Here is a 72,089-nt window from a genome sequence, read left to right on the forward strand (position 1 = left end):
TTGTATTTCTCTAATAATTAACAATGATAAGCATCTTTTCATGTGCCTTTTGGCCATCTGCATGTCTTCTTTGGAGAAATGTCTATTTAGGTCTTCTACCCATTTATCAATTGGGTTGTTTGTTCTTTTGTTATTGAATTCTATAAGCTGTTTGTATATTCTGCAAATCAAGCCCTTGTCAGTCGCATCTTTTGCAAATACTTTCTTCAGTCTGTAGGTTGAGTTTTCATTTTGTTTATGGTTTCATTTGCTGTGCAAAAGCTTATAAGTTTGATTAGGTCCCATTTGTTTATTTTTGCTTTTATTTCTATTGCCCTGGGAGATTGATCTAAGAAAACATTGGTACAATTTACATCAGAGAATGTTGTGCCTATATTCTCTTCTAAGAGTTTTATGGTGTCACGTCTTATATGTAAGTCTTTAAGCCATTTTGAGTTTATTTTTGTGCATGGTATGAGGGTGTGTTCTAACTTCATTGATTTACATGTAGCTGTCCAACTTTTCCAACACAACTTGTTGAAGAGACTGTCTTTTTCCCACTGTATATTCTTGCCTCTTGTAAAGAATTAATTGTCCATCAGTATGTGGGTTTATTTCTGGGCTCTCTATTCTGTTCCCTTGATCCATATGTCTGTTTTAGTGCCAATACCACACTGTTTTGATTACTGTAGCTTTGTAGTATTGTCTGAAGTCTGGGAGGGCTATGCCTCCTGCTTTGCTCTTTTTCCTCAAGATTGCTTTGACAATTATGGGTCTTTTATGGTTCCATATAAATTTTAGGATTATTTGTTCTAGTTCTGTGAGAAGATGTCATGGGTAATTTGATAGGGATTGCATTAAATCTGTAAATTGCTTTGGGTTGTATGACCATTTTAACAATATTAACTCTTCCCAAGAGCATTGGCTATCTTTCCATTTCTTTGAATGATCTTCAATTTCCTTTATTAATGTTTTGTAGTTCTCAGCATATAAGTCTTTCACATTCCTTGGTTAGGTTTATTCCTAGGTGTTTTTTTTAAAGATTTTCTTTTGATGTGAACCATTTTTAAAGTCTTTATTGATTTTGTTACAATATGGCTTTTTTTAAATGTTTTTGGTCACGAGGTATGTGGAATCTTAGCTCCCCAACCAGGGATCGAACCTGCACAACCTACATTGGAAAGCAAAGTCTTAACGACTTTACTGCCAGGGAAGTCCCCCTAAGTATGTTATTTTTGATGCAATTTTAAAAAGATTGTTTGTTTACATTCCTTTCTGATATTTCATTGTTACTGTAAGGAAATGTAATGATTTTTGTATGTTAATCTTGTATCCTGCTACCTTGCTGAATTCATTTATCAGTTCTAGTAGTTTTTGTGTGGAGTCTTTAGTGTTTTCTATATATAGCATCATGTCATCTGCATATAATGACAATTTTACCTCTTCCCTACCAATTTGAATACCTTTTATTTCTTTTTCTTTTCTGATTGCTGTGGCTAGGACTTCCAATACTATGTTGAAGAAAAGTGGTGAGAGTGGGCATCCTTGTCTTGTTCCAGATTTTAGCATGAAGGCTTTTAAGCTTTTCACTGTTGAATATTATATTGGCTGTGGGTTTATCATAAATAGGGTTTATTATGTTAAGATATGTTCCTTCTATATCCACTTTTGTAGGTTTTATTTTTTAAATCATGAATGGATGTTGCATTTTATCAAATACTTTTTCTGAATATATTGAGATGATCATGTAATTTTTGTCTTGTTGATGTGGTGTATCACACTGATTGATTTGTGTATGTTGAAAAATCCTTGTGACCCTGTCAAATCTTTATATATAGTCTGGTTATTTAATTGCTTCTCTGGGGTAATACTGATTCTGTTTCATATACACTATAGTAAATAATATAATGTTCCTTAAAAGTAGGGTATATGCATGATTAACAGCTGATTTTGTGTTTTTAGGAAAATCGTTTTGTTCCACAAATTTTAACTCTTGATACCAGAAGAAGAGAGATTTATAAAATTAGAGGCTGTGATTCTGTTAGCCTAGAAAGATCTGTGTTAAAGTTTTAAAAATTATCTCAGTAGTCATTTACAGTGACAATAAAAAACAAAGAAGTTCCTTTAAAAAAAGTAGGGTATATGTCACCCTCCATTTTGTATCTATCTCATTGCTTTGCCCAATGTAGGTGACAAACAACTGTTCATTAAAAAAGAGGGAAGGATAGAATAACCCCTGTGGTGTCATTGAAATAGGCTTTTTGTGGTTATGAGACTTTTGCCCTGATTAATGTGTCATTCATAGCTACATTCAATATTAGCTACTAGTTCAAGATCTAGCAATCAAACAAAAAACACATAAAATCTCCTTTAACTGAAAATGAGATATATAGAATTTTTCTGCCATAGTTCTCTCCCTGCTTCTTCCCTCAGAATTTAGTCATTATTTTCCATCTCTGTGTCATCTAAAGATGACTTTCGACTTTTGGGAAAAAGGCAAGTCTCAGCTTCAATATTGATTAGTCAATTTAAACCTTATATGGTCATAGGAACTTAAATAGAAATTCCAGGGACTGAGACAGAGATGATTCTGAAGTCAATGTGAGACTTGAAGGATGAAGCAAGGATTGGGCACAGAGCAGGCAGAGATGAAATGAGACAGAGGAATGAATGAGAGTGTCCAGGAACTAATCTAATTCTAGATTTCAGGAGTTGGGCTGCTTAGGTGAGGTAATTGGCCTCTTGACTGTTCCCTGTGACACTCCCTCCCAATATACACATGTCTATTAAGCTTCTACCATAATATTTATAGAGCGATCTGTGAATATCTATTTACCTGTATCTCTGCCTCTGTATTTTATCATCTCTGAGTCACTACATCCTAAATTGTATCTAGAATGTTGGAAAGAGCTTAACAACAAGTATTGGTTGAATGAGAGACTGAATGAATAATTTGGGGGATGGATAAAGTGTGGGGAAAATGATAATAATCTAGTGAGATTAGATCAAATGTATCCTAAGACAGAAAATGTCATGTTGTTAGGTAGCTGGGATTGTTAGAGGTTAAAGAGAATCAGTTTAGAGGCTAGACAGGACTAAAATCCTCCCCAACATCTGGTATAGGCACCAAAATAATTCTGAACCAATGATGTAATAAAAACCTGAGGACAATAAATAGATTATTTGAATCCCTATCCCTAAGCCTCAGTTTCTACATCTGTAAAATGGAGCAATATAGTAGACTACATCATAGATATGTAATGAGTTAAGTCATGTCTGGCACATATAAAAGGATCAGTTATTATAGTACCTCTTAACTCCACCAACCACATGCCCATGATCCACCATCCAAGGTACATCTCATTGCCAACAACTTCTTCCATGCTGTCATATGCTTTACTCTCTCCCTTGCTGACCTCTCCAGTTCTGATAACTTCCCCCTTTTATTTTTACTATGTCCTGTGTATGATTAAAATAATAGGAAGCCTTTATATAGTACCTAACCTATTTTAGACACTGTGCTAATTGCTTTCCATGAATCATTTTAATCTTCCTTACAACTTTATTATGTAGATTACATTATTATCTCCAATTTCTAGATAAAGAAACAGAATCAGGGAGTATATAACATGTCCAAGATCACGAAGGTTGTGATTGATAAATGTGTGAATAAGCCAGCCTTCCCTCTGACCCACTTCATTATCTTTCTCCATATGGCAAATAAATCCCCTTCTTGTGTAATTTCTGCTCACCCACCAGTATACTCTGCTTCCTTGGGTTGCATTTCTTTGGAGCAGACACTCTAGATCCATTCATCTAAGTGGCACATACTGCCTGCTAATACCCAGCTGGGTCTGTCCCCTGGAGCCCACTCACCTCTGGAGATGGGTTGAGTTTCAGGTCCTATATTTTATAGTCTTTCCAGTCCTGCTTAGATAACAAGATGGATCAGCAAAAAGATGCCCTCTCTAACCTATTCCTACCTGTACAAATTACAACCCCACTTTGATGTTCTTTCTACTTCTGCAGAATATGTGATCTGCCTTTTTCAAAATGGACTTTTTTTCTATTTTTATTTGGTATGATTAAAGCTTTCTCCAGATATATACCATAGGAAAGAGTCATGTCATACTTTTTGTTTTATTCTCTTCAAAGACATCACCTTAAAACAGAACAGTGGTTTGAGAGACAGATGGAACTGGACATAGACTTTGATTCTCTACTTCCTAACTTTGCGATTTGGGGAATGTTACTTAACCTCTCTGTGCCTCAAAAATTACATCTATATAATGAAAATAATACTTCATAAGGTTGTCATGATGGTAAAATGAAATAATATGCTTGTAAAACGCTGTGCTTTGCACATAGTCAACACTCAAGCCATAGCAACAACCATTTGACTACCAAAAGCACAAAGCAAAAGCCACTACTTGTTGAATCTACTTGCAGCATTACTGCTAAAACTTGATGAATTAGAACAATACTAAGCATCTTAACAAATTACATGGCATAATTCCTCCTCATATTATTCTTCTGAGGACCAATCATAACCAGCTCAATCTGTTTATGCCAGACTTAAAATCACTCTTTCAGCCACATAGTACTAGTCATTGTAGCCATTCTTATTTAAACACCAGGAAGCTGTATAGGAGCTACAGCCCTAATAATTGTCCAATGCCTTACATCATCAATATTATTCTACCTACCAAACCTGAATTATGAACAAATTCACAGTTGAACTATAGTTCTAGCTCACAGTTTATGAACACTCCTTCCACCTATAGCAGCATTATGACTCCTAGCAACTCTCACCAACCTAACTTTAACCCCCAAAATCAAACTAAATGGAGAACTGTTTGCAGTAATATCATTCTCATGCTCTAATGTTACCATTATCCTAACAGAAATTAATATCATTATAACTGTCCTATATTCCCTCTATATATTAAATATAACACAGCAAGGAAAATATACATATCTTGATTTTTTTGCTCTTTCAGCCACTTCTTTTTATTTACAGTTTATGTTTAATACAATATCAATTCCATAACATGAGAAGTTACTATAAATCAAAGCATAAATACAATAAAAAACAATATACAATCCAAAATAGAGATACAGCATTCAGGTATGAAACAAAAGAGAATGTTCATTCACACACACAGTAGCTTGAGATCTGTTGGATATGGTTATTCCAATGTAGGTTTTTAAAGATGGAAAAATATGACTTTGGTTAACTGTGACCATATTAGATTTTGGAACATCTAAGCATCATTGTGTGACCATGTGAACAAAAGACTTTAGGGAATGGCTACTTTTAAAAAGGTTTCTGTGCATCAAAGCAGTTGTGAAAAGTTTTACTTTCCAAAATCAAGCCCACTTTAGGCTTAAGACCGGGTTCCAACTGTCTAAAAATATTGAATGACAACAGAAAGTGTTCCAAATATGGCCATTCTGATTCAGTTTAAAAGGAAGTATTTACAGAAAAGAGTATAATTTTTTTTCTGAATTTAATGTAAGCAAGCTTCCAGTCTTCAGTTCTCGAATATTTGATTTACAGTTTGGTTCCTTCACATATTTACCTTTTTAATTTCAAGATTTGTCAATTTTACCTTCAAAACAGACCATTTTTTAAATTGTAAAAATTATTCAACCTATGCAGAAATAAAAAGCATTTTGAAATTAGTTGAGATTAATATACTTCTACTCTTTGTTATCTGTCTAGCTAAATGAATCTAGCACTCTTTTTGAATAAGAATAGTTGATAAGTATATAAGCAAAATGTACTCATTATGCTTGGATTTGGGGTAGATTCCAATCCATCATTGAGCTGGCACATGTCAATGGCTATATAAAAATCCAAATTTGGGGCTTCCCTGGTGGCGCAGTGGTTGAGAGTCCACCTGCCGACTCAGGGGACACGGGTTCGTGCCCGGTCCGGGAAGATCCCACATGCCGCAGAGCGGCTAGGCCCGTGAGCCATGGCCGCTGAGTCTGCGCGTCCAGAGCCTGTGCTCCGCAATGGGAGAGGCCACAACAGTGAGAGGCCCGCGTACCGCAAAAAGAAATAATAATCCAAATTCAATGTCAAACACAAAGCCCCAGAAGAAAGAGTTCAGTTCCCAAGAGAACAGTGATAGCTTAACATAAAATTTTATTTAGAGTACATCGGCATTAAGTTAGTAATGCTGAAACAACACATGGAGGATTTGCAGTAACACCTGGAAGTTCCTTCTAATGTATGTATAAAGAGAATCATGGAAGCTTTCTGTTTTATCCAATTGTTTTATGGCCTTATAAATTTAATGCACCAAATGAAAACTGAATCTTTGTTCTACATCTTATTCTTTATCTCTAAGTAAGATAAAATCTATTCTCATTTTCAAGGTAGAGTTTTATGTGCCCATACTTCTTAAGCCACATTTAAGAAAATCATCTCAACTAATTTTGGATATTGTCTCTCTTCATCTTGTACAGGAAACTCCAGCAGCTTTAATATTGGCATTCATCATCTAGTCAAACCCTTCACATGCTCTTCAAACCAATCAAATGTGGGATCCTCAACAATTTCTGTCAATAAAATAAGGTGTGAAATCAGCAGATTCATTCAATGAAGCCCTGGTTGTTGTTGTTTTCCTTGTCACACTAGATGTCTAGACGCCTTTTGAACTGGGTTTAGAAGATGGGGATGTATAGATGCTTCTTGCCCTGAGTCTCTTAACAGCAGAGATGTAGAAGGGAGACCGAGATCATGAAGAGACTGGCTGTTGACTGTGGAGCATCATCACTTGACATGATGGTGGCATTGGCTGGATTGGGGGCAGCTGAGATATTCTGGGAGGGGTTACTTGAAGGTGTTACAACAATTGTTTGATTTGAATAAATCTGCGTAGGTAAGAGCAGCACCAGAAGCAGCAGCCCCAGTCGGAGCCTGGCCACCATCGTTCTGCTCATGTCCGCTCCACCAGTGTGTAGCGCATCTCACTGGATGCAGGGAGCATGGAGAATCGCTGGCTCAGGGCGGGCACAGGCAAAGTCAAATATACATTTCTTGTTAACAGTGTTAAACCATCATTTACATGGGAAAATGCCCTCATGAAGTAACGTCAAGTTAAGAAGGCTAATACTGTACATACATATATATATACATTTTGTACATAAGTATATATATACAAACGTTTGACCTAGTGGCACCACATGACAGAGGGAATCTCACCTTCCTCTTTATTTCCCAGCTTCCTGGACCGCATCTCTCTCCACTCACCTCCCCATGGGCCACACCTTCCCAGCCTTCTTTGCTGGTGCCTTGACATCCTCTAACTGGCAAATGTTGCAGTGCTACAGGTCTCTGACCTCAGACACTTCCTTGTTTACAACACCCACTTTCCAGATGATTCCACCTATTTTCATGGGTTTAAATATTGTCTCTTCACTGATGTATCCTAATACATCTACAACACAGACAGGCCCTGGGCTCCTATCATGTTCATGCCTGTCAACATGCCTACAGGACATCTTCACTTGGATTTCTGATCAACTTCACATGCTCAAAACTGAACACCTGATTTCACCTGCATCCTGCAGGATAATATCCATCACTGAACTACTTCTCAAAACCTCCACTGGTACAAATCTGATCTCAGCGGCCAGCACCTCCCAGCAGGATCTATTGCAAGATCTGCTCTCCCTGGCTTCCCTTGGATCCTTTCAGTTTGAGCCTTTAGTAACCACTATCTTCGCTCAGGGCTCTATGGTTTTAGACTCTATATAAGAACACCTAGGGCTTCCCTGGTGGCGCAGTGGTTAAGAATCCACCTGCCAATGCAGGGAACATGGGTTCGAGCCCTGGTCTGGGAAGATCCCACAGGCCGTGGAGATACTAAGCCCATGTGCCACAACTACTGAGCCTGCATTATAGAGCCCGTGAGCCACATCTACCGAAGCCCACGCGCCTAGAGCCCGTGCTCCGTAGCAAGAGAAGCCACCGCAATGAGAAGCCCGCACACCGCAACCAAGAGTAGCCCCCGCTAGCCGCAACTAGAGAAAGCCCGTGCACAGCAATGAAGACCCAGTGCAGCCAAACAAATACATACATAAAATAAGTAAGTTCAAAAATAAATAAATAAAAATAAATTTTTAAAAAAGAACACCTAATTCAGGTTGGAAGGTGGGAGGGACACTCTAAATGTCATCTATGCTGCATGTACAAGAACCCCGAGAGCATACCAAGAGGTACCACATTTTTCACTGCTGTAGCCGATCATTCCCCCTGTACTACCACACTGTATCACTCCCTTCCCTGATCTACTGCCACAGTCTCTTTGGAAGGTGTTTCAGAACTCTTGTTATCATAGTGCCAGTTTAACTGTCCTCACTTCCCTAATTTATACCAGGATTTAAGACCTTGTGGTCCGGGATCCTGTCCAGAGCAAGCAGGCTAAGACTCTGTCTTTGTTTATTTATTTCATCAGGAAGGGCTCTACTCCCTCTCCTAGTTCATGGTGTGAAGTGTTCTTAGCCTCTTAGGAAAGTGGGGAGAATTGGAAGGACTCTATATGAGAATGCTAGGCTTTGTAAAACATTTAGTTTCTTTAAAAAATAAGACTCATTTTTAATTTGACTTTGAACAATCCTAGGAAATACAAAGAAAGCCAAGAATCGGTGACATGAAATGACCACCAGTAAGAATTACAACAGTCACCGCTTATCTCGTAGCATAGGGCACTGTCCGTGATCCTTAAGAAGAGTTACTAGAAATGCCTTGCCCATCTTGCCCCTAAACACCAACACATCAATCATGTACCTTGAAAGGTACATGAGTGCTGTGTTGGTGTTTAGGGGGAGCATCTCACTTACCAGGGACTGACTTCTACCTTGATTCCTTTGTAGGGATGGAGACTTCCCTGGTGATGAAAAATTCCCTGGGATTGCAACCTCCAAGCCAGACATCTTGTGTGACACAAACTCAAGAACTCCCCAGGCCCTGCAGGAGCAGAAATATCCAGATACTTGAGAGTAACCCACCACCTGAACTTGGGGACATTTCAGGGACAGCTCCAGTCCAGAGCGCCAGTAGTCTCCTGGCCCTGCCTCCAGCTCCAAGCCAGGGACAAATAGAGAGTGAGCACTTGGAGGATATGAAAACCAAGCTTGCAAAGCCTCTGGATGCCTACAGATCCCGAGAGAAAACCAAGAGCCTCCACTACTCCCTTTAGAAATCCCTGATATTCAGCAGCTCCTGGGCTGCACTGATGCATCCCCTCAGCCAAGAGGAGCAGCTGCTTCTGAAAATCCTGATCTGGGAAAGAACAGCCTGAGTCTTGAGGGTCTAGGGACACCTGAAAATGGGATGGAATCTAGCAGTGGTTTTGCAGACATTACTACACTGGCGGAGGATATTCACCTTCCCCAGCTCTTTAATTCTTTGAAAGAACTTGATCCAAAGGTCCCAACAGGATCAAAGCCAAAGACACCAGAGCCTTTAAGGTGAATCAGGTGCAGGAAAAGCCAAGTGTCATAAAGGTTCCCTCTGCTCAACCCAGGAAGAACAAACATAAAGCCTCTGAGCCTATCAGTGGTGCTCCCAAGGCCAAAATCCAGCCAAAGAATCCAGAGTGCCTGCTAGGGGGAGAAGTGCTTCTACGCCATGCTGCAGTCAGGGACAGCGCTCCTGTGACCACGGCCAAGCATTCCAAAGGCAAACCTCAGAAAGCTGCATCCAGAAAGATCAGCAATACTCAGAGCCACGGGCAGGAAAGCACCTCAAGGACCAAACGAAGGAAGAAGGCTGAAGAGAAAAAGCAGTCAGGGAACAAAGTCAAGGCAGGAGAGAAGCCAACAATTCCCCAGACGAAGCGAAAGGAACACCAAACTGAGCTTATCCAAGAGAGCTTTAAAAAGCCTCGAACCTCCCTAGGCATGTGCAGGCTGGCGTCTGTGAAGGTTTTTCATGCACTGGGGGAGAAGAATGATAAGAAAACTGGGCTCTCTTCCTGTCGGGTCTTGGGAAATTCAAGCAACCCTAAACACCCCCAGCTATCCAGCCATGGAGGTATACCCCACCTGAGGGTAAGAGTCCTGAGAAAACTCAAGTCGAAGCCCAGAAACCAGACAGCAGTGCTGGAAAACAGTGTCCATCTCCATCCCAGTAGAAGCTGCCGCCTCCTGGGAAGGTCAAGTTGATACCTCTGCCGTTTTCTGCCTGGGACAAGCCTCAATCTCGACCTGCTCCGCGGAGGCCACAGTCTCTGGCCTCACATCGGCCTGCTGTGGCTGAGTGTGCCCAGCCTGTTTCTACTAACTCAGCTCAACCTCCAGGATTGAAGAGGGTAGAAATGACTCTTTAAATTTACCAGTTGGACTGAGCTATATGTGAACTCTAGGTAATAGCGTGGGAACTGCACAAGCAAAGTGAGACACTGAAGATTCCAATGGTAATAGCCGTACTGTTTTCTAACGGACGAAAAAAATGCCTATATTATAAGTTCTATTTCTCCTGCTTTCTGGCAGTATCATGCTCAGAATAGTGTCCTGGCAAGCAAGTCAGGATACTTAGGTTCTGAAATCTGGTAAGGATACTAACATAATGAGAGAACTTGAACAAGTCAACCCGACCTCTCTGAGCCTCAATTTCCTTCCTCATGAAATGAGACTGTGAAAACAGAAGTTCTCTAAGGACCTCCTAGTTCTAAAATGCTCCCAGTTTAGGAAACAGCATAGAAGTCCATACTAGTGCAGGCTGAAAGGAAAGATAGGTCAGGGAGAAAGTTGCTTCCAGCCTAGAGAACAATGTCTGAACCATACCACTTGGGTCTTCTGCCCATCTGTGCCCAACATGGGAGCACAGGCAGCTAATACAGAAGAGTGTAAAACTGCTCAGTCCTTGCAACCATCATAACGGTCTGATTTTTGGTTTCTCAGTAAGTATTGACATTACAGGTGTCTGGATAGCAAGAAACTTAAGATAATGCTGTTCCTCAAACATAGTGAGAATTTATCAATCTCCCTGATGTTTTCATTACCCTCTTGTTCTTACAGAAAATTTCCAAAATCCATCTCGACTTGGAACTCTGAATTCTCTGCAGCACTCTCTTCCTGGGGTGAGCAATGCAACTTCCCTAAGAGGAAGTGTCTGCAACTTCTCCAGAGTCTCTGCTCCTGCCGTCAGTTCGGCATCAGCTACTGGTACCTCTTTCCAGACACTCATGTGTAGCGCCTACCTTCACCAACAGTCTAGCACAACTATGTTATCTGGAGTTACTGACCAGAGCCAGACGTCCACTTCAGCTGCTTCCTATCCGGGTGTTCTTGACTGGGACATCACAGGAAGCACCGAAAAGAATTCTCCTTCACTCGGAGACTTTACTCTGGCAGTCACTGACCAGCACACAGCTGCTTCCTCCATGTTTATGGCAGCCCAGTATGATAAAACTGCAGACACCAATAACATGGTCCCTCTATATCCATCACCTTCTGCCAGGCTTGCTCAGGGAACACCATCTCAGATTCCAAATCAGGGACACAGCCTGTCACTTCCCTACCAGGAAGGAAGCCAGGTATATTACTATAACCAAGGCACATTGGGGTCTTTACTGAATGGAGAACTTGGCTCCTGCCTGCAACCCTATGGCTCTGTGTCATACACAGGAAGTAAGGTCTCTGTGCAACCAAAAGTGGTTATGGTACTAAAGGAGATTCAGCCCACAAATATCCAACCACCAGCTTCCACCTCTGGAATCTACTACCCTGTGTCTGCTCAACCCGTCACAGAAACAAGTTTTCAAGGTGAGTACAAACAGCAAGAAAGTTGAACAATGAGGTCAGCATTCAAAAGTGGGGTCAAATCTACAGCTGGGAAGTGGTGTACAGACAGGTAGAATTTAGATCCTGAGCCTTTAATAACCACTACCTTCACACAGGGCTCTCTGGTTTAGACTCTATATAAGAACACCTAGGGCTTCCCTGGTGGCGCAGTGGTTAAGAATCCTCCTGCCAATGCAGGGGACACGGGTTCGAGCCCTGGTCAGGGAAGATCCCACAGGCCGTGGAGCAACTAAGCCCATGTGCCACAACTACTGAGCCTGCATTCTAGAGCCCGTGAGCCACATCTACTGAAGCCCACGCGCCTAGAGCCCGTGCTCCATAGCAAGAGAAGCCACCGCAATGAGAAGCCTGCACACCGCAACCAAGAGTAGCCCCCGCTAGCCGCAACTAGAGAAAGCCCGTGCACAGCAATGAAGACCCAGTGCAGCCAAACAAATACATACATAAAATAAGTAAGTTCAAAAATAAATAAATAAAAATAAAATTTTTAAAAAAGAACACCTAATTCAGGTTGGAAGGTGGGAGGGACACTCTAAATGTCATCTATGCTGCATGTACAAGAACCCCGAGAGCATACCAACAGGTACCACATTTTTCACTGCTGTAGCCGATCATTCCCCCTGTACTCCCACACTGTATCACTCCCTTCCCTGATCTACTGCTACAGTCTCTTTGGAAGGTGTTTCAGAACTCTTGTTATCATAGTGCCAGTTTAACTGTCCTCACTTCCCTAATTTATACCAGGATTTAAGACCTTGTGGTCTGGGATCCTGTCCAGAGCAAGCAGGCTAAGACTCTGTCTTTGTTTATTTATTTCATCAGGAAGGGCTCTACTCCCTCTCCTAGTTCATGGTGTGAAGTGTTCTTAGCCTCTCAGGAAAGTGGGGAGAATTGGAAGGACTCTATATGAGAATGCTAGGCTTTGTAAAACATTCAGTTTCTTTAAAAAATAAGACTCATTTTTAATTTGACTTTGAACAATCCTAGGAAATACAAAGAAAGCCAAGAATCGGTGACATGAAATGACCACCAGTAAGAATTACAACAGTCACCGCTTATCTCGTAGCATAGGGCACTGTCCGTGATCCTTAAGAAGAGTTACTAGAAATGCCTTGCCCATCTTGCCCCTAAACACCAACACATCAATCATGTACCTTGAAAGGTACATGAGTGCTGTGTTGGTGTTTAGGGGGAGCATCTCACTTACCAGGGACTGACTTCTACCTTGATTCCTTTGTAGGGATGGAGACTTCCCTGGTGATGAAAAATTCCCTGGGATTGCAACCTCCAAGCCAGACATCTTGTGTGACACAAACTCAAGAACTCCCCAGGCCCTGCAGGAGCAGAAATATCCAGATACTTGAGAGTAACCCACCACCTGAACTTGGGGACATTTCAGGGACAGCTCCAGTCCAGAGCGCCAGTAGTCTCCTGGCCCTGCCTCCAGCTCCAAGCCAGGGACAAATAGAGAGTGAGCACTTGGAGGATATGAAAACCAAGCTTGCAAAGCCTCTGGATGCCTACAGATCCCGAGAGAAAACCAAGAGCCTCCACTACTCCCTTTAGAAATCCCTGATATTCAGCAGCTCCTGGGCTGCACTGATGCATCCCCTCAGCCAAGAGGAGCAGCTGCTTCTGAAAATCCTGATCTGGGAAAGAACAGCCTGAGTCTTGAGGGTCTAGGGACACCTGAAAATGGGATGGAATCTAGCAGTGGTTTTGCAGACATTACTACACTGGCGGAGGATATTCACCTTCCCCAGCTCTTTAATTCTTTGAAAGAACTTGATCCAAAGGTCCCAACAGGATCAAAGCCAAAGACACCAGAGCCTTTAAGGTGAATCAGGTGCAGGAAAAGCCAAGTGTCATAAAGGTTCCCTCTGCTCAACCCAGGAAGAACAAACATAAAGCCTCTGAGCCTATCAGTGGTGCTCCCAAGGCCAAAATCCAGCCAAAGAATCCAGAGTGCCTGCTAGGGGGAGAAGTGCTTCTACGCCATGCTGCAGTCAGGGACAGCGCTCCTGTGACCACGGCCAAGCATTCCAAAGGCAAACCTCAGAAAGCTGCATCCAGAAAGATCAGCAATACTCAGAGCCACGGGCAGGAAAGCACCTCAAGGACCAAACGAAGGAAGAAGGCTGAAGAGAAAAAGCAGTCAGGGAACAAAGTCAAGGCAGGAGAGAAGCCAACAATTCCCCAGACGAAGCGAAAGGAACACCAAACTGAGCTTATCCAAGAGAGCTTTAAAAAGCCTCGAACCTCCCTAGGCATGTGCAGGCTGGCGTCTGTGAAGGTTTTTCATGCACTGGGGGAGAAGAATGATAAGAAAACTGGGCTCTCTTCCTGTCGGGTCTTGGGAAATTCAAGCAACCCTAAACACCCCCAGCTATCCAGCCATGGAGGTATACCCCACCTGAGGGTAAGAGTCCTGAGAAAACTCAAGTCGAAGCCCAGAAACCAGACAGCAGTGCTGGAAAACAGTGTCCATCTCCATCCCAGTAGGAGCTGCCGCCTCCTGGGAAGGTCAAGTTGATACCTCTGCCGTTTTCTGCCTGGGACAAGCCTCAATCTCGACCTGCTCCGCGGAGGCCACAGTCTCTGGCCTCACATCGGCCTGCTGTGGCTGAGTGTGCCCAGCCTGTTTCTACTAACTCAGCTCAACCTCCAGGATTGAAGAGGGTAGAAATGACTCTTTAAATTTACCAGTTGGACTGAGCTATATGTGAACTCTAGGTAATAGCGTGGGAACTGCACAAGCAAAGTGAGACACTGAAGATTCCAATGGTAATAGCCGTACTGTTTTCTAACGGACGAAAAAAATGCCTATATTATAAGTTCTATTTCTCCTGCTTTCTGGCAGTATCATGCTCAGAATAGTGTCCTGGCAAGCAAGTCAGGATACTTAGGTTCTGAAATCTGGTAAGGATACTAACATAATGAGAGAACTTGAACAAGTCAACCCGACCTCTCTGAGCCTCAATTTCCTTCCTCATGAAATGAGACTGTGAAAACAGAAGTTCTCTAAGGACCTCCTAGTTCTAAAATGCTCCCAGTTTAGGAAACAGCATAGAAGTCCATACTAGTGCAGGCTGAAAGGAAAGATAGGTCAGGGAGAAAGTTGCTTCCAGCCTAGAGAACAATGTCTGAACCATACCACTTGGGTCTTCTGCCCATCTGTGCCCAACATGGGAGCACAGGCAGCTAATACAGAAGAGTGTAAAACTGCTCAGTCCTTGCAACCATCATAACGGTCTGATTTTTGGTTTCTCAGTAAGTATTGACATTACAGGTGTCTGGATAGCAAGAAACTTAAGATAATGCTGTTCCTCAAACATAGTGAGAATTTATCAATCTCCCTGATGTTTTCATTACCCTCTTGTTCTTACAGAAAATTTCCAAAATCCATCTCGACTTGGAACTCTGAATTCTCTGCAGCACTCTCTTCCTGGGGTGAGCAATGCAACTTCCCTAAGAGGAAGTGTCTGCAACTTCTCCAGAGTCTCTGCTCCTGCCGTCAGTTCGGCATCAGCTACTGGTACCTCTTTCCAGACACTCATGTGTAGCGCCTACCTTCACCAACAGTCTAGCACAACTATGTTATCTGGAGTTACTGACCAGAGCCAGACGTCCACTTCAGCTGCTTCCTATCCGGGTGTTCTTGACTGGGACATCACAGGAAGCACCGAAAAGAATTCTCCTTCACTCGGAGACTTTACTCTGGCAGTCACTGACCAGCACACAGCTGCTTCCTCCATGTTTATGGCAGCCCAGTATGATAAAACTGCAGACACCAATAACATGGTCCCTCTATATCCATCACCTTCTGCCAGGCTTGCTCAGGGAACACCATCTCAGATTCCAAATCAGGGACACAGCCTGTCACTTCCCTACCAGGAAGGAAGCCAGGTATATTACTATAACCAAGGCACATTGGGGTCTTTACTGAATGGAGAACTTGGCTCCTGCCTGCAACCCTATGGCTCTGTGTCATACACAGGAAGTAAGGTCTCTGTGCAACCAAAAGTGGTTATGGTACTAAAGGAGATTCAGCCCACAAATATCCAACCACCAGCTTCCACCTCTGGAATCTACTACCCTGTGTCTGCTCAACCCGTCACAGAAACAAGTTTTCAAGGTGAGTACAAACAGCAAGAAAGTTGAACAATGAGGTCAGCATTCAAAAGTGGGGTCAAATCTACAGCTGGGAAGTGGTGTACAGACAGGTAGAATTTAGATCCTGAGCCTTTAATAACCACTACCTTCACACAGGGCTCTCTGGTTTAGACTCTATATAAGAACACCTAGGGCTTCCCTGGTGGCGCAGTGGTTAAGAATCCTCCTGCCAATGCAGGGGACACGGGTTCGAGCCCTGGTCAGGGAAGATCCCACAGGCCGTGGAGCAACTAAGCCCATGTGCCACAACTACTGAGCCTGCATTCTAGAGCCCGTGAGCCACATCTACTGAAGCCCACGCGCCTAGAGCCCGTGCTCCATAGCAAGAGAAGCCACCGCAATGAGAAGCCTGCACACCGCAACCAAGAGTAGCCCCCGCTAGCCGCAACTAGAGAAAGCCCGTGCACAGCAATGAAGACCCAGTGCAGCCAAACAAATACATACATAAAATAAGTAAGTTCAAAAATAAATAAATAAAAATAAAATTTTTAAAAAAGAACACCTAATTCAGGTTGGAAGGTGGGAGGGACACTCTAAATGTCATCTATGCTGCATGTACAAGAACCCCGAGAGCATACCAACAGGTACCACATTTTTCACTGCTGTAGCCGATCATTCCCCCTGTACTCCCACACTGTATCACTCCCTTCCCTGATCTACTGCTACAGTCTCTTTGGAAGGTGTTTCAGAACTCTTGTTATCATAGTGCCAGTTTAACTGTCCTCACTTCCCTAATTTATACCAGGATTTAAGACCTTGTGGTCTGGGATCCTGTCCAGAGCAAGCAGGCTAAGACTCTGTCTTTGTTTATTTATTTCATCAGGAAGGGCTCTACTCCCTCTCCTAGTTCATGGTGTGAAGTGTTCTTAGCCTCTCAGGAAAGTGGGGAGAATTGGAAGGACTCTATATGAGAATGCTAGGCTTTGTAAAACATTCAGTTTCTTTAAAAAATAAGACTCATTTTTAATTTGACTTTGAACAATCCTAGGAAATACAAAGAAAGCCAAGAATCGGTGACATGAAATGACCACCAGTAAGAATTACAACAGTCACCGCTTATCTCGTAGCATAGGGCACTGTCCGTGATCCTTAAGAAGAGTTACTAGAAATGCCTTGCCCATCTTGCCCCTAAACACCAACACATCAATCATGTACCTTGAAAGGTACATGAGTGCTGTGTTGGTGTTTAGGGGGAGCATCTCACTTACCAGGGACTGACTTCTACCTTGATTCCTTTGTAGGGATGGAGACTTCCCTGGTGATGAAAAATTCCCTGGGATTGCAACCTCCAAGCCAGACATCTTGTGTGACACAAACTCAAGAACTCCCCAGGCCCTGCAGGAGCAGAAATATCCAGATACTTGAGAGTAACCCACCACCTGAACTTGGGGACATTTCAGGGACAGCTCCAGTCCAGAGCGCCAGTAGTCTCCTGGCCCTGCCTCCAGCTCCAAGCCAGGGACAAATAGAGAGTGAGCACTTGGAGGATATGAAAACCAAGCTTGCAAAGCCTCTGGATGCCTACAGATCCCGAGAGAAAACCAAGAGCCTCCACTACTCCCTTTAGAAATCCCTGATATTCAGCAGCTCCTGGGCTGCACTGATGCATCCCCTCAGCCAAGAGGAGCAGCTGCTTCTGAAAATCCTGATCTGGGAAAGAACAGCCTGAGTCTTGAGGGTCTAGGGACACCTGAAAATGGGATGGAATCTAGCAGTGGTTTTGCAGACATTACTACACTGGTGGAGGATATTCACCTTCCCCAGCTCTTTTTTTCTTTGAAAGATCTTGATCAATCCAAAGGTCCCAACGTGATCAAAGCCAAAGACACCAGAGCCATTAAGGTGAATCAGGTGCAGCAAAAGCCAAGTGTCATAAAGGTTCCCTCTGCTCAACCCAGGAAGAACAAACATAAAGCCTCTGAGCCTATCAGTGGTGCTCCCAAGGCCAAAATCCAGCCAAAGAATCCAGAGTGCCTGCTAGGGGGAGAAGTGCTTCTATGCCATGCTGCAGTCAGGGACAGCGCTCCTGTGACCACGGCCAAGCATTCCAAAGGCAAACCTCAGAAAGCTGCATCCAGAAAGATCAGCAATACTCAGAGCCACGGGCAGGAAAGCACCTCAAGGACCAGAGGAAGGAAGAAGGCTGAAGAGAAAAAGCAGTCAGGGAACAAAGTCAAGGCAGGAGAGAAGCCAACAATTCCCCAGACGAAGCGAAAGGAACACCAAACTGAGCTTATCCAAGAGAGCTTTAAAAAGCCTCGAACCTCCCTAGGCATGTGCAGGCTGGCGTCTGTGAAGGTTCTTCATGCACTGGGGGAGAAGAATGATAAGAAAACTGGGCTCTCTTCCTGTCGGGTCTTGGGAAATTCAAGCAACCCTAAACACCCCCAGCTATCCAGCCATGGAGGTATACCCCACCTGAGGGTAAGAGTCCTGAGAAAACTCAAGTCGAAGCCCAGAAACCAGACAGGAGAGCTGAGAAAGAGTGTCCATCTCCATCCCAGTAGGAGCTGCCGCCTCCTGGGAAGGTCAAGTTGATACCTCTGCCGTTTTCTGCCTGGGACAAGCCTCAATCTCGACCTGCTCCTGGGAGGCCACAGTCTCTGTCCTCTCATTGGCCTGCTCTGGCTGACTGTGCCCAGCCTGCTTCTAACTCAGCTCAACCTCCTGCAGTGAGTTCATCCCACCCAGCTCCTGCCTCTTTGCCAGGTCCTGCCAAACCATCTCAGCCAACTATGACTAACCAACCCAACCGGGTTGGACCGACCATACGCAGCCTAGTGTCCCTCAGTCTGCTGCTCCTAGGCCTGCACCCTACGGAACTTCGTCTTGCACTTCTCTCCAGTGGGAGCCTGTTCCCCCTGCTGTGACTAAGCGCCAGTCCCCACCCAAGCTCCAAACCCCATTTCTACTCAAGATTTCAGCAAGCAACCAGTTCCATGGAGGGAACCCTATGTTCCTGAGCCAGTAATGTCAAAGCCCACCGAAGACGAGCAGAGGCCAGAGCGGGAGGCCATGAAGAGACTGGCTCAATAAGAACGTATTGCTGCCAAATACTCCTCTTTGGGGAAACTGCAATTTTTCATTGAGAGGGAAAAAGAAATGGAAATTGCTGACTACTACGGATATGTAAAGTCAGAGCTGCTAGGAGTGTTGGTGGCACCTTGGGGACCAGCTGCTCTTCCATATACAGATAAGACAGGTATAAATTTCTCTATTTATTTTGATATATTTTAAAACAATAAAACTGAATAAATAAATGTAATAGAATTCATAGGTGAGTAATAATACTTTTGAATTTTGAGATGCTGCTAACTGTGGTGTGTTTTTTTTTGTTTGTTTTTTGATGGGGTTGGAATCAAAGTCTGCATGAGAAAGGAAGGACTGAAAGTTGGATGGGAGAATGAAGGAAAGGGGTAAAAACAGAGGAAAGAGAAAGGAACTTGGCCCAGGGCTAGGAAGGCCAAAAGGCATTTATGGATTTATGAAAGGAAGCAGGAGTGAGGATGAAATGGCAGTAGTAAAAAGCAGGGTCAGAGGTCAGGGGTGAAAGAACAAAATTTGAATAGAGTTGAAGATGACAGAAGGTGAGTCTAGGTTTACTAGGAGAAACAGAAAAAGTCTCTTGGGGAGGTTGGCCTTAAGTCTCACAACCACCAGATAGGTATTTAAGAAAACAGGAGGTTCAGCACACATCTCTGAAAGGTTTGAGTTGCCTTATCCAGGTGTGATTATGGTGGGCGGATAGGAAATCTACCAGAGAGGTGGCTAGGGCTCAGAGTTATCCTAGGGGCAGCTGACGACAGGGGCACAGCCAAGGAACTGCTGCATCAGGAGGCCCACGAGCAGGGCCTGGTATGTAAGTCACCATGTACTCAACACCTAAGCACCAGGGCAGCTAATGCACTACTCAGTTAATCCTGGCAACAACAGGCAAGGCCAGTATTCCTGTGCCACTTCACTTAGAGAGGTGCAGCAAAGGGCTGAGGTCACGTCGCATGTGGAGGTACAAGGCCTCAATTGCAGGCCCAAATGCCTCCAAAGTCCTCAGTATCTGCAAGTGCCCGCAGGCGGCCAACCTGGTTTTCAGAGCACAGCATCCTGAGGTTACTGGTGGATGAGATCAAACTTCTGGACAGGCCTAAATATTATCTTGAGGGGCTTCCTCCATTGACCAGGGCGCATGCCGCCTTCTGTAAACATCACCATCAACTGAAACGCACGAGAAAAATCCGACGGAAGCGTCCACTCTCACGGGTGAGAGCGGTGGGGGCACGCACACTGGGCAGCCGCTCCAACAGCCACAGGACCCAGGCGCCCAGTGGTTCACAGGCTCCCTGGGAGGCCTCGTGGGGCAGGTCGAGGGAGTGAGGATGGGAGAGAGCGGCAGGGGTGGGCGTCAAAAGGAATGCAGTGGGGAGAAGGGAGAGATGGAGACAGTGGATAGTGGATAGTGACCATGGGAAAACTGGCAATGTTCATTTTCAACATTAATTTTTTGAGATGTCATTCACATGCCATAACATTCACCTTCTGAAACTGCGAATTCAGCGTCATTTCGTACATTCACAAGCCTATGCAACCATCACCGTCATCTAACCCATCACGTTTTCATCAACCCACAAAGAAGCCCCCGTAACCATCAGCAGGCCCTCTTCATCCCCTCCTCCTTCAGTCCCTGCAACCATTAATTTCCTTTCTGTTGCTATGGTTTTGCCTTTTCTGGACATTTCATGACATAATACAAATGGGACCACTGTGTGTGGCTTCTTTCACTTAGCATAATGTTTTCAAGTTCGTCCATGTCGTAGCATGTGTCAGTACTTCATTCCTTTTTATGACTGTATAATATTTCACATATAACCACATTTTAAAAATCCATTTATCCATTGATGGGCATTTGGGTTTTTTACACTAATAATCTCCATTTATTGACAGTTTATTCTGTGCCAGGCAGCACCAGGCTAAGTTACTGACCTTATTTCACAGATAAAGAGGCTTGGAGAGTGTGAAGAGTTTGCCCAAGATTAAGAGCTAGCAACTGGGGGAACTGGGGTTTGAACTCAGGCGAACTTCAGAGGTAATAAATTCACATGACAGAACATTAGAAAAGGTCCACAAGGGCATTCAACGAAAAGTCACCCTTTTCCCCACGTGCCCCAGCCACACATTTCCCTCCTCAGAGACATCTGCTTTTGCCATGCTGTGGATCCTTCCAGAGAACTATTTATACCTCAACGTGTATGTATCACAATTCATTGACTAATCTGTCCCAATGATTTGAAATGTCACTTTTATGGTATAATAGATTCTTATACATATTTATATTACTTTTCTCAGAGCTGTCCTGGCTCGTTTTTGCCTATCTTTTATGTTTTCCATTTCTCTAAAATCCTTTTTATCTTCAAAAAAATTTTTCCTTTTCCTGTTTGTTTCTCTTAAGGCATTATGTTCATTCACTCGTATGATTTTATTTAAATGATTTACTTTTGGCAGTGTTGGGTATTAGTTGCAGCATGTGGGCTCTTCGTTGCAGCGCAGGGGCTCTCCCTCGCAGCTCGTGGGCTCTCTAGTTGTGGGGCGTGGGCTCCACAGCACGTGGGCTCAGTAGTTGCGGCGTGCGGGCTTAGTTGGCCTGCGGCATGGGGGATCTCAGTTCCTCAGCCAGGGATCGAACCTGCATCCCCTGCATTGGAAGGCAGATTCTTAACCACTGGACAACCAAGGAAGTCCCCACTCTTGTATTATTTTAAATTTAGTCCTCATTTCTGAATTTTTTTTCTTTTATTTTGAATTCTGTCCTGAGTTCTATCATCTTACCTAATATTCTGGTTTACGCAGTTCCTTCATCTTTTTTTTTAATTATGGTAAAATATACATAAAACAAAATTTAGTACTTCAACCATTTTCAAGTATACAATTAAGTGACATTAAATACACTCACAATGCTGTGCGACCATCACCACTATTCAAATTCAAAATAATTATGTCTAAAGATTGAGCAGGACCTCAGAAAGATGGAGGCAGCAGCATAGTTTCTGAATCTCTCCAAACCCTTTCATGGAAGAAGATCAACTAAAACCAAACACCCATAGGTGGCATTTATCAGCATTTACCTTTTCCAGAACTTTTTCACCATCCCAAACAGAGACTCTAGAGCCATTAAACAGTAACTTCCCATTCCCTCCTTGATCCATGTTCTTTCACCTTTTCCACTGTTTTTCCTAACATCTTTTAGCCCACTTTGAAATAATAGGTTACAGTTTTGATCTGTTTTGTGGACCTGTCTTTTCCAACTTGATTTTATTGTCTGAACAGATGCTATGCTGCTCCTTATTCTCTTTTTGCTTACACTACCTCTGTATGGGATTTGATCCCAATCCTTTTCTTTTATTGATTTTTGGATGAAAAAAGTTTTAAAGCACTTTGAAAAGGAGGTGCGAGGCCATGTGGAAACGTGTTCCTCATGGCTGTTTCATCAATGCTTCATTTATACTGTTTTGAAATAACTCTTTTCCAGGAGGCATAAACCAGTGGGCTTTATCATTGGACAGAGTTCAGGGAAACGACCCCACGAAAGCTGATCACCTTAGCAAAAATGATTTAGTTATGATTTCACCCAAGATTGGTCACAACCAGCCTGGGAAACTCAATGAACCAGAGACAAGGTATAATGCCATCTTTCCTTCTCTCTGCCTCAGCTCTCAAGGATTGGCCACCTACATGTTATTCGTAATTATTAGTTGGTTTCTGTTCATAATTACTATCAGAAGACACAGCACTTATGGGTCTAATTACATTGCCCGGCTACGCACCATTCTTCTTCATTTTGGCTTCCTGTCCACCAGCAGGAACCTGATTTATTTTTATTCTCCCTTCACCACAGCCCAGTAATTTTTGTGAATGACTCTCAGTCTCGCCAGAATCTGTATCTCTCACTCTGCCCCAACATCCCACCCCATCATTCACTCCCTGAAGTGTACTCTAGAAATTTAGGTATACTGGATATTTTAACACTGTTCACCATCTGTTATGAAACCAGAAGAAGAGCAGCTCTCTTATGGAACGACGGAGAACTTGTAAGGATAAAACACCAGTCTGCAGGAGAAAGGGGAGAAGAGAATGATGGAAATAGTTTCTGGAAAACTATTTTTACATTATGTTTTGTTTGTTCTTGGTAAATAAATTGAAATCTTCTAAACATTAAAAGAAAATCTAAACCACTAAATTCAATAATACAGGAATATAACTTTTAAAAAAAATTTCTTTGGCTGCGCAGCATTTGGGATCTTAGCTCCCCAACTAGGGATTGAACCCACGCCTGCTGCACTGGAAGCGTAGAGTCTTAACCACTGGACCACCAGGGAAGTCCCAGGAATATAAGTTTTAGAGGAGAAGTTATAAACCCCTTGGCTATGTGAACTGGAGATTTTTAGTACGAAGTCATATATTTTAAATGACTTGGAGCTTTAAAGAAAGGAAGGAAGGAAGAAAAAGGGACTTCCTTGGTGGTGCAGTAGATATAATATCAAAAATAAAGTAATTAATTAAATAACTTTAAAAAAGAAAAAAAAAGCTGAAATCCACCGACTATTCAGGCTGTTATATCTCGCTATTTCCAGATACATCCCTTTCAAAACTTTCGGTAAAACATTACCTTATGTCAGAACAAATGAATTACAAACTTTTCTCTTTGTCCAAAATTTGAGAAATTCCCCTACATTTCTACCTTCAAATTTTATAAAAAGGGAAAAGTAGTGACAACCCTTCTACTTACATCCAATTGCATCATCTGGCCACATGCCTTCTACAGCAATCAAATATCTACAAAACAACAAAATTCGAGTCATTTGTAAATAAAAAGAAAAGAAAATCAAGGTTTCGCAAAAAAGGTCCAATTTCCCTTTACAAATATAGATATAAAAATCCTAAGAAAATATCAGCACATCTAATCAATAATTATTAAAGAATGATATACACCAGGACCACAAAAAGGCGTTATTCCAAGGATGCAAGGATAACGCAACTTTAGAAAATTTATTAATATAATTATTTACATTGATACAACAACTTAATTAATAAATGAAAGAGCATAAAATACAGGACCAAACTGGCAGATGTTAAAAAGTTATCTGATAACGTGCAACAGTCAGTTTGGGTGAAAATGCTCTGTACGCTAAAAACAGGAGACTTAATATGACAGAGTATTCATCAAGAACCAACAAATAACAAAAGACAAATCAGGACAAATATTAACATCATATCTAAAAAACCCTATCTAACCAACCATAGGAGCCAGAGACTTAGGAATCACCATCACTGACAGCTATTTCTCCCTCACCCTCATCCTCAGCCCACCACCAGTGCTAACAATGATACGGCCTACATACCTCTAGAATCTGTCCACATCTTTCCACCAAAATGACCACCATACCCTGGTCCAAGCCACCATTATGCCCAATTTCTACAAAAGTCTCCTAACTTGTTTCCTCGCTTCCACTCTTTCTCCCTGCAGTCTATTCTCTACTCGGTAGCAAAATGATAGGTTGAAAATGCAATTGGGTATGTTCCATGCACTCACCTTCAACAAAGTTCAATGGTTTTCTATTAAAGTCTGAAACCTTAAACATAAGCCTGCACGATCGAGCTCCTACCCATACTTGTAGCTCCATTATAATCACATGCTCCCCCAACAGCCCCACCTTCCTGGCCTGTTCCTCCAACACACCATATGCTTTCCTCTTATAGGGTCTTTTGATATTCCTTATGCTCAGAAATCTCTCTACAGTGTCCCTATCTGCTTAATACCTACTCATCCTTCAGATATCAGCTGAAACATCCCTAAATAAACCTTCTCTAGTCTCCATGATGAGATCAAATCCTCCCTAAAATATGCTCTCATGGTACCATGTTCCTCTCCTTGGCACTTGTCAGAGATGTAATTCTACATGCAGTGTATGATTCTTGAATATCTATTCCCTCTCTGGACTGTTAGAATTCACAAAGGGCAGGTCAAGTCTTTTCACTCACAAAATTTCACAAGTCTTTTTGCTAGCCCCCAGCACAGTACTTAAACATAACACATGCTCAATAAGTATTTCCTGCATGAACAACCATAAATTGGTACAGTGTAGCAACAACCACAAAAAGCATAAGGGCACCAACTCTTTGATGCAGAAGCCCCATTCTGAGTGAAGTTAACTGAGACAAAGCATATATATTCAAAGGTGTCCACACAGCAATGTTCATTACTTTGACGTTTTATAATATCAGAAACTTCGGACTTTTATATGTTCATCAGTGAGCAAAGGAACAATGCAGCCTTAAAAAAAATAAACAAATGGGACCTAATGAAACTTAAAAGCTTTTGCACAGCAAAGGAAAGTAGAAACAGGACGAAAAGACAACCCTCAGGATGGGAGAAAATATTTGCAAACAAATCAACAGACAATGGATTAATCTCCAAAATATATAAATAGGTCATGCAGCTCATTATTAAAAAAACAAACAACCCAATCAAAAAATGGGCAGAAGACCTAAACAGACATTTCTCCAAAGAACACATACAGATGGCCAAGAGGCACATGAAAAGCTGCTCAACATCACTAATCATCACTCAACATCCTGCTGCACTTGATTCTTTTACCATAATTAACCCACTTATAGTCACTACATGTTTATCTTCCTAGATAACTGTAAGTTGCTACTGAACAAAGACTTCTACTCACCTCTGTATCCCCGTGCCCTAACAACAAACCTATAAGCCTCTCGGTGTTTACTGAAACAATTTATTTTCTGAGTCTCTACCAATTCTAGGGAGTGGATAGTATAGTCTCCTCCTCATTATCAGTGAGCCTGACATCTGTGGGAGGGGCTTATAGCAGAGGAAGTCACCAATGGATCATAACTAAGGTCCTGAGACTGCAATGGCAGAGAGCATGGTGAAGTTAGCCCACTACATGCAGAAGACCCACAGAGGAGTCAGCATATGCACTGGACTACACTTGGTATAACATGTGAACAATCAAGGTTTACAAACGTGTTCTCATGCACTTGTAAGGATCTTCTAGCCCACGCAGAACAGATAGAACACACACAAAGGAGCCTGGAGGAAGCGAGTAGGCCGGCAGCTGCACCCTAACATCTTAACAGGTAACATTTCTGTGACTACAGTTTACACAAATTGGATCATTTGCTCCCTTTCTAGACACCCTGGTTATCACAGGCAAGGCCAAGCCTCTCAAGTTTTAAAGCTAGAGTACAGGGAAGATCTGTGAATAGGGCTGAAGATATTTAAGAGCTAGTACCTGCATTAAGCAACCAGGTTATAGAATGAAAAGTCATCTTGAAATTCCAGTCTCTCCCTCGCTCTCTCACCTCCTATCCCCTATCTTCCCGCCTCCATCTCTATTCCTTCTCCCCTACTCCCTGTTTTATGTATAAATGTGCATCATTTTATATATACACGGAATATTTACTGTCTGTTAGATTTATGTAATAAAGTGCACACTCCTCAGGCTAAATTTAGAAGGAGGACAAAATGAACACTTTAACATGGGCGTCAGTGGCGTTTCAAAGACAAAAGATTCCTCAGTCTTAAAACATGGCAAACACCACGTTCCTTCTGATAGTTAGATGCTAGAAAAAGGCAAGTGGATCCTTAAAATTCACACGCTATTAAGACCTACTATCAACAGAGTAGATCTTAAAGTGGAAACAAGAAAACACCAGCCTTTTAAGTTCTTCCTGTCTGAAGATAAGAATAAGACGTGGTAGTGTTCTTCCTCACCTGCACCCAAAGTGTAAAAGCAGCAAAAATATCTTAAACACATATGATGAGGAAGCCGCTCTTCTGGTCCACTTGTTCTGTTTTGCTTCTAGGGATCTGTCTCACTCCGAACCCTTGCTTTTAGTTTTCTCTTTTATATACGCTAAGAACCTGAGAGTCTTAACGTTTTCTTCCAGCTCGCAACCAATAAATAGGACAAAAGAACATTTTCATTTTTTATTTATTTTCCATTCAAATTTTTAAAAAAGAGATAAGTAAGCTAGTTCAGTTCATATTTCTCACAAAAATCACTTTCCAAACTAAACTAAATTGTTAGTGACAATAAACAGGAAAAGCACCGTACTCTATTAGCACCATCTGACATTTCCACCTTAATGTTACCAAACGTAACAGGCCTAATGTCAGAACTATTAAAAATGTTCAAAATCCCCAACCCCACTCAAAATGCATACCAAAGTTCAGGTAAAGGAAAACAAAAACAAAAACAACTCACCATTATCTTTATTTTCTTTCAGAAACCCATATAAATTCCCACTGGAATTTAACACTAGTGTCGTCATCTGGCACCTGATGCCCAATTGTACAAATTTTTAAATAAGGAATAGTTGCTGGTAAGTCCTATAAGGCAAAACCATGACAATATGTATTATTTCCTTTGCAGGGAAAGAATAAAAAATTAAGAGAAGGCAGAATATACACCAAGAGAGTACATTAAACTTAGTATGTCAGTCATTCTGATAAGAGCCATTTTTTCCAAAGCTGCTTTAACCAGTAATTATCACTTCATTTTCATTAAAACTGCAGAATGGACAGTTACTAGGCATGCAAAAGGAAAAGCAAATCTACGTGAACGAATGGACATGTAACTCAAAATGATATAAACAGTTCTACCTACGTTTATGTTCTATCTTACATTTCAAGGGCCATAAAGCGGCTGTGATTTAAGGAGAGTAGTAGAATAGAGTCAGAAGAACTTGGATTCGAATTAGGAAATAGAGCAAATTTCAGGCATTGTTGAGAACTGGTATTCTTGGGGTGGGAGAAAGTAGACTATCAATAGAAGACAGAAAAGGATAAGTGAAAATTCTCTAGTTCTGAATTTAAATGGAAAGTAGCAGCAGGAACCTATGACAAATTTTAAAAATATTAAAAACAAACATATTTCCTAGCTCTGACCACTGAAAAAGTCTAGAAACAACTGATGTCATGTTAAAAGTACTCAGGAGTCACTGAAAAGCTGCAACTGGCCAAAGATAGGGCCTCAGTTAGAATAATAACTGTAATGGAGTCCACGGTGATAGGAATAAATAAAATTTTACAAAACTGGTCACCACTGGAGGATATTTGTGAATCAACTCATTAGTTTGAAAACTCTTAAATAAAAGAAGAGAATCATGCCTCTATAACTGGGCAACCAAATAGTTGATGAGGGGAATCTTCTCCTCATACAAATATACCCAGCTAATAAGTGAAAAAAGAACAACAGAATTCACCATTTTTTGAAGCCTCAACTGAATTAATGGATGTAGGTATGAATCATCAGTGACTGCTAATATCACAGAAAGAGACAATTATATGTCTCCATGGAAGAACACATCATCACCTATGAAACTGTCTTGCCAAAACAAAACATGCAAGCTTCATTGATCAACTAATTTGTAATTGATCAACTACCAATTTACAGGAAATAAAAGGATTGAAGAATATGTTAACAACACATGGACTGTAATCATCAAAATCTAGATGGGACAAATTACCTGGTTTCTTTAAAAATAAAATTCAAGGAGGAAAAAAAAAGTGAGAGAGACATGGAGGGAGAACCTATAGATTAAACAAGACTTCAGAGACCTAACAATCAATGGCAAAGTACGGACCTTATTTGGATCTAATTCAAAATTCTTATAAACAATTTTTTATGACATTTAGGAGACAACTGCAAATTTGAGCACTCACTGGGTGTTTACTATTAAAAAATGATATTAAGGAATAAAAGTCCTATATTTTAAATATACACACCAAAATTGTATGGGTGGGGCTTCCCTGGTGGCGCAGTGGTTGAGAATCTGCCTGCCAATGCAGGGAACACAGGTTCGAACCCTAGTCTGGGAAGATCCCACACGCCGCGGAGCAACTAGGGCCGTGAGTCACAACTACTGAGCCTGCGCATCTGGAGACTGTGCTCCACAACAAGAGAGGCCGCGACAGTGAGAGGCCCGTGCACCACGATGAAGAGTGGCCCCCACTTGCCGCCACTAGAGAAAGCCCTCGCACAGAAACGAAGACCCAACACAGCCAAAAAAAAAGTAATTAATTAATTAATTTTAAAAAATGTATAGGTGTTATTACATGTTGTCTCGGAGCTGCTTCAAGATAATATGGAATGGGGTGAAACAGGTGGGGGTATAGATAAAACATGACAGCCATCAGTTGGGAAATATTAAAGCTGGATGAGTTCATGGGTATACAAGGAACACTCACAGTATTTTGTATACTTTTGTATATGTTTAAAATTTGTGATAATTGTTTAAAAACAAGACGACACTGTAGAAAACAGCTTGGCAGTTTCTCAAAGGTTAAACGTAGAGCTACCGTATGATCCAACAACTCTGCTACTACCTACACTGCACATCTAACAGAACTGAAAGCAGGGATTTGAACAAATATCTGTACACCAATGACCACAGCAGCATGATTCACAATACCTACAAGGTGGAAAACAACCAAGTGTCAATCAACCGTTGAATAACAAACTATGGTCTATATACACACAGTGGGATTTATTAAGCCAAAAAAGGAATGGCATTTTGTTACATGCTATAACATAGATGAACCTTGAAAACACTAGGTTTAGTGAAATAAGCCAGACATAGAAGGATAAATGTTGTAGATTCCACTTACACGAGGTACCTAGAATAGGCAAATTCATAGAGACAGAAAATAGAATAGAGGTTACCAAGGGTTGGTGGGAGGGAAAATGGGGTTGTTACTGTTTGATGGTTACAGAGTTTTTGTTGAGGATGATGAAAAAGTTTTGGTTATAGACAGTGGTGATAGTTACACAACACTGTTACTGTATTTAATGCCACTGAACTGCATATTTATAAATGGTGAAAATAAATACGATTTATCTATATTTTACCACAATAAAAAAAACAGGAATAACTGAGTTGAAATTTCAATTCTTCCTTGTCCGAGAGTCAGTTTCATCGTCTTTAAAATTAGTAATTGTAGTTGTCTATCCTCTGAGCTTAGTGCAGAGTAAGCCCTCAGTAGGAGGTATCAGTAGTACTTCCACTTCAACAGCAAAGGATTGTTGTGAAGATTAACAAAGTCAATGGATATGAAAGAACTTTCTAAATGGCAAACTGCTATACAAATCTTAACAAACATTAGGTGTTACTGTCTCCCAAGGCCATGGAACAGGTCAGAAGAAGGATAATTCTTTTGCACTGGTATGTCCTACATGGGCCAAGAGAATATATGGGTTTCTGTACTATATCAGAAGGCATTAGGAAAAGGAAGCATAAAAATTAGAGAACAATTGTCTTTTACAGTGATGCTTAAACACGCTCAGGCAACTGCTTAAAATAAGTGCTAAAGACATAATGGACATACCTTTCTTTCCTTTTAGGCTACTACTATTCTACCTAAAAGTTTATTTCAATTTCAAAATATAGAACATGGAAGCTTATAGAATTTCTTCAGCATATCTAGAGCCTACTGCCAAATACTATAGTTCAATTCATATCTTTAATCTCATTTTGAAACAGCAATTACAAATGTGTATTTATGGAAACCACTAGCTTCCCTTTTTGAACCCATGAAAGAAGGCCAGGATTCACCTTAGCATAAGATGATAACTACTGAATTACTCTCAATTATTACAGTATCAGAAAGAAGGTCATTTTCAATTACGGGTTCCATTTACCTCTGGCTTATAAAAGCGGCGAGTATATGTTAAGTCAATAATCAGCCCAAGTTCTTCATTCTGTTCTTGGAGTTTGTTAAAAAAGGTCCAAGAGGGAAAATCATTCTTCTGGAGCAAGATTCTTTTCAAAACTGTGTCAGAAAGAATAAAATAAGAAAGCACATGTGTTTAAAATCCTTTATTGTATTATCTATTTATTCAAACCCTGTGATGCTAACATATGAGATTCAAAGTAAAGTTTCTTCCTCTGGAATTTACAAGCGATATTACAATCCTTTCTTCCAGAGAGATTACAAGGAAGAAAATAGCTCACTTCTATATATTTATTTCTATGTTTGTTTATTTCATGTTGGTCTCCTAACCAGACTGTAAACTCCCAGAAGGCAGGGACCACATCAATTTTGCCTACCACTGTACTGTCAGCTCCAAGCAGAGTGCCTGAAAATAGACACAAAAATAAATACGTCTTGAATATCTACATATAGGAAGGATGGTTTTCACTGCTAAATATTCTTTTATGTATTTGGCTTATTTATGTACTCTGTTCCATTGATCTGTTTGGTTATTCAACTGTCAGCAACACACAGTTTTTTTTAAATTAATAGACTAGTTTTAGAGCAGTTTGAGATTCACAGCAAAAGTGAGCAAAAAGTTCACAGTTCCCACTTATACCCTCTCTCCTTCATCCCACACAGCCTTCCCCATGATCAACATGCCATACCAGTGTGCTTCATTTGTTAGAATTCATGAACCAACACTGACACATCATTATCATTCAAAATCCATAGTTTATTGCATTCATGGTACAAGTAACTGACTATTTCTTTATTTCTAGTATAGCCATCCCCAAACATTTACATACTGAGATACATATTACTTTCTTATAAATTACTTTATTCTTTATTTATAGTTAGGGCAGTACATTGTTGTTGTTGTTTTTTAATTAAGTACAAAAGTAGGTTGTATTCATCTATGAATTCCATTTCTGGATAGTAAAGGAGGTATTAAAAAGTATTTGCTACAAAAAGGGAAAATGGAGTATGACAGGGTTGAGAGCCAGGTCGCTATATGGTGAATTCAGATTTCTGGAAGAATACGGTATTAACTTTTGCTTACCTTTTTTAAAGGAACTTTGAAAGCAAGGAAACGAGTCCCAGGCATCGGCTGTTCAACTGGGAGATAGTCTTCCCACCTGTTAATATATTTTTTGTTAGGCAAATTTTATGTTAGGCTGTCTCCCTGCATAGGATGGATGTGCCGTGAAAATGGAAATCATATCCCTGTAGGGTAGGTCCCTCTTCTTTCTGCTTTGCATTTTGCTGCTCCACTTATTCAACCCCACCTAGTTATAACCTATACTTCCCTTGTTCCTGTTGTCCCATCTTGAAAACAGATAAAAGGTAACAAAACAATGCAAAGGTCTCCACAAATAAGGGATATCTAAAACGAGAGCTGGCCAGAACTTCTGTATCCCTGATAAAACCTAGCCCGGTGCTGATTACTAAGGTATCATTAATACCTGCGTGTTGACTGAAATAGTTTAAACTCAATTCTTCCACTTCACAGTTTATTTTCAGTCCTCATACAAAACCTGATAATAAAATTCCTTAATGCTAGGAATCACAGTGAAAAATAATATCTGAACTGACTTCTGTAAGATGAGTTAAACTAAGGTTAATTCAGTGAATCTGAAGCATAAAAAATGAGGGCAAAAGTGGCACAAGGTGGGGTCATAGAAGCAGAGAGGATTCTAGACCACGCACAGTCTTAAAGGCCAACGGTTTGTTTTCTATTCTCAAAACAATGTTTTTCAGCGATGTTTATGAGCAATGTTCCAACTTGTTTTTACGGTTTCTTTTGTGAAGAATGGATTAGAAGGAAACAAGATATATGGACACTACTTAGGACCTAATTGCAACAGACAGGCAAGTTCAGTATTAGGATGTTGAGGAAGAGTTGACAGATTCAGAAGAAATTCAGATAAACTGAAGCGGGCTTAATGAGGTATGAGATGGAGGAAAGGAAGGTCTTAGGGAATTAAAGCATTTACCGCACACATGAGCAAAGTCTCAAAATTAATCATTTGAACGTACAGAGGTAGATCTCTCAAATGACACCGGTTAGGAAGCAACAGTACGCCCTTTATAATTCCGAGGGGCAACACAAATCAACTGTTCGATGGAAAATTCGGCGGTACCGGTGCATTTTTTTCACTCAAACTTAGTTTCAGTTCCTCTTACTCACATTTTCTGTGCCAAAACAACACAGCTTGAGGAATTGAAGGGGATTCCATCCTGGTAACTAAGGAGGGTCCCCAACACTGACAGTCCCATCTTAAAAAGCAGTCCCTCTGCATTTTACCCGAGGAGCAATGGCCAGAGCCTCCCATTTAAAACGATGGGGGGAAATCAGAACATCACACACTGTCCCTTTCACCTACTGGGAACTGATCCGTGAGACGACCAGTACCCCCTAGCACAGCGCGGACGGGGCAGCGCGCGGGAGCAACAGTCACAGGAGACAGCACAGGAGACGAAGCCCAGACCCAGGGGTTCTGAGCTCCAACGGCAACGCCCAGGGGCCAAGGCGTATTACCTTTCCGGGATGTGCTTTCTGCCCTTCCTCCTGGCCGACGAACGTCCGGAAAAGCCGCGACGCTGACCCCAGCGCCCACGGGCACGATGCCGCCCACCCAACGCCAGGAGTGCCAAAGTCGCCAACCCGGCGCCCCCGGTGCCAGCACAAGGCCCCGAAACACAAGCGCCTTGGCACAAGCCCATGCAGCTCGCTGACCATCTTCTACTGCGCATGCGCTACCGCCAGTCCAGATGACGTCCTCACACCGGCCGACTGAGACGCTTCATTGGTAAAGAGGAGTCTGACGCCTGCAATTCCCTCCTTAGCCGGAAGATGGTAGCAGAGGTCCATTAGTTCGTGTGTGTACCCTTCAGAATTCCAATCATATGGGACATGGAAAGTTGTCCCACTCTCCCAGTATCTTGTGTGGTTCTTTCAGATATTTCCCAAGTGCTTACATTCACACTTGTTGTATCTTGTATGTAAGTATTTCTACCTAATGGAGATCCTGTATTTTATACAAGAGCAGCGTACTATACATAGTCTACCATCTGTCTTGGATAGTGATTCTCCCAGTCAATTTTTGCGTACATCCATTCCATTCTCTTTAATAGCTGCGTCACATTACATAATTTACATGGCCAGTCCAATATTGATGGACTTTTGGTTTTTTTCAGTTTGGGGGCATTTTGTTTGTTTTTGTTTGTATCCTCTGTTACAGATAGGCTGCAATGTGAACCTCTTTATACATGTGTATAGCTATATATAAATTTCTAGACATAGAATTTCTGGAATGAAAGAGATGCAAACTTAAAATATTGAAAGTTTTTCAAACAATCTAATCTGCCTGATCAACCTCCAAAAATATTCTATCAACTTATACTCCACTCACAGTGAAACATTTATTGGGTTTCTATTATGAGCCCGGTATCAAGCTGGAGGTTGACAGTATGTATTTACATTTTAGACAACACCAAAAAATGCCTGAGAGAGATAAGAGTGGAACTTAAGTATAACATTTCCTCACAGTATCAGGCATAGGGATCTGCACCTGTTAGAAAAACTATGAATCCTGCCACAAGTGGAACAGCAAAGAACAGCATGTCCTATAGTAGGTCTGAAGGTATAATAGCATACTAAATTCCATTGTTATTTATAATAACAAATGTTTTTTGTTAGTTTTACTTTTCAGTTTCTAATTTCTGAAAGTATCTTACATACACTGTGAGTAATCTTCACAACCATTTGAGCTGGGTTAACTGAGTCAGGAAGGTCAGAATTATTGAATGAATGAATGAGTGAATGAGTAAAACATCACTAGCTTTAACGTACCTGGGACAGTCATAGTCTAACCAAGTTTCAATCCACAATCATTTATTTACAATTCTGAAAACTTCCACAGAATTACAAATGGGACAAGAGTAGTAAATTACTATTTGGATAAAGAAAAGATACAAGTTAGCACAACCTAGTTTACAAACTTACAATTAGGCACATTCAATTTGGTGCTAAGTCATAAAATATTCTTTTGCAATTTATGAAAAATATCCAATAGGCATGTAATGGCCAAAAAGTACTAATGATACAAATATCTATAGACATGAAAATGTACAAATTGTGACATAAATCTATCAGAAACTAGAAAATCTATGTTGGTCCTATAGTTCCAGCTTGCTAAAAGATACAGGCTTTGGGTGGGAACACAAAAAAATCCAGACCTGGCCATAAAAGGGTTGGCAGAAAGTATGGGAACTAGCAAAGAGTAGGCCTCTGGATGGGAGTGGGTCCAACATGAGATAAAACAATGCATTAATGGGTATGTAGTAGGCTGGGATGGAAAATATAGGAGCAAGGGATATTTGGAGAATCTGACAGCTAAGTATTTGACACTAACAAAATCTACCAGTATCCCATAGGGCCTCAGGTACCATGCAAGGGTTTGAGGGATTCCAGTATTTAATTAAACCAAAATGTGACAATGGGAGGAATTAAGGACAGCCTCAGGGGTAGATGAACTGGGGATGTTACACCAAGACATGTCTCAGTTAACCTGATGGGTTCAAAATGCAGGAAGTGGGTATACGGGACAAGACAATACCCTAACTGTAAGAATAAAGGTTTAGGTCAGGGTAGGGCCTGATGTTGCTAAGTGTTGAAATAGAGCTCTTTAGTTTCTTCCTCCTACATGTAAGATTCTTTAGAGGTTAAGATGATGCTCAACCTGCAAGCTAAAGTTAAACGGCTGGAACTAGGGAGAGAAAATAAGTTACATAGGCTCGGAACCAGGAAAAGCCTAACTAAGGGTTTGCCTAACTAAATAGAATAGAATGTTGGAACTGAATATTTTAATATGTAAACATTTTACTGATACCAAAATGTGTCTTACCACACTTCCCCCAATCTCACACCACCCATCCTAACCTGCAGTAGCTATGGGTCCCTTGATTTCCATGGAAATACAGAGAAAAGAGACACTGATCTGGCTTGCAGGTATTTAGTAAGTTGTTAGCCTCACATCACATATTAGTATCATGTAAGTAGGCGATCTGAAGTAGGAAGCTCAGGGGAAAAACCTTGAAAAACACTTAAAAGCTTAAGCCACATCTCTGTACTACAACAACTTTCACAATTTCTACTCAGGTAAGCATCATCCCCATCAGTGAAAAAACTCATATCTCATAATAGGAAAAACAGGCCTAAAAATTAAATGTGTGTCTTTGGAGGTCCCATCTATGGGATATCTTCCTGGTACTAGAAAAGTCCCCAGAAAGATCAATCTTTGCACCCCTCCCTGAAAGCTTACCACCAAGGAAAATGACTAGATCCATAGATTTCCTCCCTCAAACCAGCTTACCTCACATATAAATCATTAGCAACTCAGCTCTTACTCACATCACCACAGTCACAAGAGTGGTTAGGGAGCAAAGCACCAACCACGGGAACTAAAACAGAGGCAACCCAGGCCAAGCTGGGCTGATGGCAGATGTCTGCTCCTTACGCTTGGGTGCATAACGCGACTCACCGCAATGCCTTTTTCACAGACCCTTTTTAAAGTTTCTCCACAAAATCCAGCAGGTCAAGTTCGTTCATGATGCTTCAAGATAAACGATCGTCAAGAGAAAAACATGCAGTATGTCTTACAATGTTGGAGTCCTTAAAAATATGACAAGGAAATAACCATGCAGACAAAACCAGAGCATTTTAAAAAATCTGTATTCTACAAACGTACCAGTGAATGCTATTAATAAGGTACTATGAGAGAAAACAAAATGAGAAATATATGGAAGACTGTTCCCTTTAGTGTACAGAATTCATGGCAGTTGCCGCACTATCGAGCTACTTACATCTATGACTGTCTGTTCTGGTAATACTAAATGAGGCCAAAGTGTGTCAACTTGTTTCCCACAGAAACCAAAAAGTCTACATGAATCTCTTTTCTCCTGTGCCCTTTCACCTTATCTGCTCCCAGTTCTCCATGAAATGTCCTCTTCCTTCTCTAATTATTCTCCTCTTCATTTTGCTTGGCCTTGCACCCAAGCATGCAAGACAGAGAATCCTAGAGGTCCAAGATTCTAGAGTGGCTGTTTGCAAGGGGGAGGAGATTACAGTAACTGCCACACTGTATATACTTCTGTGCAAAGAAAAAGGGACAGTATTCAGAATGTCTCTCACATATAAAGGAGCTGGATGTCAGGATACCTGTGTGGCCCAAGGAACTTCTAGTTAGCAAATTATGGGGAAAAAATTGCAATCAAAGGCTGGAAGAGGAAAGGTTTGCAACCAGCTCTGTCTCCTAGCTCTCTGGTATTTGCGTCCAACGAGCAGAGTCTATTTTGTGAAGCATCAAGCACTGAAAAGAAGATTCCTGCTGCAGGAAGTTGACAGGAAGTAACATCCATGAGGGTGAGAATGCAAGATCAAGGCTTGTCCTAGAAACAATGCCCATAATGGAAAAAAAAAAAAAAAAAAAGGAAAGCAGAAGAGAAATGTAAGTCGCAAGTCCAACCTGGCCCAGCCTGGCCCAGCCCAAGGAAGGTAGGAGTCAAGGAGACGAAACTGAAAGAGAAGAGCCTTGGACCACAACACTCTCCACAAGGTACACTCAACAAAGTTCACCCTACGCTTCAACCAAGTTACAAAAAGAGCTTCTTAATCCCTACTTTTGCTCCTTAAAAGCTGCTATAAGTTCACTAATTAGACAGGTATGATTTCAGAACAACTGTAATAGTTCAAACTAGATGGCTCTTGCCTTCCTAAGGATATTAATTAAATAAGATATATATATATATATATAGCTCTAAGTATATGATACATGAAATATAATACTCTCCAGGATATAGGTAACTGTTAGTAAATTATATTAATGAACGTCTGTAAGAAATGTTGCAATGATTTCCCTCATGTAAGAGCCTGGGGGAGGTAAATCTGTCTTCTAGGATTTCCTCCCCAGAGCTCAGAAATTTAGGTGTTGTTTTAGCTCTCCTACACTCTCTCCACCCAACCCCGCCTTCCTGTTGGGGATCGGACCTCCCTATTGGCTATCTCATACCTTGAAACTGCCTGCCTCGTGACATCATTCTCCTACATCATCACAAGTGACCAGTGAGCAGTAACCTGTGACCTTTGTACTGCACACATGCGCCGTTCAGCTGCAGCCACTCAGACATCCTCTGGTGTTGTCTCCTCATCCCTTGTATCTGCAGTTGATGTTTTCTCTTCTTCTCTGACCACGTCAGGTAAGAAAAGAAACTTTTTAAAGTTTTTCGTTAGGTTTATTTTGCCCCTAAATTTACTAGTAGATTCACAATAGCATGGAATAATGAGGGAAAGTACTGAACTAGAAGTTTGGAGACCTAATTTCAGTTTTGACTTTGGCATTTACTATCTGTGTCACTTTGGACAAATCATTGACTGTCTCACAAAGCCTGATATTTTCCTTATCTGTTACGTTAGGATACTACATTGGTTGATCACTCTGATCCCTTTCTTTTCTAATATTGAGCCTTAAAGGGTACCCATGTAGAAAATGAAATCAGAGACTTCTCAAGAGTGTTTCAACAGAAACACAGAAAAGCCAGGTGACACAGAAAACTAGCAATATACAGCAAGATGTTTCATCTCTAAAGGTCTCCCTCCACTAATATGTCGACTAGTTGAAAAGAGAAAATAGGGAGAGAGGATGGAGGGTACTGGGCTATAGGGAGGCACAGAGTCAAACGTAAGGAAGTTTAGGATTGTTTTCATCAGCACAGGCCAAGAGGAACCAAGAGATAGGATAAAAATATAAGAATGAAGAGGGAAAGCATAGAGGAGCTCTCAAGAAAAATGTAGTTTGCAATGGAATGTTGATGGGAAAAAAAGATTTTAAATTAAAGCAGAAACAGCATAGAGTGAATTCTGCTCAGAGCAGGGCAAAACAAAGTTGATTGTAGCAAATCCTTATTTTAACAGACTAAGAGGAAAGTAAGGACAGAAGAGGGTATCACCAGGAAAGGCAGCTTACCAGAAAAGTCATACTCAGTTTTTTTTCTTTTATTGCCTCTCTGAATACAGTTGGCACTTGACAGTTTTGAATATAAACATTTTAGAAATACGTCCCAGAAATGATGCTTCCTATATACAAGAAACCAAAGTGGTTATCTAGGGTTCTGCTTTTCAATGTTTGATTTTTTCTAATTTTTCAACTATGTAGACGTTTTACCAATTAAAATTTTTAAATGATATCTTCGAAATTGAATCAGAAGGACTATTTCCTTTGTGTGATATGTAGCTTCTAAGGCAAGGTTGCTTTTCATCTTTACAGTTCTTTCCTTCCTAACACAGAGAGCACATTGATCAACAGCCATCGTTCGTTTTTAGATCTTAGCTACCTAAGAAGAAAAAGAAAAATTCAAGCCCCACATCTCTAATTCCAAATTGAGGGAATTCGCTGGCAGTCCAGTGGTTAGGACTCGGTGCTTTCACTGCCAGGGCCACGTGGCACGGCAAAAAAAAAAAAAAAAAAAAATCCACATTTATCTAGAACAATATTGTGGAGTCCTTTTGATGTTCTTACATTTGAAAATCTTTTTTAATTGGATTCTAGTGATGATGGTTTTTTTAGGTTTTGGGATGTCATCTTCATGGATGTTGAAGATAATAATAAGATAATCTAAGTTCTAGGATAAATACAAAAACCTTCTTGATACTTTTTAAGCTTCCTTTCTGCTTATTGTATGTTTCTATTCTTTGAAATATATATTTCTACCAGGCTTAATACCTGTTATTGCTGGGTAAAAATATGAATGAGCACAATGAAATTCTTTTACACTTATTATTTTGCTGTCTGCTTTGTACCAGTTTTCATTGAAATACTTGTCTGCATATATTGTGGCCCCCTATATATTTACATTGATTGAATTTTGTTGCTTGTTATGCATTTTTACTGATATATCTTCTCTGTCTGTATGTATTGGCTTGGAATTCATTCAAAATCACCTTCTATCGTGTTTTTTGGTTAATAGTACTCACTAAACTACAGTGGGCAAAATTCACTTTCATATTATTGCATGTATGGTACAGAAGGTCATTTGTTAGTAAACTCATTATGCTTTGACACTTGCCACATACCCCAGTTTTCATAACTATGTATTTTACATTATGTAATATGTTTTTCATGATATTTCTTTGTCTTTCTAGAACTTATTGTATCTTCCTCCATATAAATCATACGCAATATATCAGTTTATTCATGTATTAATTATTACTGCTATTATTATTGGTGGTGGTGTTATAAGCACTTTACAGATGAGTAATCTGAAGTAATCAGATAACTTTTTTCTTTCCAAAGCACTTAAGAAATTCACTTTCAGGTAATCATTTTGAGGTGAGATAAGAAACCAGGTTTGAAGAGGGTAAAATTACTCTTTAAATTTACCAGTTGGACTGAGCTATATGTGAACTCTAGGTAATAGCGTGGGAACTGCACAAGCAAAGTGAGACACTGAAGAATACAATGGTAATAGCCGTACTGTTTTCTAACGGATGAAAAAAATGCCTATATTATAAGTTCTATTTCTCCCGCTTTCTGGCGGCATCATGCTCAGAGTAGTGTCCTGGAGAGCAAGTCAGGATACTTAGGTTCTGAAACCTGGTAAGGATATTAACATAATGAGAGAACTTGAACAAGTCAACCCGACCTCTCTGAGTCTCAGTTTCTTTCCTCATGAAATGCGACTGTGAAAATAGAAGTTCTCTAAGATCTCCTAGTTCTAAAAGGTTTCCAGTCTAGGAAACAGCATAGAAGTCAAAACAAGTGCAAGCTGAAGGGAAAGATAGGGCAGGGAGAAGGTTGCTTCCAGCCTAGAGAACAATGTCTGAACCACACCACTTGGGTCTTCTGCCCATCTGTGCCCAACATGGGAGCACAGGCAGCTAATACAGAAGAGTGTAAAACTGCTCAGTCCTTGCAACCATCATAACGGTCTGATTTTTGGTTTCTCAGTAAGTATTGACATTACAGGTGTCTGGATAGCAAGAAACTTAAGATAATGCTGTTCCTCAAATATAGTGAGAATTTATCAATCTCCCTGATGTTTTCATTACCCTCTTGTTCTTACAGAAAATTTCCAAAATCCATCTCGACTTGGAACTCTGAATTCTCTGCAGCACTCTCTTCCTGGGGTGAGCAATGCAACTTCCCTAAGAGGAAGTGTCTGCAACTTCTCCAGAGTCTCTGCTAGTGCCGCCAGTTCGGAATCAGCTATGGCTACCTATTTCTACACACTCATGGGTAGTGCCTACATTCACCACCATTCTAGCACAACTATGTTATCTGGAGTTACTGCTCAGAGACAGATCTCCACTTCAGCTGCTTCCTATCCGGGTGTTCTTGACTGTGACATCACAGGAAGCACTGAAAAGAATTCTCCTTCACTCGGAGACTTTACTCTGGCAGTCACTGACCAGCACACAGCTGCTTCCTCCATGTTTATGGCAGCCCAGTATGATAAAACTGCAGACACCAATAACATGGTCCCTCTATATCCATCACCTTCTGCCAGGCTTGCTCAGGGAACACCATCTCAGATTCCAAATCAGGGACACATCCTGTCACTTCCCTACCAGGAAGGAAGCCAGGTGTATTACTATAACCAAGGCACATTGGGGTCTTTACTGAATGGAGAACTTGGCTCCTGCCTGCAATCCTATGGCTCTGTGTCATACACAGGAAGTAGGGTCTCTGTGCAACCAAAAGTGGTTATGGTACTAAAGGAGATTCAGCCCACAAATATCCAACCACCAGCTTCCACCTCTGGAATCTACTACCCTGTGTCTGCTCAACCCGTCACAGAAACAAGTTTTCAAGGTGAGTACAAATGGCAAGAAAGTTGAACAATGAGGTCAGCATTCAAAAGTGGGGTCAAATCTACAGCTGGGAAGTGGTGTACAGACAGGTAGAATTTAGATCCTGAGCCTTTAATAACCACTACCTTCGCTCAGGGCTCTCTGGTTTTAGACTCTATACAAGAACACCTAGGGCTTCCCTGGTGGCGCAGTGGTTAAGAATCCTCCTGCCAATGCAGGGGACACGGGTTCGAGCCCTGGTCAGGGAAGATCCCACAGGCCGTGGAGCAACTAAGCCCATGTGCCACAACTACTGAGCCTGCATTCTAGAGCCCGTGAGCCACAACTACTGAAGCCCACGCGCCTAGAGCCCGTGCTCCACAGAAAGAGAAGCCACCGCAATGAGAAGCCCGCACACTGCAACCAAGAGTAGCCCCCGCTAGCCGCAACTAGAGAAAGCCCGTGCACAGCAATGAAGACCCAGTGCAGCCAAACAAATACATACATAAAATAAGTAAGTTCAAAAATAAATAAATAAAAATAAATTTTTAAAAAAGAACACCTAATTGAGGTGGGAAGGTGGGACACTGTAAATGTTATCTATGCTGCATGTACAAGAACCCCGAGAGCATACCAACAGGTACCACATTTTTCACTGCTGTAGCCGATCGTTCCCCTCTACTACCACACTGTATCACTCCCTTCCCTGATCTACTGCTACAGTCTCTTTGGAAGGTGTTTCAGAACTCTTGTTATCATAGTGCCAGTTTAACTGTCCTCACTTCCCTAATTTATACCAGGATTTAAGACCTTGTGGTCCGGGATCCTGTCCAGAGCAAGCAGGCTAAGACTCTGTCCTTGTTTATTTATTTCATCAGGAAGGGCTCTACTCCCTCTCCTAGTTCATGGTGTGAAGTGTTCTTAGCCTCTCAGGAAAGTGGGGAGAATTGAAAGGACGCTATAAGAGAATGCTAGGCTTTGTAAAATATTTCATTTCTTTAAAAAATAAGACTCATTTTTTATTTGACTTTTAACAATCCTATGAAATACAAAGAAAGCCAAGAATCGGTGACATGAAATGAGCACCAGTAAGAATTACAACAGTCACCCCTTATCTCGTAGCATAGGGCACTGTCCGTGATCCTTAAGAAGAGTTACTAGAAATGCCTTGCCCATCTTGCCCCTAAACACCAACACATCAATCATGTACCTTGAAAGGTACATGAGTGCTGTGTTGGTGTTTAGGGGGAGCATCTCACTTACCAGGGACTGACTTCTACCTTGATTCCTTTGTAGGGATCGAGACTTCACTGGTGACGAAAAATTCCCTGGGATTGCCACCTCCAAGCCAGACATCTGTGTGACACAAACTCAAGAACTCCCCAGGTCCTGCAGGAGCAGAAATATCCAGATACTTGAGAGTAACCCACCACCTGAACTTGGGGACATTTCAGGGACAGCTCCAGTCCAGAGCGCCAGTAGTCTCCTGGCCCTGCCTCCAGCTCCAAGCCAGGGACAAATAGAGAGTGAGCACTTGGAGGATATGAAAACCAAGCTTTCAAAGCCTCTGGATGCCTACAGATCCCAAGAGAAAACCAAGAGCCTCCATTACTCCCTTTAGAAATCCCTAATATTCACCAGCTCCTGGCCTGCACGGATGTATCCCCTTAGCCCAGAGGAGCAGCCTGCTTCTGAAAATGCTGATCTGGGAAAGAACAGCCTGAGTTTTGAGGACCTAGGGACACTTGAAAATGGGATGGAATCTAGCAGTGGTTTTGCAGACGTTACTACACTGGCGGAGGATATTCACCTTCCCCAGCTCTTTTATTCTTTGAAAGATCTTGATCAATTCAAAGGTCCCAACATGATCAAAGCCAAAGACACCAGAGCCATTAAGGTGAATCAGGTGCAGGAAAAGCCAAGTGTCATAAAGGTTCCCTCTGCTCAACCCAGGAAGAACAAACATAAAGCCTCTGAGCCTATCAGTGGTGCTCCCAAGGCCAAAATCCAGCCAAAGAATCCAGAGTGCCTGCTAGGGGGAGAAGTGCTTCTACGCCATGCTGCAGTCAGGGACAGCGCTCCTGTGACCGCGGCCAAGCATTCCAAAGGCAAACCTCAGAAAGCTGCATCCAGAAAGATCAGCAATACTCAGAGCCACGGGCAGGAAAGCACCTCAAGGACCAAACGAAGGAAGAAGGCTGAAGAGAAAAAGCAGTCAGGGAACAAAGTCAAGGCAGGAGAGAAGCCAACAATTCCCCAGACGAAGCGAAAGGAACACCAAACTGAGCTTATCCAAGAGAGCTTTAAAAAGCCTCGAACCTCCCTAGGCATGTGCAGGCTGGCGTCTGTGAAGGTTTTTCATGCACTGGGGGAGAAGAATGATAAGAAAACTGGGCTCTCTTCCTGTCGGGTCTTGGGAAATTCAAGCAACCCTAAACACCCCCAGCTATCCAGCCATGGAGGTATACCCCACCTGAGGGTAAGAGTCCTGAGAAAACTCAAGTCAAAGCCCAGAAACCAGACAGCAGAGCTGAGAAAGAGTGTCCATCTCCATCCCAGTAGGAGCTGCCGCCTCCTGGGAAGGTCAAGTTGATACCTCTGCCGTTTTCTGCCTGGGACAAGCCTCAATCTCGACCTGCTCCTCGGAGGCCACAGTCTCTGGCCTCACATCGGCCTGCTGTGGCTGAGTGTGCCCGGCCTGTTTTTACTAACTCAGCTCAACCTCCTGCAGTGAGTTCATCCCACCCAGCTCCTGCCTCTTTGCCAGGTCCTGCCAAACCATCTCAGCCAACTATGACTAACCAACCCAACCGGGTTGGACCGACCATACGCAGCCTAGTGTCCCTCAGTCTGCTGCTCCTAGGCCTGCACCTTACGGAACTTCATCTTGCACTTCTCTCCAGCGGGAGCCTATTCCCCCTGCTGTGACTAAGCGCCAGTCCCCACCCAAGCTCCAAACCCCTTTCTACTCCAAGACTTCAGCGAGCAACCAGTCCCATGGAGGGAACCCTATGTTCCTGAGCCAGTAATGTCAAAGCCCATTGAACACGAGCAGAGGCCAGAGCGGGAGGCCATGAAGAGATGGGCTCAACAAGAACGTATTGCTGCCAAATACTCCTCTTTGGGGAAACTGCAATTTTTCATTGAGAGGGAAAAAGAAATGGAAATTGCTGACTATTACGGATATGTAAAGTCAGAGCTGCTAGGAGTGTTGGTGGCACCTTGGGGACCAGCTGCTCTTCCATATACAGATAAGACAGGTATAAATTTCTCTATTTATTTTGATATATTTTAAAACAATAAAACTGAATAAATAAATGTAATAGAATTCATAGGTGAGTAATAAAACTTTTGAATTTTGAGATGCTGCTAACTGTGGTGTATTTTTTGTTTGTTTTTTGATGGGGTTGGAATCAAAGTCTGCATGAGAAAGGAAGGACTGAAAGTTGGATGGGAGAATGAAGGAAAGGGATAAAAACAGAAGAAAGAGAAAGGAACTTGGCCCAGGGCTAGGAAGGCCAAAAGACATTTATGGATTTATGAAAGGAAGCAGGAGTGGGGATGAAATGGCAGAAGTAAAAAGCATGATGAGTGGTCAGGGGTGAAAAAACAAAATTTGAGTAGAATTGAAGATGACAGAAGGTGAGTCTAGGTTTACTAGGAGAAACAGGCATTATGTTCATTCACTCGTATGATTTTATTTAAATGATTTACTTTTGGCGGTGTCGGGTATTAGTTGCAGCATGTGGGCTCTTCGTTGCAGCGCGGGGGCTCTCCCTCGCAGCTCGTGGGCTCTCTAGTTGTGGGGCGTGGGCTCCACAGCACGTGGGCTCAGTAGTTGCGGCGTGCGGGCTTAGTTGGCCTGCGGCATGGGGGATCTCAGTTCCTCAGCCAGGGATCGAACCTGCATCCCCTGCATTGGAAGGCAGATTCTTAACCACTGGACAACCAAGGAAGTCCCCACTCTTGTATTATTTTAAATTTAGTCCTCATTTCTGAATTTTTTTTCTTTTATTTTGAATTCTGTCCTGAGTTCTATCATCTTACCTAATATTCTGGTTTACGCAGTTCCTTCATCTTTTTTTTTAATTATGGTAAAATATACATAAAACAAAATTTAGTACTTCAACCATTTTCAAGTATATAATTCAGTGACATTAAATACACTCACAATGCTGTGCGACCATCACCACTATTCAAATTCAAAATAATTACGTCTAAAGATTGAGCAGGACCTCAGAAAGATGGAGGCAGCAGCATAGTTTCTGAATCTCTCCAAACCCTTTCATGGAAGAAGATCAACTAAAACCAAACACCCATAGGTGGCATTTATCAGCATTTACCTTTTCCAGAACTTTTTCACCATCCCAAACAGAGACTCTAGAGCCATTAAACAATAACTTCCCATTCCCTCCTTGATCCATGTTCTTTCATCTTTTCCACTGTTTTTCTTAGCATCTTTTAGCCCACTTTGAAATAATAGGTTACAGTTTTGATCTGTTTTGTGGACCTGTCTTTTCCAACTTGATTTTATTGTCTGAAGAGATGCTATTCTGCTCCTTATTCTCTTTTTTCTTACACTACCTCTGTATGGGATATGATCCCAATCCTTTTCTTTTATTGATTTTTGGATGAAAAAAGTTTTAAAGCACTTTGAAAAGGAGGTGCGAGGCCATGTGGAAACGTGTTCCTCATGGCTGTTTCATCAATGCTTCATTTATACTGTTTTGAAATAACTCTTTTCCAGGAGGCATAAACCAGTGGGCTTTATCATTGGACAGAGTTCAGGGAAACGACCCCACGAAAGCTGATCACCTTAGCAAAAATGATTTAGTTATGATTTCACCCAAGATTGGTCACAACCAGCCTGGGAAACTCAATGAACCAGAGACAAGGTATAATGCCATCTTTCCTTCTCTCTGCCTCAGCTCTCAAGGATTGGCCACCTACATGTTATTCGTAATTATTAGTTGGTTTCTGTTCATAATTACTATCAGAAGACACAGCACTTATGGGTCTAATTACATTGCCCGGCTACGCACCATTCTTCTTCATTTTGGCTTCCTGTCCACCAGCAGGAACCTGATTTATTTTTATTCTCCCTTCACCACAGCCCAGTAATTTTTGTGAATGACTCTCAGTCTCGCCAGAATCTGTATCTCTCACTCTGCCCCAACATCCCACCCCATCATTCACTCCCTGAAGTGTACTCTAGAAATTTAGGTATACTGGATATTTTAACACTGTTCACCATCTGTTATGAAACCAGAAGAAGAGCAGCTCTCTTATGGAACGACGGAGAACTTGTAAGGATAAAACACCAGTCTGCAGGAGAAAGGGGAGAAGAGAATGATGGAAATAGTTTCTGGAAAACTATTTTTACATTATGTTTTGTTTGTTCTTGGTAAATAAATTGAAATCTTCTAAACATTAAAAAAAATCTAAACCACTAAATTCAATAATACAGGAATATAACTTTTAAAACATTTTTCTTTGGCTGCGCAGCATGTGGGATAGTTCCCCAACTAGGGATTGAACCCACACCTGCTGCACCGGAAGCGCAGAGTCTTAACCACTGGACCACCAGGGAAGTCCCAGGAATATAACTTTTAGAGGAGAAGTTATAAACCCCTTGGCTATATGAACTGGAGATTTTTAGTAAGAAGTCATATATTTTAAATGACTTGGAGTTTTAAAGAAAGGAAGGAAGGAAGGAAGAAAAAGGGACTTCCTTGGTGGTGCAGTAGATATAATATCAAAAATAAAGTAATTAATTAAATAACTTTAAAAAAGAAAAAAAATGCTGAAATCCACTGACTAATTATTCAGGCTGTTATATCTCGCTATTTCCAGATACATCTCTTTCAACACTTTTGGTAAAACGTTATCTTATGTCAGAACAAATGAATTACAAACTTTTCTCTTTGTCCAAAATTTGAGAAATTCTCCTACACTTCTACCTTCAAATTTTATAAAAAGGGAAAAGTAGTGACAACCCTTATACTTACATCCAATTGCATCATCTGGCCACATGCCTTCTACAGCAATCAAATATCTACAAAACAACAAAATTCGAGTCATTTGTAAATAAAAAGAAAAGAAAATCAAGGTTTTGCAAAAAAGGTCCAATATCACTTTACAAATATAGATATAAAAATCCTAAGAAAATATCAGCACATCTAATCAATAATTATTAAAGAATGATATACACCAGGACCACAAAAAGGCGTTATTCCAAGGATGCAAGGATAACGCAACTTTAGAAAATTTATTAATATAATTATTTACATTGATACAACAACTTAATTAATAAATGAAAGAGCATAAAATACAGGACCAAACTGGCAGATGTTAAAAAGTTATCTGATAACGTGCAACAGTCAGTTTGGGTGAAAATGCTCTGTACGCTAAAAACAGGAGACTTAATATGACAGAGTATTCATCAAGAACCAACAAATAACAAAAGACAAATCAGGACAAATATTAACATCATATCTAAAAATCCCTATCTAACCAACCATAGGAGCCAGAGACTTAGGAATCACCATCACTGACAGCTATTTCTCCCTCACCCTCATCCTCAGCCCACCACCAGTGCTAACAATGATACGGCCTACATACCTCTAGAATCTGTCCACATCTTTCCACCAAAATGACCACCATACCCTGGTCCAAGCCATCATTATGTCTAATTTCTACAAAAGTCTCCTAACTTGTTTCCTCGCTTCCACTCTTTCTCCTTGCAGTCTATTCTCCACTTGGTAGCAAAATGATAGGTTGAAAATGCAATTGGGTATGTTCCATGCACTCACCTTCAACAACAAAGTTCAATGGTTTTCTATTAAAGTCTGAAACCTTAAACATAAGCCTGCACGATCGAGCTCCTACCCATACTTGTAGCTCCATTATAATCACATGCTCCCCCAACAGCCCCACCTTCCTGGCCTGTTCCTCCAACACACCATATGCTTTCCTCTTATAGGGTCTTTTGATATTCCTTATGCTCAGAAATCTCTCTACAGTGTCCCTATCTGCTTAATACCTACTCATCCTTCAGATATCAGCTGAAACATCCCTAAATAAACCTTCTCTAGTCTCCATGATGAGATCAAATCCTCCCTAAAATATGCTCTCATGGTACCATGTTCCTCTCCTTGGCACTTGTCAGAGATGTAATTCTACATGCAGTGTATGATTCTTGAATATCTATTCCCTCTCTGGACTGTTAGAATTCACAAAGGGCAGGTCAAGTCTCTTTACTCACAAAATTTCACAAGTCTTTTTGCTAGCACCCAGCACAGTGCTTAAACATAACACATGCTCAATAAGTATTTCCTGCATGAACAACCATAAATTGGTACAGTGTAGCAACAACCACAAAAAGCATAAGGGCACCAACTCTTTGATGCAGAAGTCCCATTCTGAGTGAAGTTAACTGAGACAAAGCATATATATTCAAAGGTGTTCACACAGCAATGTTCATTACTTCGACATTTTATAGTATCAAAAACTTCGGACTTTTATATGTTCATCAGTGAGCAAAGGAACGATGCAGCCTTAAAAAAAATAAACAAATGGGACCTAATGAAACTTAAAAGCTTTTGCACAGCAAAGGAAAGTATAAACAGGACGAAAAGACAACCCTCAGGATGGGAGAAAATATTTGCAAACAAATCAACAGACAATGGATTAATCTCCAAAATATATAAATAGGTCATGCAGCTCATTACTAAAAAAACAAACACCCAATCAAAAAATGGGCAGAAGACCTAAACAGACATTTCTCCAAAGAACACATAAGATGGCCAAGAGGCACATGAAAAGCTGCTCAACATCACTAATCATCACTCAACATCCTGCTGCACTTGATTCTTTTACCATAATTAACCCACTTATAGTCACTACATGTTTATCTTCCTAGATAACTGTAAGTTGCTACTGAACAAAGACTTCTACTCACCTCTGTATCCCCGTGCCCTAACAACAAACCTATAAGGCTCTCGGTGTTTACTGAAACAATTTATTTTCTGAGTCTCTACCAATTCTAGGGAGTGGATAGTATAGTCTCCTCCTCATTATCAGTGAGCCTGACATCTGTGGGAGGGGCTTATAGCAGAGGAAGTCACCAATGGATCATAACTAAGGTCCTGAGACTGCAATGGCAGAAAGCATGGTGAAGTTAGCCCACTACATGCAGAAGACCCACAGAGGAGTCAGCATATGCACTGGACTACACTTGGTATAACATGTGAACAATCAAGGTTTACAAACGTGTTCTCATGCACTAGTAAGGATCTTCTAGCCCACACGGAACAGACAGAACACACACAAAGGAGCCTGGAGGAAGTGAGTAGGCCAGCACAGGTAACATTTCTGTGACTACAGTTTACACAAATCAGATCATTTGCCTCCTTTCTAGACACCCTGGTTATCACAGGCAAGGCCAAGCCTCTCAAGTTTTAAACCTAAAGTACAGGGAAGATTTGTGAATAGGGCTGCAGATATTTAAGAGCTAGTACATGCATTAAGCAACCAGGTTATAGAATGAAAAGTCATCTTGAAATTCCAGTCTCTCCCTCTCTCTCTCACCTCCTATCCGGTATCTTCAAATTTTTAGAATAGAGATAAGCTAGTTCAGTTCATATTTCTCACAAAAATCACTTTCCAAACTAAACTAAATTGTTAGTGACGATAAATAGGAAAAGCACCGTACTCTATTAGCACCATCTGACATTTCCACCTTAATGTTACCAAACACAACAGGCCTAATGTCAGAACTATTAAAAATGTTCAAAATCCCCAACCCCACTCACAATGCATACCAAAGTTCAGGTAAAGGAAAAAAACCAAAAACAACTCACCATTATCTTTATTTTCTTTCAGAAACCCATTTAAATTCCCACTGGAATTTAACACTAGTGTCGTCATCTGGCACCTGATGCCCAATTGTACAAATTTTTAAATAAGGAATAGTTTCTGGTAAGTCCTATAAGGCAAAACCATGAAAATATGTATTATTTCCTTTGTAGGGAAAGACTAAAAAATTAGAGAAGGCAGAATACAAACAAAGAGAGTACATTAAACTTAGTATGTCAGTCATTCTGATAAGAGCCATTTTTTCCAAAGCTGCTTTAACCAGTAATTATCACTTGATTTTCATTAAAACTGCAGAATGGACAGTTACCAGGCATGCAAAAGGAAAAGCAAATCTATGTGAACGAATGGACATGTAGCTCAAAATGATATAAACAGTTCTACCTACATTTATGTTCTATCTTACATTTCAAGGGCCATAAAGAGGCTGTGATTTAAGCAGAAGAGTAGAATAGAGTCAGAAGAACTTGGATTCGAATTAGGAAATAGAGGCAATTTCAGGCATTGTTGAGAACTGGTATTCTTGGGGTGGGAGAAAGTAGACTATCAATAGAAGACAGAAAAGGATAAGTGAAAATTCTCTAGTTCTGAATTTAAATGGAAAGTAACAGTATGAACCTATGACATATTTTTAAAATATTAAAAAAAAAACATAAATATTTCCTAGCTCTGACCACTGAAAAAGTCTAGAAACAACTGATGTCATGTTAAAAGTACTCAGGAGCCACTGAGAAGCTCCAAGTGGCCAAAGATAGGGCTTCAGTTAGAATAATAACTGTAACGCAGTCCACGGTGATATGAATAAATAAATTTTATGAAATTGGTCACCACTGAAGGATATTTGTGAATCAACTCATTAGTTTGAAAACTCTTAAATAAAAGAAGAGAATCATGCCTCTATAACTGGACAACCAAATAGTTGATGAGGGGAATATTCTCCTCATACAAATATACCCAGCTAATAAGTGAAAAAAAGAACAACAGAATTCACCATTCTTTGAAGCCTCAACTGAATTAATGGATGAAGGTATGAATCATCAATGACTGCTAATACCACAGAAAGACACAATTATATATGTCTCCATGGAAGAACACATCATCACCTATGAAACTGTCTTGCCAAAACAAAACATGCAAGCTTCATACTGATCAACTACCAATTTACAGGAAATAAAAGGACTGAAGAATATGTTAACAACACATGGACTGTAATCATCAAAATCTAGATGGAACAAATTACCTGTTTTCTTTAAAAAAAAATTCAAGGAGGAAAAAAAGTTAGAGAGACATGGAGGGAGAACCTAGAGATTAAATAAGACTTCAGAGACCTAACAATCCACGGCAAAAAGTGGACCTTATTTGCATCTAATTCAAAATTCTTAAAAAGAATTTTTTATGACATTTAGGAGACAACTGCAAATTTGAGCACTCACTGGGTGTTTAGTATTAAAAAATGATATTAAGGAATAAAAGTCCTATATTTTAAATATACATACCAAAAATGTATACCTGGGGCTTCCCTGGTGGCGCAGTGGTTGAGAATCTGCCTGCCAATGCAGGGAACACAGGTTCGAGCCCTGGTCTGGGAAGATCCCACATGCCGCGGAGCAACTACGGCCGTGAGCCACAACTACTGAGCCTGCACTCTAGAGCCTGTGCTCCACAACACGAAAGGCCGCGATAGTGAGAGGCCCATGCACTGAGATGAAGAGCGTCCCCCGCTTGCCGCCAGTAGAGAAAGCCCTTGCACAGAAACGAAGACCCAACACAGCCAAAAATTAATTAATTTTAAAAAATGTATAGGTGTAATTACATGTTGTCTCGGAGCTGCTTCAAGATAATATGGAATGGGGTGAAACAGGTGGGGGTATAGATAAAACATGACAGCCATCAGTTGGTAAATATTAAAGCTGGATGAGTTCGTGGGTATACAAGGAACACTCACAGTATTTTGTATACTTTTGTATATGCTTAAGATTGTGATAATTGTTTATAAACAAGACAACACTGTAGAAAACAGTCTGGCGCTTTCTCAAAGGTTAAGCGTAGAGCTACCATATGATCCAACAACTCTGCTACTACCTACACTGCACATCTAACAGAACTGAAAGCAGGGATTTGAACAAATATCTGTACACCAATGATCATAGCAGCATGGTTCACAATACCTACAAGGTGGAAAACAACCAAGTGTCAATCAACCGTTGAATAACAAACTATGGTCTATATACACACAATGGGATTTATTAAGCCAAAAAAGGAATGGCATTTTGTTACATGCCATAACATGGATGAACCTTGAAAACACTAGGTTTAGTGAAATAAGCCAGACATAGAAGGATAAATGTTGTAGATTCCACTTACACGAGGTACCTAGAATAGGCAAATTCATAGAGACAGAAAATAGAATAGAGGTGTCTAAGGGCCGGTGGGAGGGATAATGGGGTTGTTACTGTTTGATGCTTACAGAGTTTTTGTTGAGGATGATGAAAAAGTTTTGGTTATAGACAGTGGTGATGGTTACACAACACTGTGACTGTATTTAATGCCACTGAACTGCATATTTATAAATGGTTAAAACAGATACTATTTATCTATATTTTACCGCAGTAAAATAACAGGAATAACTGAGTTGAAATTTCAATTCTTCCTTTTCCGACAGTCAGTTTCATCGTCTTTAAAATTAGTAATTGTAGTTGTCTATCCTCTGAGCTTAGTGCAGAGTAAGCTCTCAGTAGGAGGTATCAGTACTACTTCCACTTCAGCAGCAAAGGATTGTTGTGAAGATTAACAAAGTCAATGGATATGAAAGAACTTTCTAAATGGCAAACTGCTATACAAATCTTAACAAACATTAGGTGTTACTGTCTCTCAAGGCCATGGAACAGGTCAGAAGAAGGATAATTCTTTTGCACTGGTATGTCCTACATGGGCCAAGAGAATGCATGTGTTTCTGTATTATATCAGAAGATATTAGGAAAAGAAAGCATAAAACTTAGAGAACAAGTGTCTTTTACCCTGATGCTTAAACATGCTCAGGCAACTGCTTAAAATAAGTGCTAAAGACATAATGGACATACCTTTCTTTCCTTTCAGGCTACTACTATTCTACCTAAAAGTTTATTTCAATTTCAAAATATAGAACATGGAAGCTTATAGAATTTCTTCAGCATATCTAGAGCCTACTGCCAAATACTATAGTTCAATTCATATCTTTAATCTCATTTTGAAACAGCAATTACAAATGTGTATTTATGGAAACCACTAGCTTCCCTTTTTGAACCCATGAAAGAAGGCCAGGATTCACCTTAGCATAAGATGATAACTACTGAATTACTCTCAATTATTACAGTATCAGAAAGAAGGTCATTTTCAATTACGGGTTCCATTTACCTCTGGCTTATAATAGCCGCGAGTATATGTTAAGTCAATAATCAGCCCAAGTTCTTCATTTTGTTCCTGGAGTTTGTTAAAAACGATCCAAGGGGGAAAATCATTCTTCTGGAGCAAGATTCTTTTCAAAACTGTGTCAGAAAGAATAAAATAAGAAAGCACATGTGTTTAAAATCCTTTATTATCTTATCCATTTATTCAAACCCTGTGATGCTAACATATGAGATTCAAAGTAAAGTTTCCTCCTCTGGAGTTTACAAGCGATATTATGATCCTTTCTTCCAGAGAGATTAGACGGAAGAAAATAAGTTCACTTCTATACATTTATTTCTAGTTTTGTTTATTTCATTTTGGTCTCCTAACCAGACTGTAAACCTCCAGAAGGCAGGGACCACATCAATTTTGCCTACCACTGTATTGCCAGCTCCAAGCAGAGTGCCTGAAAATAGACACAGAAATAAATACTTCTTGAATATCTACATATAGGAAGGATGGCTTTCACTGCTAAATGTTCTTTCATGTATTTGGCTTATACATGTACCCTGTTCCATTGATCTCTTTGGTTATTCAAGTGTCAGCAACACACAGTGTTTGTTAAATTAGTAGACTAGTTTTAGAGCAGTTTGAACTTCACAGCAAAACTGAGCAAAGAGTACACAGTTCCCACTTATACCTGCTCTCCTTCATCCCACACAGCCTTCCCTGTTATCTACATGCCATACCAGTGTGCTTCATTTGTGAGAATTCATGAACCAACGCTGACACATCATTATCATTCAAAGTCCATAGTTTATTGCATTCATGGTACAAGTAACTGACTATTTCTTATTTCTAGTATAGTCATCCCCAAACATCTACATACTGAGATACATATTACTTTCTTATAAATTACTTTATTCTTATTTATAATTAGGGCATTCCATTGGTTTCTTTTTTTTTAATTAAGATCAAAAGTAGGTTGTATTCATCTATGAATTCCATTTCTGGATAGTAAAGGAGGTATTAAAAAGTATTTGCTACAAAAAGGGAAAATGGAGTATGACAGGGTTGAGAGCCAGGTCTATATGGTGAATTCAGATTTCTGGAAGAATACGGTATTAACTTTTGCTTACCTTTTTTAAAGGAACTTTGAAAGCAAGGAAACGAGTCCCAGGCATCCGCTCTTCAACTGGGAGATAGTCCTTCCACCTGTTAATATATTTTTTGTTAGGCAAATTTTATGTTAGGCTGTCTCCCTGCATAGGATGGATGTGCCTTGAAAATGGAAATCATATCCCTCTAGGGTAGGTCCCTCTTCTTTCTGCTTTGCATTTTGCTGCTCCACTTATTCAACCCCACCTAGTAATAACTTATACTTCCCTTGTTCCTGTTGTCCCATCTTGATAACAGATAAAAGGCAACAAAACAATGCAAAGGTCTCAACAAATAAGGGATATCTAAAACCAGAGATGACCAGAACTTCTGCATCCCTGATAAAACCTAGCCCGGTGCTGACTACTAAGGTATCATTAATACATGCGTGTTGACTGAAATAGTTTAAACTCAATTCTTCCACTTCACAGTTTATTTTCAGTCCTCATACAAAACCTGATAATAAAATTCCTTAATGCTAGGAATCACAGTGAAAAATAATATCTGAACTGACTTCTGTAAGATGAGTTAGAACTAAGGTTAATTCAGTGTATCTGAAGCATAGAAAGTGAGGGCAAAAGTGGCACAAGGTGGGGCCATAGAAGCAGAGAGGATTCTTGACCACGCACAGTCTTAAAGGCCAACGGTTTGTTTTCTATTCTCAAAACAATGTTTCTGAGCGATGTTTATGAGCAATGTTCCAACTTGCTTTTTAGGTTTCTTTTGTGAAGAATGGATTGGAAGGAAACAAGATATATGGACACTACTTAGGACCTAATTGCAACAGACAGGCAAGTTCAGTATTAGGATGTTGAGGAAGAGTTGACAGATTCAGAAGAAATTCAGATAAACTGAAGCGGGCTTAATGAGGTATGAGATGGAGGAAAGGAAGGTCTTAGGGAATTAAAGCATTTACCGCACACATGAGCAAAGTCTCAAAATTAATCATTTGAACGTACAGAGGTAGATCTCTCAAATGACACCGGTTAGGAAGCAACAGTACGCCCTTTATAATTCCGAGGGGCACACAAATCAACTGTTCGATGGAAAATTCGGCGGTACCGGTGCATTTTTTTCACTCAAACTTAGTTTCAGTTCCTCTTACTCACATTTTCTGTGCCAAAACAACACAGCTTGAGGAACTGAAGGGGATTCCATTTTGGTAATTAAGGAGTGTCCCCAACACTGACAGACAGTCCCATCTTAAAAAACAGTCCCTCTGCATTTTACCCGAGGAGCAATGGCCAGAGCCTCCCATTTAAAACGATGGGGGGAAATCAGAACACCACACACTGCCCCTTTCAGCTACTGTGAACTGAGCCGCGAGACGACCAATACCCCCTATCACAGTGCGGACGGGGCAGCGCGTGGGGGCAACAGTCACAGGAAACAGCACAAGAGACGAAGCCCAGGCCCAGGGGCTCTGAGCTCCAACGGCAACGCCCAGGGGCCAAGGCGTATTACCTTTCCGAGATGTGCTTTCTGCCCTTCCTCCTGGCCGACGAACGTCCGGAAAAGCCGCGACGCTGACTCCAGCGCCCTCGGGCATGATGCCACTGTCTCACGTGACCCCCCAAGATACCGCCCACCCAACGCCAAGAGTGCCAAAGTCGCCAACCCGGCGACCCCGGTGCCAGCACAAGGCCATGAACCACAGGCGGCTAGGCGTTACCCCACGCAGGTCGCGGACCTCCTACTACTGCGCATGCGCCACCGCCCGTCGAGATGACGTCATCACGTCGGCCTACTGAGACGCTTCATTAGTAAAGAGGATTTGATGCCTGCAATTTCCCTCCTTAGCAGGAGGCTGGTAGCAGAGGTCCATTAGTTCGTGTGTGTACCCTTCAGAATTCCAATCATACGGGACATGGAAAGTTGTCCCACTCTCCCAGTTTCTTGTGTGGTTCTTTCAGATATTTCCCAAGTGCTTACATTCACACTTGTATCTTGTATGTAAGTATTTGTACGTAACAGGTATCCTGTAGTTTATAGAAGAGCAGCACACTATACACATACTATATACATAGTCTACAATGTGTCTTGGATAGTGACGCTGTTATCTTTCTAAAATATAAACTTGGTTGGATTGCTCTGTTGCTTGAACATCTTCACTTAGCACAGAATACAGCCCAGGTTGTTAGCATAGCATTGAGAACTCTTTATAAACAAATATCAGTCTGTCTCTCCAACTGAATTATAAGTTCAAACTATGACTTACAAGGACCTACATCATCCACCTCCCTCCTTTCCCCTGCCAGCCTCCCTGATTCCATTCTCTACTGCCCTGCCCTCACTGAATTTCCCCTGTCCAGCCACACTGGCCTCCTTACTATTCCTCAAACATGCCAAGCATAGTCGTGCCTCAGGGACTTTTCTTACGAGTCCCATGGTGAGTTTGAGAAAAACTGAAAGAATTCGAGTATCAGGTTTTAGTAAATTGTTAAATGTATCTTGCTTAAGTTTTTGTTCATTAATTTATATCCAACTACATAAAGCAAATTTGAGGAAAAACATATTAATAAATAAATAAATAAATAAGAATGAGGTCTCCAAATATTTTCATAGGAAGATGTCCACCATATATTAAATTATAAACCAGAATGTCTAAATACTATACCATTAAATCACATGTACAGTCAGTTCTGCATATCCAACGGTTCCATATCCTGCAGATATGGAAGGCCGAATATACTACACCATTTTACATATGGGACTTGAGCATCCGAGGATTTTGGTATCCATGGGGAGTCCTAAAACCAATCCCCTGCAGATACCAAGGGACCATTGTATATGCTTATATCTGCATTTTTTACGTCTGAAAAAATATGTGCTAAATTATTACTGGTGGTAACCTCTGAGTAGGGGGCAAAATTGCCTTCCACTTCATACATTTCTCTGACTGCATTTTTTGCATTCAGCTTACATTAGCTTACGTTACTGTTGTAAACAAAACAATTTAAACATGGTCTGCCTCTTGGGGTTGGCAACTCACCTGCAGATGAGGTAGGCAGTCCTATTTCAACCATGGGTACTTTGGACACCAATAAGTCTGTCTATAAAACAGGGAATATGGAATTAAGTAAGCGAAGTAGATACACTAAACACAAGTTATACAATTTTCTGAAGAGTAGCGTTTATTAGTTACCAAAACACGACCACTATCCTGAAAAGGAAAAACTCTGAAGAAAAGAGTATTTTGCAGGAACGTACTATGAAGAATTAACTACTATAAAGTCAAAATTCATTGTCTCTGGGAAATTTTGCATAGCCTCCAATCAGATGCAATAGTGTGGACTGGAGAATGCCCATCAGGAACTGATCTGACTATAGAAAAAGGGAGCACAAAAAAAAAAAAAAAACAGGCTAACAGAAGAATAGAATTTGTTTTTGAGTGAAACAAATGGAATGCCTTCACTTTTAATGCTCAATATTAAAAAGAACAAATGTTTTCTGAAGGGCTCTTGGGGTCCCAAACACCTCCATTCCTTCTCTCATTCACTGCTCCTCACAGGCCACGGGTCTATGTGCTTGTTGAGTTCTCGGGTTAACTAGCACTGTTCTTATTTCACAATGAAAAAGTAAGGCTTGAGATGTAAGTCCAAGCTGCACAGCAGGCAAACAGAAAAAAAGACTAGAATCAAGTCTCAGATTTGTCCAACTATGCCACAGTGTTTCGTGGTCCAGCACTTAAAGAAAAATTATATGAGAAAGTAAATAAAAAACAAAAACATGTAGCTGATCTCTGCAAAAGTTATGTCTGTGACTAGGTGGTGTCTGGCATGTGACATCTCCTGCCTGGATTACTACTGCCCTACAATTCTAACAATCTCTTCTATTTCAAATGATCCTCGACTTGGAAGATGTTATCTTTCTGAAATATAAACTTGGCTGGATTGCTCTGTTGTTTAAAGATCTTCACTTATCACAGAAAAAACCCAAGTTTTTAGCATAGCATTGAGAACTCTTTATAAACAAATATCAGTCTGTCTCTCCAACTGAATTATAAGTTCAAACTATGACTTACAAGGACCTACATCATCCACCTCCCTCCTTTCCCCTGCCAGCCTCCCTGATCTCATTCTCTACTGCCCTGCCATCACTCACATTCCCCTGTCCAGCCACACTGGCTTGCTTACCTTTCCTCAAACATGCCAAGCACAGTCGTGCCTCGGGGACTTTGCACCTACTATTCTTTCTGCTTCAGAACACACCCTCCCACCCCATCTCCATTCTCCCAGAACACACCCTCCCACCCCATCTCCACTCTCCCAGAACACACCCTCCCACCCCATCTCCACTCTCCCAGAACACACCCTCCCACCCCATCTCCACTCTCCCAGATAGCCAATGGCTTGTTTCTCACTTCAAGGCTCTGCTCAATCGACATCTTAATAGAGGGGACTTCCCTGATCACCTACCACATTCCCTCACCTCTTCATCTTCTTTTGTTATTCTCCAAAGCATTTACCACCACTTAACACTTCATATATTTATTTATTTATTTATCTCTCCCCCCCACTAGAATGTAAAGCAGATTAAGGGCAAGAATTTTGTTCTCTTCCTACTTCCTAGAACAGTGCCTTCAACTTAGAAGTTGTTATACAAATATTTGCTGAAAATGAATGTATGAATTCTCTGCCCTTTCACACTACCCTCTAGTCACACCAGAGGCTGCCGCTCCAGAGCACAAGTTCAAGCCCTGTGCCTTCTGTACCTGTCCCCAATACCTGGGCTGTCCTTTCCTCATTCCGGCAAAATCCTCTTTCCCCAAGCCCAGCTCAAACGCTGTCTCCTCAGTCAGGCCTTCCTCAATTTCTCCTCTATATTCTGGCTGCACTTGATTCTTTTATTATAATTAACCCATTTATAGTCACTACATGTTTCTCTTCCTAGATAACTGTAAGTTGCTACTGAACAAAGACTTCTACTCACCACTGTATCCCCGTGCCCTAAAAACAAACCTATAAGCCTCTCGGTGTTTACTGAAACAATTTATTTTCTGAGTCTCTACCAATTCTAGGGAGTGGACAGTATAGTCTCCTCTCATTATCAGTGAGCCTGACATCTGTGGGAGGGGCTTATAGCAGAGAAAGTCACCAATGGATCATAACTAAGGTCCTGAGACTGCAATGGCAGAGAGCATGGTGAAGTTAGCCCACTGCATGCAGAAGACCCACAGAGGAGTCAGCATATGCACTGGACTACACTTGGTATAACATGTGAACAATCAAGGTTTACAAACGTGTTCTCATGCACTAGTAAGGATCTTCTAGCCCACGCGGAACAGACAGAACACACACAAAGGAGCCTGGAGGAAGTGAGTAGGCCAGCACAGGTAACATTTCTGTGACTACAGTTTACACAAATCAGATCATTTGCCTCCTTTCTAGACACCCTGGTTATCACAGGCAAGGCCAAGCCTCTCAAGTTTTAAACCTAAAGTACAGGGAAGATTTGTGAATAGGGCTGCAGATATTTAAGAGCTAGTACATGCATTAAGCAACCAGGTTATAGAATGAAAAGTCATCTTGAAATTCCAGTCTCTCCCTCTCTCTCTCACCTCCTATCCCCTATCTTCCCACCTCCATCTCTATTCCTTCTCCCCTACTCCCTGTTTTATGTATATATGTGCATCATTTTATATATACACGGAATATTTACTGTCTGTTAGATTTATTTAATAAAGTGCACACTCCTCAGGCTAAATTTAGAAAGAGGACAAAATGAATACTTTGTCATGGGGGTCAGGGTGTTCCAAAGACAAAAGATTCCTCAGTCTTAAAACATGGCAAACACCATGTTCCTTCTGATAGTTAGATGCTAGAAAAAGGCAAGTGGATCCTTAAAATTCACACGCTATTAAAACCTACTATCAACAGAGTAGATCTTAAAGTGGAAACAAGAAAACTCCAGCCTTTTAAGTTCTTCCTGTCTGAAGATAAGAATAAGAGGTGGGAGTGTTCTTCCTCACCTGCACCCAAAGTGTAGAAGCAGCAAAAATATCTTAAACACATATGATGAGGAAGCCACTCCTGTGGTCCACTCTGTTCTGTTTTGCTTCTAGGGATCTGTCTCACTCCGAACCTTTGCTTTTTGTTTTCTCTTTTATATACGCTAAGACCCTGAGAGTCTTAACCTTTTCTTCCACCTCTCAACAAATAAATAGGACAAAAGAACATTTTAATTTTTTTTATGTATTTTCCATTCAAATTTTTAGAAAAGAGATAAGTAAGCTAGTTCAGTTCATATTTCTCACAAAAATCACTTTCCAAACTAAACTAAATTGTTTGTGACCATAAACAGGAAAAACACCGTACTCTATTAGCACCATCTGACATTTCCACCTTAATGTTACAAAACACAACTTGACACTAATGTCAGAACTATTAAAAATGTTAAAAATCCCCAACCCCACTCACAATGCATACCAAAGTTCAGGTAAAGGAAAAAAAAAAAAAAAAACAACTCACCATTATCTTTATTTTCTTTCAGAAACCCATTAACAGCACATTGGAATTTAAAAATAGTGTCATCGTCTGGTATCTGATGCCCAATTGTACAAATTTTTAAATAAGGAATAGTTTCTGGTAAGTCCTATAAGGCAAAACCATGACAATATGTATTATTTCTTTGTAGGGAAAGAATAAAAAATTAATTAGAGAAGACAGAATATAAACCAGGAGAGTACATTAAACTTTGTATGTCAGTCATTCTGATAAGAGCCATTTTTTCCAAAGCTGCTTTAACCAGTAAGTATCACTTGATTTTCATTAAAACTGCAGAATGGACAGTTACCAGACATGCAAAATGAAAAGCAAATCTTTGTGAATGAATGCACATGTAACTCAAAATGATATAAACAGTTCTATCTACATTTATGTTCTATCTTACATTTCAAGGGCCATAAAGCGGCTGTGATTTAAGGAGAGTAGTAGAATAGAGTCGGAAGAACTTGGATTCGAATTAGGAAATAGAGCAAATTTCAGGCATTGTTGAGAACTGGTATTCTTGGGGTGGGAGAAAGTAGACTATCAATAGAAGACAGAAAAGGATAAGTGAAAATTCTCTAGTTCTGAATTTAAATGGAAAGTAACAGTATGAACCTATGACATATTTTTAAAATATTAAAAACAAACATAAATATTTCCTAGCTCTGACCACTGAAAAAGTCTAGAAACAACTGATGTCATGTCAAAGGACTCAAGAGTCACTGAAAAGCTGCAACTGGCCAAAGATAGGGCCTCAGTTAGAATAATAACTGCAACGGAGTCCACGGTGATATGAATAAATAAATTTTACAAAATTGGTCACCACTGAAGGATATTTGTGAATCAACTTATTATTTTGAAAACTCTTAAATAAAAGAAGAGAATCATGCCTGTACAACTGGGCAACCAAATAGTTGATGAGGGGAAACTTCTGATAGAAATATACCCAGCTATTAAGTGAAAAAAAGAACAACAGAATTCACTATTTTTTGAAACCTCAACTGAATTAATGGACGTAGGTATGAATCATCAGTGACTGCTAACATCACAGAAGGAGACAATTATATGTCTACATGGAAGAACACATCATCACCTATGAAACTGTCTTGCCAAAACAAAACATGCAAAATTCATTCTGATCAACTACCAATTTACAGGAAATAAAAGGACTGAAGAATATGTTAACAACACATGGAATGTAATCATCAATATCTAGATGGGACAAATTACCTGCTTTCTTTAAAAATAAAATTCAAGGAGGAAAGAAAAAGTGAGAGAGACATGGAGGGAGAACCTATTGATTAAATAAGGCTTCAGAGACCTAACAATCAACGGCAAAGTGTGGACCTTATTTGCATCTAATTCAAAATTCTTAAAAACAATTTTTTATGACATTTAGGAGACAACTGCAAATTTGAGCACTCTCTGGGTATTTAATATTGAAAAATGATATTAAGGAAAAAAAGTCCAATATTTTAAATATATATACCAAAAATGTATGGGTGGGGCTTCCCTGGTGGCACAGTGGTTAAGAATCTGCCTGCCAATGCAGGGGACACGGGTTCGAGACTTGGAATCGGAAGATCCCACATGCCGCGGAGCAACTAGGCTCATGAGCCACAACTACTGAGCCTGCGCGTCCGGAGCCTGTGCTCCACAATAGAGAGTCCACGATAGTGAGAGGCCCACGCACCGCGATGAAGAGTGGCCCCTGCTTGCCGCAACTAGAGAAAGCCCTCTCACAGAAATGAAGATCCAGCACAGCCAAAAAAAATAATAATAAATAAATTAATTAATTTAAAAAAACGTACAGGTGTAATTACATGTTGTCTCGGAGCTGCTTCAAGATAATATGGAATGGGGTGAAACAGGTGGGGTTATAGATAAAACATGACAGCCATCAGTTGGTAAATAAGAAAGTTGGATGAGTTCATGGGTATACAAGGAACACTCACAGTATTTTTATGCTTTTCTATATGCTTAAAATTTGTGATAATTGCTTAAAAACAAGACGACACTGTAGAAAACAGTTTGGCACTTTCTCAAAGGTTAAGCGTAGAGCTACCATATGATCCAACAACTCTGCTACTACCTACACTGCACATCTAACAGAACTGAAAGCAGGGATTTGAACAAATATCTGTACACCAATGACCACAGCAGCATGATTCACAATACCTACAAGGTGGAAAACAACCAAGTGTCAATCAACCGTTGAATAACAAACTATGGTCTATATACACACAGTGGGATTTATTAAGCCAAAAAAGGAATGGCATTTTGTTACATGCTATAACATAGATGAACCTTGAAAACACTAGGTTTAGTGAAATAAGCCAGACATAGAAGGATAAATGTTGTAGATTCCACTTACACGAGGTACCTAGAATAGGCAAATTCATAGAGACAGAAAATAGAATAGAGGTTACCAAGGGTTGGTGGGAGGGAAAATGGGGTTGTTACTGTTTGATGGTTACAGAGTTTTTGTTGAGGATGATGAAAAAGTTTTGGTTATAGACAGTGGTGATGGTTACACAACACTGTTACTGTATTTAATGCCACTGAACTGCATATTTATAAATGGTGAAAATAAATATGATTTATCTATATTTTACCACAATAAAAAAAACAGGAATAACTGAGTTGAAATTTCAATTCTTCCTTGTCCGAGAGTCAGTTTCATCGTCTTTAAAATTAGTAATTGTAGTTGTCTATCCTCTGAGCTTAGTGCAGAGTAAGCCCTCAGTAGGAGGTATCAGTAGTACTTCCACTTCAACAGCAAAGGATTGTTGTGAAGATTAACAAAGTCAATGGATATGAAAGAACTTTCTAAATGGCAAACTGCTATACAAATCTTAACAAACATTAGGTGTTACTGTCTCCCAAGGCCATGGAACAGGTCAGAAGAAGGATAATTATTTTGCACTGGTATGTCCTACATGGGCCAAGAGAATGCATGTGTTTCTGTATTATATCAGAAGATATTAGGAAAAGAAAGCATAAAACTTAGAGAACAAGTGTCTTTCACCCTGATGCTTAAACATGCTCAGGCAACTGCTTAAAATAAGTGCTAAAGACATAATGGACATACCTTTCTTTCCTTTCAGGCTACTACTATTCCTACTGAAAGTTTACTTCATTTTCAAAATATAAAACATGAAGCTTATAGAATTTCTTCAGCATATCTAGAGCCTACTGCCAAATATATAGTTCAATTCATATCTTTAATCTCATTTTGAAACAGCAATTAGAAATGTGTATTTAAGGAAACCGCTAGCTTCCCTTTTTGAACGCATGAAAGAAGGCCAGGATTCACCTTAGCATAAGATGATAACTACTGAATTACTCTCAATTATTACAGTATCAGAAAGAAGGTCATTTTCAATTACGGGTTCCATTTACCTCTGGCTTATAATAGCGGTGAGTATATGTTAAGTCAATAATCAGCCCAAGTTCTTCATTGTGTTCTTGGAGTTTGTTAAAAAAGATCCAAGGGGGCAAAACATTCTTTGGAGCAAGATTCTTTTCAAAACTGTGTCAGAAAGAATAAAATAAGAAAGCACATGTGTTTAAAATCGTTTTTTATGTTATCCATTTATTCAAACCCTGTGATGCTAACATATGAGATTCAAAGTAAAGCTTCCTCTGCTGGAGTTTACAAGCGATATTACAATCCTTTCTTCCAGAGAGATTAGATGGAAGAAAATAAGTTCACTTCTATATACTTATTTCGAAATTTCTTTATTTCATTTTGGTCTCCTAACCAGACTGTAGACTCCCAGAAGGGAGGGACCACATCAATTTTGCCTACCACTGTATTGCCAGCTCCAAGCATAGTGCCTGAAAATAGACACAAAAATAAATACTTCTTGAATATCTACATATATAAAGGATGGCTTTCACTGATAAATATTCTTTTATGTATTTGGCTTATTTATGTACTCTGTTCCGTTGATCTGTTTGGTTATTCAAGTGTCAGCAACACACAGTGTTTTTTAAATTAGACTAGTTTTAGAGCAGTTTGAGATTCACAGCAAAAGTGAGCAAAATGTACTGAGTTCCCACTTATACCCTCTCTCCTACATCCCTCACAGCCTTCCCCATGATAAACATGCCATACCAGTGTGCTTCATTTGTTAGAATTCATGAACCAACGCTGACACATCATTATCATTCAAAGTCCATAGTTTATTGCATTCATGGTACAAGTAACTGACTATTTCTTATTTCTAGTATGGTCATCCCCAAACATTTACATACTGAGATACATATTACTTTCTTATAAATTACTTTACTCTTTATTTATAGTTAGGGCAGTACATTGTTGTTGTTGTTTTATAATTAATCAAAAAAGTAGGTTGTATTTATCTATGAATTCCATTTCTGGATAGTAAAGGAAGTATTGAAAAGTATTTGTTATAAAAAGGGATAATGGAGTATGATGGAGTTGAAAGCCAGGGCTGTATATGGTGAATTCAGATTTCTGGAAGAATACGGTATTAACTTTTGCTTACCTTTTTTAAAGGAACTTTGAAAGCAATGAAACAAGTCCCAGGCATCCGCTGTTCAACTGGGAGATAGTCTTCCCACCTGTTAATATATTTTTTGTTAGGCAAATTTTATGTTAGGCTGTCTCCCTGCATAGGATGAAAGCGCCTTGAAAATGGAAATCATATCCCTCTAGGGTAGGTCCCTCTTCTTTCTGCTTTGCATTTTGCTGCTCCACTTATTCAACCCCACCTAGTAATAACCTATACTTCCCTTGTTCCTGTTGTCCCATCTTGAAAACAGATAAAAGGCAACAAAACAATGTAAAGGTCTCAACAAATAAGGGATATCTAAAACGAGAGCTGGCCAGAACTTCTGCATCCCTGATAAAACCTAGCCCGCTGTTGACTACTAAGGTATCATTAATACATGCGTGTTGACTGAAATAGTTTAAACTCAATTCTTCCACTTCACAGTTTATTTTCAGTCCTCATACAAAACCTGATAATAAAATTCCTTAATGCTAGGAATCACAGTGAAAAATAATATCTGAACTGACTTCTGTAAGATGAGTTAGAACTAAGGTTAATTCAGTGTATCTGAAGCATAGAAAGTGAGGGCAAAAGTGGCACAAGATGGGGCCAGAGAAGCAGAGAGGATTCTAGACCACGCACAGTCTTAAAGGCCAACGGTTTGTTTTCTCTTCTCAAAACAATGTTTTTGAGCGATGTTTATGAGCAATGTTCCAACTTGCTTTTTAGGTTTCTTGTGTGAAAAATGGATTGGAAGGAAACAAGAAATATGGACACTAATTAGGACCTAATTTCAATAGTCAGTCAAGTTCAGTATTAGGATGTTGAGGAAGAGTTGACAGATTCAGAAGAAATTCAGGAGATAAACTGAAGCGGGCTTAATGGGGTATGAGATGAAGGAAAGGAAGATCTTAGGGTATTAAAGCATTTACTGCACATATAAGCAAAGTCTCAAAATAAATCCTTTGAATGTACAGAGGTAGATCTCTCAAATGACACCTGTTAGGAAGCAGCAGTACGCCCTTTATAATTCCTTAGTTAGGCTTTTCCTGTTTCCGAGCCTATGTAACTTATTTTCTCTCTCTAGTTCCAGCCATTTAATTTTAGTTTGCAAGCTCAGCATCATCTTAACCTCTAAAAGAATCGTACATGGAGGAGGAAGAAACTAAAGAGCTCTTTTTCAACACTTAGCAACATCAGGCCCTACCCTGACCTAAACGTTTTTTCTTATAGTTAGGGTATTTTCTTGTCCCGTATACCCACTTCCTGAATTTTGAACCCATCAGGTTAACTGAGACATGTCTTGGTGTAACATCCCCAGTTCATCTACCCCTGAGGCTGTCCTTAATTCTTCCCATTGTCACATTGTGATTTAATTAAACACTGGAATCCTTCAAACGCTTGCATGGGATACTGGTATATTTTTTTAGTGTCAAATACTTAGCTGTCTGATTCTCCAAATATCCCTTTCTCCTTTATTTTCCATCTCAGCATACTACATACCCATTAAGGCATAGTTTTATCTCATGTTGGACCCACTCCCATCCAGAGGCCTACTCTTTGCTAGTTCCCATACTTTCTGCCAACCCTGTTATGGCCAGGTCTGGATTTTTTTGTGTTCCCACCCAAAGCCTGTATCTTTTAGCAAGCTGGAACTATAGGACCAACATAGATTTCCTAGTTTCTGATAGATTTATGTCACAATTTGTACACTGTCATGTCTATAGATATTTGTATCATTAGTACTTTTTGGCCATTACATGCCTATTGGATATTTTTCATAAATTGCAAAAGAATATTTTATGACTTAGCACCAAATTGAATGTGCCTAATTGTAAGTTTGTAAACTAGGTTGTGCTAACTTGTATTTTTTCTTTATCTAAATAGTAATTTACTACTATTGTCCCATTTGTAATTCTGTGGAAGTTTTCAGAATTGTAAATAAATGATTGTGGATTGAAACTTGGTTACACTATGACTGTCCCAGATACGTTAAAGATAGTGATCTTTTTACTCATTCATTCAATTATTTTGATCTTCCTGACTCAGTTTACCCAGCTGAAATGGTTGTGAAGATTACTAACACGCTACCTAATGCCACCAGATCACCTCATTGAAAGCAGAATGAAAGGCAACCCTCTGCTTTATTCTTCAGATATCTAGATGGCCAAAACCTTCAACAGACCCCCTGAACACAGATCTAGTTAGTCTTAGGTATAATGTCACTGGCTCTCAGTGCAGAGCGTGAGCCGCAATGAAAACATTCTTTTCTTAGTGTCCATTGTTGGTACACTTACTTACCTGACCCCTCTCTACACCAGGCAGAAACTGGACATTCCATGCCGTCTTGAAAATGTATAGACTCCCCTGTACACTACCGCGCTTAGAGAAGTAGTGAGGACACGTCGTAACTTACCTAAAGCCTTAAGTCCCGTAGATCATTCACTCGTTGCACAACTCCCTGGTTCAAAAATAATCCGGGAAGTTTCCACAGTGCTCTTTTCAGTCGCTGGAAACTAAACGTACTTGTGCAGTTTTGAACTTTCGGATTGGGAATGTATGCACATGGTAGCACTTCCCAGCTATAAAGAAGGACTGCTTACGCCCCAAAGCTGCCTGAAATATAGTGCTACTGCCAGTCTTACGTGCTGGAATGCTCCTCTTAGGAAAAGGGTGTTTACTTGAGAACAATAGGGTGCTTCCAGTTCCTTGCTTGAGGCATCCCATAGACGCCAATACCTAAAGGGAAAAAGACTCTGCCAGCCAGGCTCATACTAAGGTCCATGTATTGCATGCACAATATTAGGGGCACAGCATTTGCCATGAAAACGTAGTCCATGTAGTGCCTTCATGTTAGTGAGCTTTTCAGGACTCCTGGACTCCTGCGTCCTCCGCACCTCCCTTGGAAGGACACTGCGTCCTGAATATCTCTTTCTGGGAGACTTCACAACCTTCAGGGCTCTGGGGCCTCCGAATCATCTCTTGAAATGCGGCATGAAAGGTGACACACTGCTTTCTTCGTTGGATAGCTCGATGTCCCAGCTTTCTAAAGTCCACCCAAACACAGGTCCAGCAGGTCTTTTAGGTGTACAGCCAGGGGCTCCCAGCACTGAACCAGGGTTGCAATGTAGAAACACTCTCTTTACGCTTTACATTGGGAACACTTACTTTCCGTCTCCCTATGCCAAGCAGACAGTTGACTTTCGAAGCAGCCTGACAAAGGCACAGTTTTCCCCTGAAACACCAACTAGCCTTTTATAAGGTGTACGGGTGTTGAGGCCTAACCCAAGGCAGTAAGTACGTCATGCCACTCGCCCCAAGCAGAACTGCCTTGGGATGAAATTTGAACAGGGAAGGACAGGGTGCTGCTTGCGACTCTTTGCCTTTATCAATAACTGCACGTAATATGCTGTATGCAACTTTGATATTGGTAACCTAGTGAGAAAAGCACTATTTTCCCCACTGGAGAGCAAGATACTTGCGGCGTCAAAGTTTACTGAAAAACAGTGTTGTTGCCTGTCTTCCCTTCACAGCTAGAATGCCTTTGTGGAGAAGAGAGAGTTCCTGGAAAAACAGAGTGTGCCCTGTCCTTCCAGGAGGCATCCAAGAACCCTCATCGCCAAAGGGAAAGCGAGACCTCTCCACAAGGTTCAAAGTATCGCTCAGATGTTCCATTCACGAATTGAGGCGTTCAGAGGTTTTCCATTGAGTTTTGGAGAAGTAGTGCTGGATCTCTAGTATGCTTTTCCTATGGCACCTGCGTTCTCACTATGTCCCAGGGAACAACACTCTGTACAGGCTCACTCTTCTTGGCTGACTGTGCAGCACTACACTACCTAAGGCCTCCAGATCACCTCTTTGAAAGCAGAGTGAAAGGCAACCCTCTACTTTCTTCTCCAGATATCTAGATGGCCAAAACATTCAACAGACCCCCGGAACACAGCTCTAACTAGTCTTAGGTGTAATGTCAGTGGCTCTCAGTGCAGAGCGTGAGCTGCAATGAAAACACTTTTTTCTTAGTGTCTGTTCTGTGTGCACTTACTTACCTGACCTCTCTCTATGCCACGCTGACACTAGACATTCCATGCAGTCTTGAAAATGTATAGATTCCCCTGAACACTACTACGCTTAGAGAAGGTGCAAGGACATGTCGTAACCTACCTAAAGCCTTAAGTCCCATAGACCATTCACACATTGCACAACTCCCTGGTTCAAAAACAATCCGGGAAGTGGCCAGAGTGCTCCTTCTGTCTCTTTTCACTCGCTGGAAACTAAACGTACTTGGGCAGTTTGGAACTTCTGGATTGGCAATGTATGTGCATGGTAGCACTTCCCAGCTATAACAAGGACAGGTGCAGCCTCAAAGCTGCCAGAAATATAGTGCTACTGGCTGTCGTACGTGCTAGAATTCTCCTCCTAGGAAAAGCCCATTTACCTGAGAACAATAGGGTGCTTCCAGTTCCTTGTATGAGGCCTCACAAAGGCTCCAATACCTAAAGGGAAAACGACACTGCCAGCCAGGTTCATAGTAAGGTCTATGTATTGCATCCACAATATTAGGCGCACAGCATTTGCCATGAAAACGGAGTCCATGTACTGCCTTCACGTTGGTGAGCTTTTCAGGACTCCTGCACTCCTGCCTCCTCCGCACCTCCCATGGAAGGACACTGCATCCTGAATATCTTTCGAAGCAGCCTGACAAAGATGCAGATGACATGATACTATACATATAGAATCCTAAGATGCTACAAGATAATACTAGAACTAATCAACGAATTTGGTAAAGTAGCAGGATACAAAATTAATACATAGAAATCTCTTACATTCCTTTACACTAATGATGAAAAATCTGAAAGAGAAATTAAGGAAGTACTTCCATTTACCATTGCAACAAAAAAAGTAAAATACCTAGTAATAAACCTACCCAAGGAGACAAAACACCTGTATGCAGAAAACTATAAGACATTGATGAAAAAAATTAAAGATGATAAAAACAGATGGAGAGATATACCATGTTCTTGGATTGGAAGAATCAACATTGTGAAAATGACTCTACTACCCAAAGCAATCTACAGATTCAATGCAATCCCTGTCAAACTACCAATGGAATTTTTCACAGAAATAGAACAAAAAATTTCAAAATTTATATGGAAACACAAAAGATTCTGAATAGCTAAAGCAATATTGAGAAAGAGAAATGGAGCTGGAGGAATCAGGCTTCCTGTCTTCAGACTATACTACAAAGCTACAGTAATGAAGACAGTATGGTACTGGCACAAATACAGAAATATAGATCAATGGAACAGGATAGAAAGACCAGAGATAAACCCACGCAAATATGGTCACCTTATTTTTGGTAAAGGAGTCAATAATATACAATGGAGGAAAGACAGCCTCTTCAATAAGTGGTGCTGGGAAAACTGGAAGCTACATGTGAAAGAATGAAGCTACAACACTCCCTAACACCATACAAAAATATAAACCAAAAATGGATTAAAGACCTAAATGTAAGGCCAGACACTATAAAACTCTTAAAGTAAAACATAGGCAGAACCCTTTATGACATAAATCATAGTGATATCCTTTTTGAATCACCTGCTAGAGAAATGGAAATTCAAACAAAAATTAAAAAATGCGACCTAATGAAACTTAAAATCTTTGGCACAGCAAAGGAAACAGTAAACAAGATGAAAAACAGCCCTCAGAATGGGAGAAAATATTTTCAAATGAAGCAACTGACAAAGGAATAATCTCCAAAATATACACGCAGTTCATGCATCTCAATATCAAAAACACAAACAACCCAAACCAAAATGGGCAGATCTATATAGACATTTTTCCAAAGAATATATACAGGTTGCCAACCAACACATGAAAGAATGCTCAACATCAGATATCATTAGAGAAATGCAAATCAAAACTACAATGAGGTATCACCTCACAGCAGTCAGAATGGTCATCATCAAAAACCTACAAACAATAAATGCTGTTGAGGGTGTGGAGAAAAGGGCACTCTCTTGCACTGCTGGTGGGAATGTTAATTGATACAGCCACTATGGAGAACAGTATGGAGGTTCCTTAAGTCTCTG

General features: G+C 40.6%; 1 protein-coding gene and 5 pseudogenes across 1 annotated transcript; 4 read left to right on the forward strand and 2 right to left on the reverse strand.

Annotated features, from left to right (window-relative positions):
* Window positions 1–4,808: 4,808 nt before the first annotated feature.
* Window positions 4,809–6,935, reverse strand: LOC132435297 (signal transducer CD24 pseudogene; annotated as a pseudogene).
* Window positions 6,936–8,870: 1,935 nt separating this feature from the next.
* LOC132435296 (uncharacterized protein C2orf78-like) lies at window positions 8,871–10,989 on the forward strand (annotated as a pseudogene).
* Window positions 10,989–14,499, forward strand: LOC132435295 (uncharacterized protein C2orf78-like; annotated as a pseudogene).
* A 663-nt stretch (window positions 14,500–15,162) lies between these two features.
* On the forward strand, window positions 15,163–19,680 carry LOC132435294 (uncharacterized protein C2orf78-like; annotated as a pseudogene).
* Window positions 19,681–21,251: 1,571 nt separating this feature from the next.
* On the reverse strand, window positions 21,252–33,502 carry LOC132435631 (RNA/RNP complex-1-interacting phosphatase-like). The gene is made up of 7 exons (XM_069541288.1): window positions 33,288–33,502; window positions 31,809–31,884; window positions 30,693–30,823; window positions 27,258–27,382; window positions 23,753–23,799; window positions 23,000–23,073; window positions 21,252–21,661 (listed from the first exon to the last, which is right to left on the reverse strand). The coding sequence occupies exons 1-3, from the start codon at window positions 33,500–33,502 to the stop codon at window positions 30,818–30,820; spliced, it is 297 nt and encodes a 98-aa protein (XP_069397389.1). The 3' UTR covers window positions 21,252–21,661; window positions 23,000–23,073; window positions 23,753–23,799; window positions 27,258–27,382; window positions 30,693–30,817.
* Window positions 33,503–37,905: 4,403 nt separating this feature from the next.
* LOC132434791 (uncharacterized protein C2orf78-like) lies at window positions 37,906–46,715 on the forward strand (annotated as a pseudogene).
* Window positions 46,716–72,089: the final 25,374 nt, after the last annotated feature.

This window comes from Delphinus delphis, chromosome 12 (genome assembly GCF_949987515.2).
Source record: "Delphinus delphis chromosome 12, mDelDel1.2, whole genome shotgun sequence".
Classification (NCBI taxonomy): Eukaryota; Metazoa; Chordata; class Mammalia; order Artiodactyla; family Delphinidae; genus Delphinus; species Delphinus delphis.

Bases quoted from the DNA above. Each gene is read 5' to 3' on its own strand.
- LOC132435631 (XM_069541288.1), bottom strand. From the start codon at position 33,502: ATGCGCAGTAGAAGATGGTCAGCGAGCTGCATGGGCTTGTGCCAAGGC. The intron at 31,885-33,287 runs GTAATACGCCTT...ATATATTAACAG, and splicing joins AGAAAGCACATCCCGGAAAG to GTGGGAAGACTATCTCCCAG.